The sequence below is a fragment of the Oncorhynchus keta genome, chromosome 16 (genome assembly GCF_023373465.1).
Source record: "Oncorhynchus keta strain PuntledgeMale-10-30-2019 chromosome 16, Oket_V2, whole genome shotgun sequence".
Taxonomy (NCBI): Eukaryota; Metazoa; Chordata; class Actinopteri; order Salmoniformes; family Salmonidae; genus Oncorhynchus; species Oncorhynchus keta.
The window spans coordinates 20434171-20506259 of record NC_068436.1 but is presented as its reverse complement, the minus strand read 5'-3'; the positions used below and the strand labels follow the sequence as shown (position 1 = coordinate 20506259).

The 72089-nt window shown below is 41.8% G+C and overlaps 2 protein-coding genes and 1 long non-coding RNA gene across 6 annotated transcripts in view; 1 reads left to right on the top strand and 2 right to left on the bottom strand.

Moving 5' to 3' along the window:
* LOC118373867 (ephrin type-A receptor 2-like) overlaps positions 1-8968 on the bottom strand; it is a 14104-nt gene extending 5136 nt beyond the window's left edge. The window contains exons 1-4 of one of the 2 annotated variants that reach the window (XM_052465020.1): positions 8691-8968; positions 6293-6406; positions 2997-3294; positions 1-35 (exon numbers count right to left, since the gene is read on the bottom strand). The exon at positions 1-35 is cut by the window's left edge and continues 8 nt beyond it. In XM_052465020.1, coding sequence (XP_052320980.1) covers positions 1-35; positions 2997-3294; positions 6293-6406; positions 8691-8881 — 638 coding nt within the window. In that variant the 5' untranslated portion in view covers positions 8882-8968. Of the gene's footprint in view, positions 42-2996; positions 3295-6292; positions 6407-8690 lie in introns of both variants that reach the window. The other variant, XM_052465019.1, reaches the window with a different exon arrangement.
* A 23999-nt stretch (positions 8969-32967) lies between these two features.
* Positions 32968-68903, bottom strand: LOC118378731 (fibronectin-like). 3 transcript variants are annotated; one of them, XM_035765708.2, is made up of 12 exons: positions 68667-68903; positions 68024-68146; positions 64920-65220; positions 64653-64693; positions 56450-56716; positions 56054-56323; positions 52338-52604; positions 51961-52230; positions 49098-49367; positions 47417-47564; positions 46895-47043; positions 32968-40457 (listed from the first exon to the last, which is right to left on the bottom strand). In XM_035765708.2, the coding sequence occupies exons 3-12, from the start codon at positions 64928-64930 to the stop codon at positions 35857-35859; spliced, it is 6294 nt and encodes a 2097-aa protein (XP_035621601.1). In that variant the 5' UTR covers positions 64931-65220; positions 68024-68146; positions 68667-68903; the 3' UTR covers positions 32968-35856. The 3 variants fall into 3 exon arrangements, with proteins under 3 accessions (XP_035621601.1, XP_035621602.1, XP_035621604.1); XM_035765711.2 differs by lacking the exon at positions 32968-40457 and adding an exon at positions 45026-46590; XM_035765709.2 differs by lacking the exons at positions 49098-49367; positions 51961-52230.
* LOC127908048 (uncharacterized) lies at positions 40487-45017 on the top strand. Its single transcript, XR_008066042.1, has 4 exons — positions 40487-43130; positions 43195-43259; positions 43323-43452; positions 43511-45017. It is a non-coding gene; the product is annotated as an uncharacterized LOC127908048 (long non-coding RNA).
* Positions 68904-72089: the final 3186 nt, after the last annotated feature.

Here is a 72089-nt window from a genome sequence, read left to right as displayed (position 1 = left end):
GCGGCCAACGTTGTGTGTTGGTCTCTATCAAAACTCTTAGGCTGGGAAAACAAAATTAGAATTAGTAATTTCTTCAAAACAAAATATTTTGCTAAATGTAAAACAGATGTTTTTTCAAAGATACATCAACTGCTTTTGATATTCTTCTGCAACGCTGAAAGTGCAGATGACATATATTGAACAACGTTGTGAATTTAACATTGTAAAAGTCCATTTTTAAAGTCATGTCCCCCTCCATCCTTGACTTTTCCTAAATAAGTACATTTATCACACTGTCGTTGTTACAACTTTTCCAATGCATGTTAACTGTTAATCTGCATATTTCAAGACATGGTATTTGGGAGAGCGGTGAGATACCCAATGGGGTGGACCATACAGTACCTTTCTCATTAATGATTTTGAAAAGACTTCCTACTTAAAAACTGGAAATCAAATGATACTCCATCACTACAACAGTGGATGAATGAAATGCATGATTATTTCTATGGCATAGAGTATGGCAGGAGATGGAGGGGGAGTGTGGTTGTGAGACACATGATGTGTATGGGTGGGAACATGTGCGTCTGAGCAGGTGTGATGTCATTGATGTTTGTTGATATTTCTGTGCGTCTGTTCATTGTCTCTTTTTTCTGGTTATTGTTTGAGAAAATAGCACGAAACAAAAATAGAAAACACAACATGTAAATTGTTGGTCCCATGTTTCTTGAGCTGAAATTAAAGATCCCAGAAATGTTCTATTGCACAGAAATCTTATTTTTTTCTTAGTGAGCATTTTTAGTGAGCATTTTTAGTGAGCACTTTTAGTGAGCATTTTTTTTGCCATGATAATCCATCCACATGACAGGTTTTGCGTTTCAAAAAGCTGAGTAAACAGTATGATCATTACAATGTGCACACTAAAATGTGCAGTTTTGTCAAACAACACATTGCCAGTTGTCTCGTGCTTTGAGGGAGTGTGCAACTGGCATGCTGACTGCAGGAATCTCCACCAGAGCCTGTTGCCAGAGAATGAATGTTCGTTTCTCTACAATAAGCCGAGACTGCTTATGATAGAAAAATGAACATTTGTTGTTTTAGAGAATTTGGCAGTACATTCAATCGGCCTTACAACCACAGACCACGTGTACGGTGTTTTCTGGGCGAGCGGTTTGCTGATGTCAACATTGTGATGGCGGTTATTGTATGGGCAGGCATAAGCTACGGACAACCAACAAAATTGCATTTTGTCGATGACAATTTGAATGCACAAAACTATCATGACGAGATCCTGAAGCCCATTGTGAGGCCCCTTTTGTACGATATCTGTGACCAACAGATGCATATCTGTATTCCCAGTCATGTGGAATCCATATATTAGGGCCCAATGAATTTACTTCAACTGACTGATTTCCTCATATGAACTGTAACTCAGTAAAAGCAATGAAATTGTTGCATGTTGCATTTATATTTTTGTTAAGTGTATATATAAAAATAAAATCGTACAAAAACTATAATTACATATCACAAACATAATGTATTATAAGCCGTTTTAGGAGGACGTTCTTCTCCCCCTGCCCTTCCTTCAGCCCTTCCTTCAGCCCTTCCTTCAGCCCTTCCTTCATCCGGCTGCACATCCGACTAATAGCCCATCAAAACTACACATCAACTATATTGAAACTAATTTCACAGAAGCCTATGGAAATGTATGTAGTCTAAAGAAGATTAAATTGACAATAGTCTGATGGGAGACAATATTAACAAATGAAGAGACTGATGAACAGTGCAGCATGTGTACCTGACAAAGAAGGGAAAGGAGCTTCCCAAAAAGCGACTTTCTCAAATTATGTTACAGAGGTTCATGCAGGTCACACACTTTGATTTCAATAATGGTATTACAGATACTAAGGTTTCTAAATCACCTACATTTCCCAATCAACTCTCAAAATGTAGTGGAAAGACTATTTCAAAATATTACATTTTTGACGACTAACTGCAATTCCACTCCCGGCAGCATATAGCCTAGGATACTAAGAACAGACTAGTAACATAATTAAACTCCTATTCTGTTCTTTTGAAATACATTTAGTTCAATAATATTTATTAAGACCTGCATAAACAAAATAATGATGGTGTCGTTCCCCCAAATTACAAAATGAAATATTGTTTTCCTTAGTCCTCTAAAACAGTCAATGGAAACAGTATGACAGCAATCCATGCTTAGGTTTAGCTTCATTGGCACTGTTGACACATGCTAACATTTTAGCAATTATTGTACACATCTCATTAAAGTCATGCGACACATATTAGCATTTAAGTGACTTTGTTGAGCTTCACAATCAATTTTAGATACAGTACTTTTGGATGATTTGGACATGAGGCACGAAAAAGGCTAATATCGGTCCCATGACTTGAATTTGAGCCACAAATGCTAAAACACGTGTGTGTGGAAACAGTGCCAGGAAAACTGAACCAAAGCATGGATTTCTGTCATACTTTCAAATAACGGAAGACACATTTCAGTTGAATGTGTTCAGTTGTACAACTGACTAGGTATCCCCTTTCCCATGTAATGTTTGATCGCAATAAAACCAGATTAAAAACCAGATAAAAGAACCCTTTACAACTCGACGAGGACTGTGAAGAGATCATATGTTTTGCATTGTATTGTGTCTGCCAAGTTATTTCATTGTAACATAAATATAGTGTAATATATTCTACGTGTATTATGTATTTTATGGGTTGTGTTTAGTTTCCTGTTTGGACCCCAGGAAGAGTAGCCACTTCCTCAACAGCAGATAATTGCAGATCCTAATCAGAACTAATAATACTAAGACCTTCATGAACACAGCCAAAGGATTATTGTTGCCGTAGCACATATGAAATGTTTTTATTGGGCTGTTAGAATGTTGACGGCCCAAACTGGGATGTCTCGAGTCCCAACGGTTCTAGTGTTAATTAAGGAGTGTTCAGACATTTACTGGAACTGCACAACACCGAAAGAAAAGAGAACTAGTTACCTGTCTTCCTGCTTTCTTTGTCTCAAGGAGGATGGTATCATGTCCTTTGTGGTTTGTCTCTGCACACTGACTGCAGATCATCATCTGGTCTGTCCTGCAGAACACATCCAGAGGACTGTAGTCATGTTTACAGAGTTTCTGCACCAGGTCTCCAGTCACATCCACCAGTGTGTGTCTCTGCAGTGCTGCTATTGTATAGTGCTGTCTGATGTGGGTCTCACAGTAGGACACACTGCAGGTCTGACAGAACTTCACAGCTTGGACCTCAGAGCAGATATCACAGGATACATCTACTGGCCTTGATGGGAATTGTAAATGACAGGTATCAAACACATTGATCAAAATAACCTCATCAGTTCAGTTTAACACATAATGGCCTGATAATATAACACATGGTAACCTACCTATCTGTTATCATGATAATATAACACATGGTAACCTTCCTACAACTATCTGTTATCATGATAATATAACACATGGTAACCTTCCTACAACTATCTGTTATCATGATAATATAACACATGGTAACCTTCCTACAACTATCTGTTATCATGATAATATAACACATGGTAACCTACCTATCTGTTATCATGATAATATAACACATGGTAACCTTCCTACAACTATCTGTTATCATGATAATATAACACATGGTAACCTACCTATCTGTTATCATGATAATATAACACATGGTGACCTTCCTATAACTATCTATTATCATGATAATATAACACATGGTAACCTACCTATCTGTTATCATGATAATATAACACATGGTAACCTACCTATCTGTTATCATGATAATATAACACATGGTAACCTTCCTACAACTATCTGTTATCATGATAATATAACACATGGTAACCTACCTATCTGTTATCATGATAATATAACACATGGTGACCTTCCTATAACTATCTATTATCATGATAATATAACACATGGTAACCTACCTATCTGTTATCATGATAATATAACACATGGTAACCTACCTATCTGTTATCATGATAATATAACACATGGTAACCTACCTATCTGTTATCATGATAATATAACACATGGTAACCTACCTATCTGTTATCATGATAATATAACACATGGTGACCTTCCTATAACTATCTATTATCATGATAATATAACACATGGTGACCTTCCTATAACTATCTGTTATCATGATAATATAACACATGGTAACCTACCTATCTGTTATCATGATAATATAACACATGGTGACCTTCCTATAACTATCTATTATCATGATAATATAACACATGGTAACCTACCTATCTGTTATCATGATAATATAACACATGGTAACCTACCTTTAACTATCTGTTATCATGATAATATAACACATGGCAACCTACCTATACCTACAGTGCCTTGCGAAAGTATTCGGCCCCCTTGAACTTTGCGACCTTTTGCCACATTTCAGGCTTCAAACATAAAGATATAAAACTGTATTTTTTGTGAAGAATCAACAACAAGTGGGACACAATCATGAAGTGTAACGACATTTATTGGATATTTCAAACTTTTTTAACAAATCAAAAACTGAAAAATTGGATAATATAACATGCAACCTACCTTTTTAACTATCTGCGTGCAAAATTATTCAGCCCCCTTAAGTTAATACTTTGTAACGTCACCTGTTTGCTGCGATTACAGCTGTAAGTCGCTTGGGGTATGTCTCTATCAGTTTTGCACATCGAGAGACTGAAATTTTTTCCCATTCCTCCTTGCAAAACAGCTCGAGCTCAGTGAGGTTGGATGGAGAGCATTTGTGAACAGCAGTTTTCAGTTCTTTCCACAGATTCTTGATTGAATTCAGGTCTGGACATTGACTTGGCCATTCTAACACCTGGATATGTTTATTTTTGAACCATTCCATTGTATATTTTGCTTTATGTTTTGGATCATTGTCTTGTTGGAAGACAAATCTCCGTCCCAGTCTCAGGTCTTTTGCAGACTCCATCAGACTCCATCATTCTTCCAGAATGGTCCTGTATTTGGCTCCATCCATCTTTCCATCAATTTTAACCATCTTCCCTGTCCCTGCTGAAGAAAAGCAGGCCCAAACCATGATGCTGCGACCACCATGTTTGACAGTGGGGATGGTGTGTTCAGGGTGATGCGCTGTGTTGCTTTTACGCCAAACATAACATTTTGCATTGTTGCCAAAAAGTTCAATTTTGGTTTCATCTGACCAGAGCACCTTCTTCCACATGTTTGGTGTGTCTCCCAGGTGGCTTGTGGCAAACTTTAAACAACACTTTTTATGGATATCTTTAAGAAATGTCTTTCTTCTTGCCACTCTTCCATAAATGCCAGATTTGTGCAATATACGACTGATTGTTGTCCTATGGACAGAGTCTCCCACCTCAGCTGTAGATCTCTGCAGTTCATCCAGAGTGATCATGGGCCTCTTGGCTGCATCTCTGATCAGTCTTCTCCTTGTATGAGCTGAAAGTTTAGAGGGACGGCCAGGTCTTGGTAGATTTGCAGTGGTCTGATACTCCTTCCATTTCAATATTATCGCTTGCACAGTGCTCCTTGGGATGTTTAAAGCTTGGGAAATCTTTGTGTATCCAAATCCGGCTTTAAACTTCTTCACAACAGTATCTCGGACCTGCCTGGTGTGTTGCTTGTTCTTCATGATGCTCTCTGCGCTTTTAACGGACCTCTGAGACTATCACAGTGCAGGTGCATTTATACGGAGACTTGATTACACACAGGTGGATTGTATTTATCATCATTAGTCATTTAGGTCAACATTGGATCATTCAGAGATCCTCACTGAACTTCTGGAGAGAGTTTGCTGCACTGAAAGTAAAGGGGCTGAATAATTTTGCACGCCCAATTTTTTAGTTTTTGATTTGTTAAAAAAGTTTGAAATATCCAATAAATGTCGTTCCACTTCATGATTGTGTCCCACTTGTTGTTGATTCTTCACAAAAAAATACAGTTTTATATCTTTATGTTTGAAGCCTGAAATGTGGCAAAAGGTCGCAAAGTTCAAGGGGGCCGAATACTTTCGCAAGGCACTGTATCTGTTATGATGATAATATAACACATGGTAACCTACCTATCTGTTATCATGATAATATAACACATGGTAACCTTCCTACAACTATCTGTTATCATGATAATATAACACATGGTAACCTTCCTATAACTATCTGTTATCATGATGTGTATTTTTGCTTTACAATAAGTCACAGATCTTTTATTTCATGAGGTCAGCATTATTACAACATAGGCCTGTATTTACAGCTGGCTGCACATCAGAATCTCACCCTTTGTTATGTAGAGAGTCTGCTACTTTGAAATGAACAGGGTAATCCATAGATTTGTCAGTCTTCATTGATAGAAAACCAGAGGAAATAGACTCTGCTCTCTCTGATTGGCCCCTAGTAGTACAAGACAGTCATGCAAAACACACAAAAACAAATAAAACACTAAATACAAAACACACAAAACAAATACAATAAAATTAACATTTATTATATTCCTCTCTTCCACATAATAATGATGTGAGTCACCATGATGTGATATTTAGCTTCTCTTATTCTGGCCAACTACATAAAATAACAATCATTTTAGGATCCTATTGACTTTTCCAAGTAGAACATAGAACGTAGAATCTAACTCTTCATTTTGGTGTAAGGTCCCCTCAATGAAACTAATAGGGATATTCATTGATTGGTTACTCTTCATTAAAATATACAACCAGAGAAAAGGATGCCACCTTTCCAAAAAGTAAGTTTGTCAAATGTCTGCCCTGCTAGAGCTGCCCCGGTCAACTGTAAGTGCTGTTATTGTGAAGTGGAAACGTCTAGGAGTAACAACGGCTCAGCCACAAAGTGGTAGGCCAAACAAGCTCACAGAACGGGACCGCCGAGGGCTGAAGCACATAGCACGTAACAATCGTCTATCCTCGCTTGAAACACTCACTACTGAGTTCCAAACTGCCTCTGGAAGTAACGTCAGCTCAAGAACTCTTCATCTGTAGTTTCATGAAATGGGTTTCCATGGCCAAGCAGACGCACACAAACCTAAGATTACCATGCGAAATGCCAAGCATCGGCTGGATTGGTATAAAGCTCACCGCCATCATTGCACCCACACTGCTCGCTCGCGCCAATGAGCGTCTACGTTGCCAAATGCTAAAATAGAAGTCAGTTCTATTTGTGATGCTCATCGCCTTGTAAGTCCTGCCTCTCCCATCTCCTCATCGGTTTATAGAAGCAGATACCCACGTGCCATCTCCTCATTGGTTATACCCACGTGGGTTTCTGAAAGATGAACTGAGGTTGATTGGTCGTCATGGTAATACTAGATGCCAATCGCAATAAAAAGTCAAAAGAAGAAAAAGCCTGGAAGGGGGAGAGACGACAAGAAACGATTTGGTTGACCATTTTGTGTGGATTAATTGTCGGAGTAGAGGACCTTGTGCAGTTCAGGTAAAATAACAACTCAATGTTTATATCCCAGGACAAATTAGCTATAAAAAGCAAGCTAGCTAAATAGGACAAATTAGCTAGCAACTGCAAGCTAGCTAGCTTGCCATAAATGTTTAATGCTTTTCAACCCCAAATTAATATAATTGGTTCAGAGTTTGTTTTGATATTTCAACCTGCATGTCATTATCGCGTTTGGTGTGGGGGGACAAAATCAATTTGTTCACGATGTCGCACACGGACGGGCACACGTGTGTTTGGTTTGGGTGTAACAGTATAACTTTAGTCCGTCCCCTCGCCCCGACCCGGGCGCGAACCAGGGACCCTCTGCACACATCAACAGTCACCCTCGAAGCATCGTTACCCATCACTCCACAAAAGCCGTGGCCCTTGCAGAGCAGGGGTATCACTACTTCAAGGTCTCAGAGCAAGTGACGTCCCCGATTGAAATGCTATTAGTACGCACCACCGCTAACTAGCTAGCCATTTCACATCCGTTACATGGGCACAGTGTTAGACCTCATGGCTTGGTTTTTGCTCTGACATGCCCTGTCAACTCTGGGACCTTATATAGACAGGTGTGTGTATCTTTCCAAATCATGACCAATCAATTGCATTTACCACAGGTGTACTCCAATCAAGTTGTAGAAACATCTCAAGGATGATCAATGGAAACAGGATGCACCTGAGCTCAATTTTGAGTCTCATAGCAAGGAGTCTGAATACTTAGTTAAATAAGGTACCTGTTTTGCAAAAAATGATAAAAATCAGTTTTCCCTTAGAGTCATTATAGGGGTAGTAGGTAGCCTAGCGGTTAAGAGTGTTGGGCCTTTCACCGAAAGGTTGCTGGTTTGAATCCCCGAGCCGACAACGTGGAAAAATATGCCTTTATGCCCTTGAGGAAGGCAATTAAAACCCTAACAACAACTGCTCCCTGGGCACCACTGACGTGGTGTTGATTAAGATAGCCCCCCGCACCTCCCTGATTCAGAGGGGTTGGGTTAAATGTGGAAGACACATTTCAGTTGAATGCATTCAGCTATGCAACTGACTAGGTTTCCCCTAGAATATGTTCTATGTACTATGCAGTAACTCAGTATCCTTCATAGAAGTCATATGAACATATTACTAGATATTTGAGAGGTGTGTTGTATTTAGGCAAAAATCCTCATGTAAATCTATTACATAATTATAGCATAGGATCTAAATGTATTCAACAAGAACACAAACACACCTCATATCAGGGTCCATGGTCTCATCAAAATCCTTGTTTTGTGACCCATCCTTCTGTCTTTCTTTAGGGATGGCTCCACCCTCAGCCCCCTGATGATAACTCATTATAACTCTCAGAGAGGAGGCCTCACAATGCTGAAGAGGACTGGTCTGGTCCCATATCAATCTGTAACTTAGAAGAGTAAACACCATTATATTAAAACGTTTAAACACAAAAGCAGAGTAGAACTACTGTTGACCTGCTGTACTGGGGATTTAACATTTACATTATAATGACATTCTGTAAGGCATTTTGTACCAAATGCAATTATGTAAAGCACTATAGGCTGAATAAAATGTTTATGAACAAAATCAAAATGTAAAAACATTTTTTTACTGAAAACAGCAATGTACAGTATTTTTCCAGAGCATATCTGAATAAGAACAGAGATGGTGTATCATGATGATATTGAAATTCCCTATAAGGGCTTTGATAAGATGTGTGTCAGACATTGAAGAAACCTTTTAAACATAAAAACACTGCTTCCCTGCTCTGGGGGTTTATGCTGGTGTTTTGTAGTCCAAACCACTTAGTGACAAATGCATTGGTAAAAACTACTACTACTGTTTTCTCCCTCTTCATGTTCTATTATCTTATGGTGAATGTAGGTCAGTGTTTCTTATATCTTTTGTTGAAATTGACAGAAACCATTGTGGGGTAACATATATACATTGCTGTTCTCTAGCTCTTTAGTTCAACTAGTGCACAAATAAAACATGGAATGGAGCGTTGAGTGCATCAGTATAATGAAAACATGGAATGGAGTACTTAGTGCATCAGTGATCAGTATAATGAAAACATGGAATGGAGTACTTAGTGCATCAGTGATCAGTATAATGAAAACATGGAATGGAGTACTTAGTGCATCAGTGATCAGTATAATGAAAACATGGAATGGAGTACTTAGTGCATCAGTGATCAGTATAATGAAAACATGGAATGGAGTACTTAGTGCATCAGTGATCAGTATAATGAAAACATGGACTGGAGTACTTAGTGCATCAGTGATCATCAGTATAATGAAAACATGGAATGGAGTACTTAGTGCATCAGTGATCATCAGTATAATGAAAACATGGAATGGAGTACTTAGTGCATCAGTGATCAGTATAATGAAAACATGGACTGGAGTACTTAGTGCATCAGTGATCATCAGTATAATGAAAACATGGAATGGAGTACTTAGTGCATCAGTGATCATCAGTATAATGAAAACATGGAATGGAGTACTTAGTGCATCAGTGATCAGTATAATGAAAACATGGACTGGCCTCCATTAGATTAGCTTTGTTAATCACATGCGCAGGGTCGCAGATGTAATTGCAGGGTGCAGTGAAAGTATTAAGCTACAAGCTTCAACAGTGCAGGTCAAAGAAAAGTGAATGAAACAATAATACAAATAATAATATACATATACATATTTACAACTGTAACAATGATACATGTAAATGTACATTGGGGGATGGGGGCAGGGTAAATGTCTGTTTAAGGATAGCCTAGCCTACCTACTTGTAAACGTGCACCATCATCATGTGATTTAGTTTATCAATTTCTTGTAAAAAAAATAAAAATTATAGTTCCCCAGCAAGAAATCCAAACATGGATCTCAACTAGAAGGGGGAACTAACAAAGAGTCACTAACCAAATTGAAACAGGTGGGATTTTAGGAGGGGTTCTGAAAGAGGCTCATGGGGGTTTCCCCTGGAAGTTGATTAGATTAGTATCAACAACTGGGACAACAACAAAAAACGCCCACCATGAGCGACAACTAAATTTGCCCAAGAACAGGCTAACAAAATAAAACCCCACAAACGTCAAAGACAGGAAGCAAACCAAAAAGTGGAGCAAAAGAAAAAACAGGGAAGATCAGACAAAGGCATGTTTTCTGTAATCAAATAGGGAGCACCAACTGAGGGTGTTGACCCTCCACATCTCTCAACACAACTGGAGCACTGGGCCAGACACTCTTAGATAACGAGGACGATAACTATAGTGATAACGATAGATTATACATCATCCACACCAAGGACGATAACTATAGTAATAACGCTAGATTATACATCATCCACACCAAGGACGATAACTATAGGGATAACGATAGATTATACATCATCCACACCAAGGACGATAACTATAGTAATAACGATAGATTATACATCATCCACACCAAGGACGATAACTATAGTAATAACGATAGATTATACATCATCCACACCAAGGACGATAACTATAGTAATAACGATAGATTATACATCATCCACACCAAGGACGATAACTATAGTAATAACGATAGATTATACATCATCCACACCAAGGACGATAACTATAGTAATAACGATAGATTATACATCATCCCACCAAGGACGATAACTATAGTAATAACGATAGATTATACCTCACCACACCAAGGACGATAACTATAGTAATAACGATAGATTATACATCATCCACACCAAGGACGATAACTATAGTAATAACGATAGATTATACATCATCCACACCAAGGACGATAACTATAGTAATAACGATAGATTATACATCATCCACACCAAGGACGATAACTATAGTAATAACGCTAGATTATACATCATCCACACCAAGGACGATAACTATAGTAATAACGATAGATTATACATCATCCACACCAAGGACGATAACTATAGGGATAACGCTAGATTATACATCATCCACACCAAGGACGATAACTATAGGGATAACGCTAGATTATACATCATCCACACCAAGGACGATAACTATAGTAATAACGATAGATTATACATCATCCACACCAAGGACGATAACTATAGTAATAACGATAGATTATACATCATCCACACCAAGGACGATAACTATAGTGATAACGATAGATTATACATCATCCACACCAAGGACGATAACTATAGGGATAACGATAGATTATACATCATCCACACCAAGGACGATAACTATAGTAATAACGATAGATTATACATCATCCACACCAAGGACGATAACTATAGTAATAACGATAGATTATACATCATCCACACCAAGGACGATAACTATAGTAATAACGATAGATTATACCTCATCCACACCAAGGACGATAACTATAGTAATAACGATAGATTATACATCATCCACACCAAGGACGATAACTATAGTAATAACGATAGATTATACATCATCCACACCAAGGACGATAACTATAGGGATAACGCTAGATTATACCTCACCACACCAGCGGGCCGTTTATCTTTCTATAGTACACCTGTTAATCATCTGATCAACGCATCCTACTGCACGTTGTAGGCCTATTAATTAGGTGCTAACACAGATCGTTCAGTAACCCAAGTCTTCAAGGTGTGTTCATTGTGATAGTGACAACTGCAAATAATACTTCAATGAACACTCATATTAAACTCATATTTAAGCAATTCAACAACAAAGGCTGTTTAGCCGGGCACCTTTTACATTATGTCATTGCCTCGTTGCTCAATTGTTTTGCAAGTGATTTACATTTTGCGAATGATAATCATTTCCTTTGGATCTTCTTTTCACTGAGCTCATCTCTCTGGCTGTCCTGTGCGGTAGATCATTTGGCATTTTGGCCTAATTTACATTAAGCATTTAGCAAGAGAAAGCCTGCATCTCTCCACAAAATGCTAATAGGTCTAGAGGCTTGTGTAGACTAGCCTATTGCGCACGGGAACAGCTGGAAGACAGAGGTTAGAGATGTGTAGCCAAAGTAAGAAGCTACATATTAGCTAGATATTAGGCCATTCATTAACTAAATATTAGGGAATATAAACATTTACCTGTTAATGTGCGATAAAGTTATCAGATTATGAAATGGCAGACCTGGGCGTTCCTCCTGATGCGTTCTGCAGTCCCAGACACACAAAACTACACAATTGATTAGGCCTATGTTTTTAATCATGACAATTATTCTAAGCTGCAACACAGTGCAATAAAGAATTAATTATTGTTATAAAGTGAGTACTCATTTATTGCCTAGGGCTGTAAACTGCAGTTATGTAGGCTAATTTATATAACTGCTCAAACATCCTGTTTTGATGATCATGCAGAAATAATAGCTTACAACCTAGGCCTGATTATGCAACCATTTGGATCAGTTATGAGTTTATTCTCGACAGTTAACAAGGTCCAGAAAGGTACATTAGCAGGCTACACATACGGTGTAGGATATTTTGATTACACCATCACGGCTCTCTCACTCTCCTTTCAAACTCCCCTATTTTACATTCAGAAAGCAAGAGGAAGGTGGAATCTCTCCTCGATAGGTTAGTAGTAGTAAATAAAATACTTGAATTAAGTGTACAACAAGCTATTGTAGTAGAGCTTTTCCTGGGACTCCATGAGTTAGGAGGAATAGCTGTAGCTGAGAGGCAGAGGGAAATCAGATGCGTAATTGTGCAAAGATAACGGTGAAGACAGAGATTAGAAATTAGAAGCATATGCAATTATTCCTTAGCTAAATATTAGGCCTAATACTACTAATATTTTTATGGGACAAGAAACTGATCATACCTAGGGTATAACAACAGAATGCAATAATGCATTATTATATTTTTCTAGTGAGTAAAGTCAACTGCAGTGAATATCCCATTTCAATAATCGCTAAAAAGCCCTGCGTTTAGAATGTCGAAATAATGATAATAATCTAGTCTAGGCCTGATTAGGCCACCATTTTGGATCAGTAATGGGTCCTTTCTCGACAGTTTACAACGCCTTTGGCAGCGATTACAGCTGTGAGGATTTTAGGGTTAGTCTCTAAGACAGACCTTTGCACACCTGAATTGTACAATATTGGCCCATTATTCTTTTCAAAATGGTTTAAACTCTGTCAAATTGGTAGTTGATCATTGCTAGACAGCAGAAGAGGCTGCGGAGAGGTGAACGGCCCGGAATTTTGCAAATGGAATGGCATCCAACACATGGAAACCATTGCTTGATGTCTTTGATACCATTCCACTGAATAGCTCCAGTCATTACCACGAGCCCATTCTCCCTAATTAAGGTGCCACCAACCTCCTGTGATAGATAACCATTTTCAACTCTTGCCATCGATTTTCAAGCCAATATAAGTCAAAACTGTGACTAGCTCACTCAGGACTCCAGTGTAGATTTGGCCATGTGTTTTGGGTAATTGTTCTGCTGACAGGTGATTTTATATCCCAGTGTCTGTTGAAAAGCAGACTGAACCAGTTTTCCTCTAGGATTTTGCCTGTGCTTAGCTGTATTCCGTTTCTTCTTATCCTAGAAAAACCTCCTTAGTCCTTGTCGATGATAAGTATACTCATAACATGATGCAGCCACAACCATGCTTGAAAATATGAATAGTGGTACTCAATGATGTGTTTGGTTGGATTTACCCCAAACTTAACGCTTTGTATTCAGAACAAAAAAGTGTATTTCTTTGCCACCTGTTTTGCAGTTCTACTTAAGTGCCTTGTTGCGAACAGAATGCATGTTTTGGAATAGTTTTATTCTGTACATGCTTCCTTCTTTTCCCTCTGTCATTTAGGTTAGTATTGTGGAGTAACTACAATGTTATTGATCCATCTTCAGTCCTCTCATATCAAATCCATTAAACTATGTAACTAACTGTTTGCGTCGTGCATAAGAACAGCCCTTGGCTGTGGTATATTGGCCATGTACAGTTTCACACCCCCTCGGGCCTTATTGCTTATTAAGTATACACCCCTCCGCCATTTTAGGACATATTTATCTGATGGAGAACAGTGATTCATTAACCTCGCCTGGTAATTCATTAACACCTCACCCATTTACTAAACAGCAAGATGGCGTTCCATCTGTGTGAGTGGGGACAATTTAGGCTGAGGAGTGAGATTCACACATTCCCATGTGCACATAGTCCAAATATAAGCTATGGGTTGATGTTAATTGTAAAACCCTTTTTGTGAACTTGAATGTGCACAATTACCATGACAATGTCCTGCTACATATAGAGTCGCCTGGATCAAATGTACACTATTACACAGTTCATCTAGATCACCCTAGAGATCACAAGGTCTAAGAATGAGTCAGCACAGCATCAGTCTGTAAATATATAACAGACACTCCTATTACTGATGGTATGAAGACAGCACCTGATAGTACCTGACCATATAATCATAAACACATCTGAAAGCAAGTACACTTTCAAGGTTACCTTGTTGTCTATGATTCTGATTAGTTTTAGCAATGATATGTAAAATAATTTTAAGAACATATTCATATATCATATTATTTCTAAATATAAGGTTCTGTCAAAAACAGTTTGACATGATTGTCACAACAGAATCAAGTCATATGTTGTCATAGTTTTAATTGACAAATACATTTGGTAAAAATTAATTGATGATCCACAATATAACAATATAGGGCTCCCGTGTGGTGCAGTGGTCTAATGCACTGCATCACAGTGCTCGAGGAGTAACTACAGACCCTGGTTCGATTCCAGGCTGTATCACAACCCATCATGATTGGGAGTCCCATAGGTTGGCGCACAACTGGCCCAGCGTTGTTAGGGTTGGCCCGGGGTAGGCCGTCATTGTAAATAAGAATTTGTTCTTAACTAACTTGCCTAGTTAAATAAAGGTGTATATATAAATAATTACTAGAACATATTAATGTTCCTTAAATATATTCAAGTTGAATTGTCTACATGCACAGTATATCTTAATTTGTAACAATCTTTGCCATTTTTTCCAGCAGCGTTTTGACAGTAGAATGCGGATCACTTTCAATGACACGTTAGTTTGATCAACAACATTAAAACATTTCCTAATTACAAAACACGTAGTAGAAACATATTAGAAACAATAAATAACATGAAATACCTATCATGAAGTTTTAGTGGTACATGTAACAATCACTTTAATCAACTACATATAGTTCATGTTAATGTCAAATGATTAATCACATACATACCTGTGAGAAGCCCACCCACTGACCCTTCCTCTTGACCGACGAGTTGAGATTTCCTTGTGAATTCTCTGCTAACATTGACTGTAAACAGGGATCTAGAAACTGTAGAGTATGAAATGTGTTCCTTCAAAACAGGTTTGGTTTGTGACACTTTGCACCACCATAAATGTTATCTGTTATTAATGGTTAACTAATTCTCCTCCTTCAACCATCTCAACTCATCCCTTTCAGCCTCCAGTCAAGTGAATATTCCTCTAGGTGGCAGCAGAGTGGACTTTCTGGAGCTGATGGGTCCTAAGATGTTCGCAGAGAAAGCAGACATGAAAGGAGTGAAGGAGCTCAGGGATGCTTTCAACGAGAAAAGGGGACGGTTTGGTGAACTTCGAAGGTGAGAGAGGGGGAGGATGGGGAAGAGGCAGAGGGAGGGTGAGATGAAGGGGGAGAGGGTGAGGGAGAGAGGGGATGAGGGGAGAACTAAAGGAAAGGGGGATATTCCAATGTGTCTTCCGCATTTAACCCAGTTACCCAACCCCTCTGAATCAGATCAGAGAGGAGAATATGAGAAGGACAGTGAGATATGGTGAAGGTTGCTCACTACTACTACCAATACTACTTTCATCCCGTTTCACCATACTCATACTCATAGTTTGTGTTCTTTCCACAGAGTTTGTCAGGATGATGTCTCGCTGATTCTCCTGGCCAGAAGACCATGACGACATGACTATAAGAGACTTGTAAACAACAAACCCTCCTCTGTTAGATGTTATGGACCAGTCCTCAGTATATTGTTGTACATGTAATTATAGTATTATTGATGTACAAATATTTAATGTTGTTTTTAGGGTATTTGTTGGTACTTATGTATTGCTATAGCAACAATCCCTCCCAGTACTGTATGTTTTTGTTGTCTAACTGTAACATTGTAATAATAATAATAATAATAATATTTGTATATTTGTTCAAAGTGCTACACTATGTTATCAGTTAGTATTGCTTTTGTATAGTTTCAGCCAGTAGTTTAAAAGTAGTGCTCACGAGCCTGAAAGTTCTCAAGCAGCTTAATGACCTGAGCGAGATATCCCCCATGGCATTGTTTTATGAAATGTTGAAGATCTGGAGAATCATCCAGATATTCTTATATTGACGTTCCCTTGAGACGATCTTCATGAGTAAATAGGACCATTGTATAGTTTGCAGCCCGTTCTCCAAAGGTTGTCTGAATGATCTCCAGTATTTCCTTCTACTCAGGTGTGAATCTACCCAGCTGGATCACAATCAGGAACACATTTCAAGATTTGAATACCCCAGGCCCTAAAATAAGAAAATGTTCCAATGTAGTCCATGAAGAGGTTGGCCTATTAGGATTATGTGCACAACTATTAACTCCACGTGTAGCTATAGCAATTAATTCGGGGCCAGGGGTATTCAAATGTTACCCTACAAGGACTGGACTACTGCTGGTTTCTTGTTCTATCTGATAATTGATGACAGCCACCTGGTGTCTCAGGTCTAAATCAGTCCTTGATTAGAGGGGAAGAATTAAAAACAAGCAGTGTAACTAGTTTAGAGGTCCAGATTTGAATTTGAGGGGATTAGGCCTACAACTATAGTGAGAGAAAGATCGTCTTTTTCTGCATACGAAAATTATCAGATCTCACAACGTTTGGAGAAGAATGTCACAGGAAACCCATTCATGTGACATTATTATATTGCAATCTTCTGAGACTCGCAGCGCAACTGCAAAAAATACTACCCGGAACGCTGCCAGAAATTTAGCAGTTGCAAGAAGTAAAAAAAAAACATGAATATTACAGTGTGATTAACATGACACACCACTAGTAGATCAATAATACAGTGTGATTAACATGACACACCACTAGTAGATCAATAATACAGTGTGATTAACATGACACACCACTAGTAGATCAATAATACAGTGTGATTAACATGACACCACTAGTAGATCAATAATACAGTGTGATTAACATGACACACCACTAGTAGATCAATAATACAGTGTGATTAACATGACACCACTAGTAGATCAATAATACAGTGTGATTAACATGACACACCACTAGTAGATCAATAATACAGTGTGATTAACATGACACCACTAGTAGATCAATAATACAGTGTGATTAACATGACACCACTAGTAGATCACTAATACAGTGTGATTAACATGACACACCACTAGTAGATCAATAATACAGTGTGATTAACATGACACACCACTAGTAGATCAATAATACAGTGTGATTAACATGACACCACTAGTAGATCAATAATACAGTGTGATTAACATGACACGCCACTAGTAGATCAATAATACAGTGTGATTAACATGACACCACTAGTAGATCAATAATACAGTGTGATTAACATGACACCACTAGTAGATCAATAATACAGTGTGATTAACATGACACACCACTAGTAGATCAATAATACAGTGTGATTAACATGACACACCACTAGTAGATCAATAATACAGTGTGATTAACATGACACACCACTAGTAGATCAATAATACAGTGTGATTAACATGACACACCACTAGTAGATCAATAATACAGTGTGATTAACATGACACACCACTAGTAGATCAATAATACAGTGTGATTAACATGACACACCACTAGTAGATCAATAATACAGTGTGATTAACATGACACACCACTAGTAGATCAATAATACAGTGTGATTAACATGACACCACTAGTAGATCAATAATACAGTGTGATTAACATGACACCACTAGTAGATCAATAATACAGTGTGATTAACATGACACACCACTAGTAGATCAATAATACAGTGTGATTAACATGACACCACTAGTAGATCAATAATACAGTGTGATTAACATGACACACCACTAGTAGATCAATAATACAGTGTGATTAACATGACACACCACTAGTAGATCAATAATACAGTGTGATTAACATGACACCACTAGTAGATCAATAATACAGTGTGATTAACATGACACACCACTAGTAGATCAATAATACAGTGTGATTAACATGACACCACTAGTAGATCAATAATACAGTGTGATTAACATGACACACCACTAGTAGATCAATAATACAGTGTGATTAACATGACACCACTAGTAGATCAATAATACAGTGTGATTAACATGACACCACTAGTAGATCAATAATACAGTGTGATTAACATGACACACCACTAGTAGATCAATAATACAGTGTGATTAACATGACACCACTAGTAGATCAATAATACAGTGTGATTAACATGACACCACTAGTAGATCAATAATACAGTGTGATTAACATGACACACCACTAGTAGATCAATAATACAGTGTGATTAACATGACACACCACTAGTAGATCAATAATACAGTGTGATTAACATGACACCACTAGTAGATCAATAATACAGTGTGATTAACATGACACACCACTAGTAGATCAATAATACAGTGTGATTAACATGACACACCACTAGTAGATCAATAATACAGTGTGATTAACATGACACCACTAGTAGATCAATAATACAGTGTGATTAACATGACACACCACTAGTAGATCAATAATACAGTGTGATTAACATGTCACCACTAGTAGATCAATAATACAGTGTGATTAACATGACACACCACTAGTAGATCAATAATACAGTGTGATTAACATGACACCACTAGTAGATCAATAATACAGTGTGATTAACATGACACCACTAGTAGATCAATAATACAGTGTGATTAACATGACACACCACTAGTAGATCAATAATACAGTGTGATTAACATGACACACCACTAGTAGATCAATAATAGAGTGTGATTAACATGACATCACTAGTAGATCAATAACACAGTGTGATTAACATGACATCACTAGTAGATCAATAATAAAACATACAAAACAAACTATGGTCAGGGCGTGACAGTACCCCACCCTCCCCCAAGGTGCGGACTCCGGTCGCAAAACCTGAACCTATAGGGGAGGGTCTGGGTGGGCATCTATCCGCGGTGGCGGCTCTGGCGCTGGACGTGGCCCCCACTCCACCATAGTCAATCCCCGCTTCCGTGGCCTCCTAGGAACGGCGACCCTCCTAAATGACCCCACTCCACTGAGGGGCAGCTACGGACTGAGGGGCAGCTCTGGACTGAAGGGCAGCTCATGACTGAAGGGCAGCTCATGACTGAAGGGCAGCTCATGACTGAGGGGCAGCTCATGACTGAGGGGCAGCTCATGACTTGAGGGGCAGCTCATGACTGAAGGGCGGCTCATGACTGACGGGCAGCTCATGACTGACGGGCGGCTCATGACTGACGGGCAGCTCATGACTGACGGGCAGCTCTTGACTGGCGGGCAGCTCTTGACTGGCGGGCGGCTCTTGACTGGCGGGCGGCTCTGGCGGCTCCTGACTGGCGGGCGGCTCTGGCAGCTCCTGACTGGCGGGCGGCTCTAGGGGCTCAGGACAGACGGGTGGCTCTAGCGGCTCAAGACATACCAGGCCAAACGAAAAAACCAACATAGACAAACAAACATAGATAACCCACCCAACTCACACCCTGACCACACTAAAACAAAGAAATAACAAAAGAACTAGGGTCAGAACGTGACAGTACATGAATCATTGTTATTCTAACTTCCGCGGCGCATATAAGACCCTCCCCCGCCCTCCTTTCAGAAAAGCTGACCACGACTCCATTTTATTGCTTCCAGAAAGTAAAACAAGAAGCTCCCGCGCTCAGGTCTGTTCAACGCTGGTCCGACCAATCTGATTCCACGCTTCAAGACTGCTTCGATCACGTGGACTGAAATATGTTCCGCATTGCGTCCAACAACAACATTGACAAATACGCTGATTCGGTGAGCGAGTACATTAGGAAGTGCATCGGCGATGTTGTACCCACAGCAACCAGAAACACCGAGCATCCAAAAGCTCCAGCCATTGCTGTCTGGTTGCAAAAAATAATGACCTTGCATGTAGTCATGTTAAGGTTTTCAATGTTTTCTTGTCGGAGTTTTATGGTTTTGCATATGACTGTGCATTATATGATACCGTAATAGGGAAGAGGATCTGATCACGCCTATTGGTATTCTTGAGCAATTCTTGATCCCAAAAAGACACACACCGGTTATGGGTTAATTCCACAGCTGTTTGCATGGCTTGGTAGTGTATTAGCATGGTATGAGACAAGATCAATAATAATACTTTTTATTCTTATTTTTTATAATAATAATAGAAATCTGTCAACCATATGTATTTCTGAAAAACCCTTTTTTGCATCTTCAATAGTTTTAACCGATAATGTTGAATGCCTCCAAATCAATTATTCCCGGTCTCAGCTGAGTATCCTATAGACGTTTTAAATCATTGAAAGATTAGTTGAATCTGTGTTGGTAGCTGGACAGTTATTCTGACTGACAGTGAAGGTGTACAGGTTCCCGAGGAATGGACGAGACTTAAGCAGGAATTTATTTAACCATAACGAGGTATATTTACTGACTAATCTGTGCTGCATAACATAGGAAACAGAATAACAGGTATCCCGATCCAATTCAAAACCGGTATCCAAGCAAATTCATAATCACAGAAATCAAATCAGAACAATCATTATTAACATACTTAGGGAATTCCACATGCCGGTTCATTAAGAAGTCAATAGGTATCATCCTTGAGTCATTTATGCTCATAACTATTTACCATAATCATGAGAAGAATAATACATACAGTGATCTGTTATTCGGTCTATAATACCCATTAGTTTGATGTCGGAATCGTTCAGTTGCGCAAACAATGCCGTTTCATATTTCACCCATTCACGTGTCTTCATGTGTATCTGTCATTTCATGACATATTAACCATAATTGGCCTGTGATAATCCGTAAAGTCTTGATCATTGCCCAAATCATATTACACATTATATTTGAAGCGTGCGCTCCAAGCCGCTCTCCGCGGTAATAACTATAACGTCACTCTCCCGATCGCAACGGAAAGTTCAGATAAACGGTACCTGATTCGGTAGATTTACGTGGATTCCTGAATGTACAGAACTTCTAGATTAAACGGGGTAAGGAAGAGAAAGCAGCGAGATCTGGCTATGGTTATTTCCTCAATTTATGGGATGAGATCCGTTGAACATTTCCACCCGACCTAATTATGGCATCCTCTGGCATCGCTGAGTATGAGGCCTCGAATTAAAGGACGTTTCCACCAATGTCCTTGGGCTTTTCTACAATAATATTCACCTATATTTCTACAAAATATATACACATTTTATCATAAAAAATACCTACAATTGACAAAAATATATATCGTAAAAATGGTTGTCTTCCTGTTTTAGAATATCATAACTGAATATTGGTTCTATCTCGGAGTTGTCCTTATCATGTTGTCTGCCCATTTCAAACAACCGCAAATCAACGACATTCGAAATGTCATTTAAAGCGGGGAAATCATCCGAATTCATTGTTTTACTCTTCATGATCCGGGGTACCCCTTCCGTTTCGACCATGTCCTCTCGTGGTTTAGGGGCTTCGATGTCGGTTATACATTTTATCATAAAAAATACATACAGTTGGCATATAGATATCTCGTAAAATTCGGTGTCCTCCAGTTGCTCCTCTGAATCCTCATCCGTGATAGTTATAACAACTGATGTTGGATGATCCATAGCATTTATCCCCGGGAGCAGTTGGCTTAATGTTGCATATCCTGCGGACGTTAGATAATATTAACATGTATTTTTATACGATATATATACATTTTTAAATGATAAGAATATGGGCATTTGACATATTACCTAAAAAATCGTTGTCCCCGGTTTAAAAAACATATAACTCCTGTTTAATATTACAATAATATCCAAATGTAATAACCATACAATTCCCTGAAAATACCCAATGCCTCCAAATCTAATATGTTATTTTTGCTAACTCACCTTCAGACAGCTCCATTAGGAGGGATTCACAGATGATCTTTTAGTGGTTCTGGGATGTTGTGCCTGGTGTCAGGAGTTGCGCTTTTGCCGGTCGTACAGAGTGGATAGTATCTGTTGTCACTTGCCTAGCTCCTCGGTCGTGTCTCTAAGGAGAGATATTCTGTAATGATTTTACAGAGCGGGGGTGCCGTTTGCACTGATTAAAAATAACATGTTTTAAACCGTAGGAGGTTGTCTCGACAAGATATATTCTGTTGTTTGACTTTTTAGCCTCCCACGTCCTTGGGGGTGAGATAAATACGTATTTGAAAGGTATGTGTGGTAATGAATCGAAAGTGCCAAGCCCTATTGAAGAGACGCACACACAATGCTAAACAGCCTCACACACCTTTTTGGTTTCAAATGCCCCATGCAGAGAAACACACCCCACCCCCTTTTTGTTTTTGAAACACACACACATACATGCCCCGCACACGCGCACGCACACGTCTTTCCGGAAATCCTTTTTCTCCGGGACATGCATGATGATAGAGCTAAAAGACAGAGACCCTTCGTTAAAGGTGAGATACCTCTTTAAAACCATTTATTTAATTCATAATATTTAGTACAGACCTTTTTAAAACATCTTATAATGCACGTATGCACGTATATAATGCACGTATGTTTTATGTATAACATTTACAACATTTATACATCATTACCAGACACAGTACTAAACTTTTAATAACGTTGAAATGTTTATAACATGCTGTAGGAAAGACTGTATTCGTATAAAATAAAACATTGTTTTGAAACGCACATGCCCATTTTCCCAGAAACGCCTTTTCTCCGCACAGACCGGGGCGAGAGAGAGAACGAGAGATTCCCGTTCGTTAAGTGGTGAGATATAGCATTAATACTGTAGCGACCCGCATAGACAGCTAGCTATGTGTTAGGCTAGGAGGTGGTTGTGTTGTACTGACCAGTACCCGGTGTTCGCAGGGTCCGACCTGTCAATCAACCTGCTATCTGCCAATCACGGGAATGCCTGGAATGTTCTGATGCCGGGCATCCTGGTGGTTGGCGGAGTGGCGTGGAGGGGGGTTGGGCAGGGGGGTGGAGCATTGGAAGTTAAGACCAGGTTCAGCCTTTGTTCTCTCTCTCTTACGTCTGGGTTTCACAAGAGAAGGTCACGATTGGCTTGTGGGTTATCTGTCATCTATTTGGCGTGTGCTACGGCCCAAACAGTAGCCTGTGTAAAGTTGGTGTAATAAACCGTCAATTCGTAAACTCAAGCCTCTGTCTGGACAATTGTTCATTTATGATCTAGTCAGGTCATTACATTGGTGTCAGAAGTAAAAACGTTGATACAAGTTAGCCAGCTAGCTAGCTGACTTATGTGGCTAGCTACCGTAGGTGAGAACGGGGATTGAAAATGCTTCGAGGGAATCCGAAAGTGAAGGTGGAGGTAGGGGACGATTATGGCCAAGGAGGTGCGTGTGAATGGACGTCGGGGGCTCTGTCTGAGGAGATCGCCAGGGCGTCGGAGCGCAGAGGCCGCTTGAGGGAGGACGTTAGAGCGATGGCGGCTGAAGCGGGCATGAGTGCTTCGTCGAATGTATTTAGCGCGGATTCTGGTGGGCGGACCGAAGTGGTGACGTCGACGCGGCCTGACGAGGAATCTGGGCCTCAGGATGTAAACAGACATGGCGGCGCCCAGTTCCCGGCTGCGTCCGTATCTGTTAAGACCCCGAAGTATTCCGGTAAGGCGGATTGGGAAGCTTTTCATGCTCAGTTTGAACTGTTAGCTCATTTTAGGGGGTGGTCGGATGAAGAAAGGGCACTGCAGTTGGCTTTATGCCTCACGGATGAAGCTCTGGCCTGTTTGATATTGATTAGCCCCGAGGACAGGCATGATTATGGGGCTTTAGTGGGAGCACTGAGGAGGCGCTATGGACAGTGTGTACAGCCCGGGCTACTGCGCTCCGAACTGAGTAATAGACGCAGGCAGCCTGGAGAGCCTCTACGGGTGCTAGCTAATGACATTGAGAGCCTCTCTCGGCGGGCATATGCTCACATGCCCCCTCCGTGCAGAGCGAGCTAGCACGGGACCAGTTCATACAGGCGCTCTCTCCTACGGAGCTGCGCATACAGACCCAGCTGGCTCATCCTGAGTCATTGCAGACAGCCTTGGAGATGGCTTTGGAGAGGGAGCTGGTGTGGGCTGGGGCTTCAGCTGGGGCTTTGGTGGGGGTGCAGGGAGACACACCCTCTGTGCGAGCTGGGGGGCAGAGCAGCCCGGAGCCGGAAAAGCCTGCTTGGGTGGCCGAAATGACAAAACTCATTCGTGCTGTGTCGCTACAGGCGGAACGAAACACACGCCCTGGTCCCAGGGTCTGCTGGGGTTGTGGCCAGCCAGGCCATCTGTGCCGAGATTGCCCCATGTCCCCCAGAGCTCAGGAAAACGGCTTGGGGTCCGCATAGACCGGGTAGTGCGGACCCCTGGCTTTCTATCCCAACCACCATCATCTTCAGGAGGAGCCCACCGGCACAGACGGGGAAGCAAGGCTCCACTTCCCCCAGAAGCAGATGAGGGCAAGCGGATGGAGCCTGTTGTTGTGGTGGGCCGGACCTGTGTTGGGGACTTTTGTCATGTCCCTGTCACTGTGGAGGGGGTGCCCTGCTCCGCCCTGGTGGACACTGGGTCCACAGTAACCCTGGTGAGGCCAGATATTGTGCCAGGTTGGACTCAGTGTGAGCCTACAACTGTGCAGCTCCGCACAGTCACAGGTGAGCTGGCACCCATGAAAGGGAAGGGAATAATGACTCTGACAGTAGGGGGCAGGACTGTGCGTCATCCTGTGTGGGTGGCGGCTGTGCAGGACCCTTGTATCCTGGGGTTGGACTTTCTTAGGAGCACAGGCTGCCAGTTAGACCTAAATAGGGGCACACTGAGCTTCCAGGGAGGGACGGAAGTCACCATGGCCCCCCCTAATGTCACATTCACTCAACCCAACAAACCCTTTACTCCAACAGTTAAAGCAGCAGAGACTCATGGCTGCGCCCCCTCCCCCACAGCTGTGTGTGACTTTTCCCCAGTCCCCTGTCACCTACGGCGGTGTGTTACATTCCCCCAGCTACCTCCATGACACAGCCCTCTGTGAGCCCGGGCCGCACCCCCCAGCCCAGCTACCCCAGATGGGAGAGGAGAGGACACTGTCTGCAGTGAGGGAGATATGGGGAGGAACTGTGTTGGTCTTGACCCTGAGCAGCAGGAACGGTTGTGGCAGTTGCTGTTTGAATTCAGAGACAGCTTTGCGTTGAGTGAGGAAGAGGTGGGTCAGACTCATCTGGTGCAGCATGAGATCGACACAGGTGATGCTCGACCCATCAAGATGCGTCCCCGCCGTATCCCGCTGGCACGCCAGGAGGCGGCAGACAAGGCTGTGTTGGAGATGCAGCGGGCAGACTTCATTGAGCCCTCAGACAGCCCCTGGGCGGCGCCAGTCGTCATGGTTCCGAAGAAGGGGGGCAAGCTGAGGTTCTGTGCGGACTACAGGCGGCTGAATGAGGTAACCAGGAAGGACTCATACCCCATACCACGTATCGATGAGTCGCTGGACCTGGTTAGGGGTCCTCCTGGTTCTCCTCACTAGTCCTCCGCAGTGGCTACTGGCAGGTGCCCCTCTCCCCAGAGGCCAGAGCCAAAACTGCGTTCTCCACTAACAGAGGACACTGGCAGTTCAAGGTCCTGTGCTTTGGCCTGTGCAACGCTCCAGCTACTTTTGAGCGTTTGATGGACAGGGTGCTGGATGGCATCCCCGAAAGCAGTGTCTGGTATACCTCGATGACATCCTGGCCCATGGCAGCTCCTTCCAGTCAGCCCTGGGGGCGCTACGGCGTGTGCTGGAGAGGGTGGCTGCCGCAGGTCTGAAGCTCCACCCCGAGAAGTGCCACTTCATGAGGAGAGAGGTGTCCTTTTGGGCCACCGAGTGGGGAAGGAGGGGATCAGCACCATGGAGGACAAGGTAGGGGCTGTCAGAGACTGGCCCACCCCCACCGACCAGCGTCAGCTGAAGAGCTTCCTGGGCCTGGCCTCGTACTACAGGAGGTTTGTACGGGGCTTCTCAAGCGTTGCTGCTCCACTGAACCGCCTGCTGCCGAAGGACAAGGCTTTCACTTGGACAGTGGAGTGTGAGGAGGCGTTCAACACCCTCAAACGTGCACTGATCGAAGCCCCCGTGCTCGCCCCCCCTGACCTCACCTTGCCCTTTATCCTGGACACAGACGCAAGCAATGTGGGCATGAGTGGGGTGCTGGCCCAGGTGGGGCCAGAGGGGGAGAGAGTGGTGGCGTACTTCAGCAAAACATTTGACAAACATGAGCGCCGCTACTGTGTCACCCGGCGGGAGCTCTTGGCTGTTGTGGCTTCCGTCAAACACTTCAAGTACTACCTGGGTGGTCTGCCCTTTACTGTAAGGACTGACCACTCTGCTCTCCAGTGGCTCATGTCTTTCAGAGAGCCAGAGGGGCAGGTGGCACGCTGGTTGGAGGAGCTTCAGCCGTATGACTTCACGGTGGTGCACAGGGCAGGGGCACGCCACTCCAACGCCGACGCCATGTCCCGTCGGCCCTGTACTGCAGACGGCTGCCGCCACTGTGAACGGAGAGAGGGACGGGAGAGAGAGCTGCGGGCAGAGGAGGGTGTCTGTGCCACAGTGTGTCGGGCGAGCGGGCCTGTCTGCTGTGAGCTGCAGACTGTCGACGTGGCTGAATGGCGGCAGCAGCAGGGACGGGACACAGACCTACAGCCAGTGCTACAGTGGGTAGAGGCGCAGGTGAGGCCACCATGGGAAGAGGTGACAGCGCTCTCACTCGCGACCAAAGGGTTGTGGTCGAAGTTTGAGAGACTGCGGCTGGCTGATGGCGTGCTACAGCGGGCATGGAAGGAGTCAGCTACGGGAGAGGAGAGGTGGCAGGTGGTGGTCCCAAAAGCATTGCGGGAGGCTGTGCTCCAGAGTACTCATGGGGGGGTGGGGACTGGACACTTTGGGGTCACAAAAACACTGCGCCGTCTCCGTCAGGGCTTCTACTGGGGGTAGCACAAGAGGGATGTGGAGGACTTTTGTCGCCGCTGTGACAACTGCACAGCGAGAAAGGGCCCCCCAGGCCGCTCTCATGCTCAGCTCCAACAGTTCCCAGTGAGGGCTCCCATGGAGAGGGTGGGAGTGGATGTAGTTGGGCCGTTCCCCACCACAGACAGTGGAAACCGCTGGGTGCTCACGGCCATGGACTATTTCACAAAATGGCCCGAGGCCTATGCTCTGCCTGACCAGGAGGCAGAGACCATCGTCGACGCCCTGACAGCGGGGATGTTCAGCAGGTTTGGAGCTGCAGAGTCCATCCACAGCGACCAAGGCAGAAACTTTGAGTCCCGTGTGTTCGCCACCATGTGTGAGAGGCTGGGCAAGACCCGCACTACTCCTCTCCATCCTCAAAGTGATGGCCTTGTGGAGCGCTTCAACAAAACGCTTGGACAGCAGCTGGCCATCGTCTCTTCCAAACACCAGCGTGACTGGGACAAGCACCTGCCTATGGTCCTCATGGCATGCCGCTCCGCTGTCCAAGACTCCACTTCCTGCACGCCTGCCCTCCTCATGCTGGGGAGAGAGATCCGCACCCCTGCGGAGATGGCGTTTGGTCGGCCCCTGGATAGCCCTCATGTTCCTCCGGGGCCGGAGTATGCCCGGAGACTCCAGGACCGCCTGGAGACAGCCCACACCTTCGCCAGAGAGCAGCTGGTGAATGCAGGTGTGAGGCAGAAAAGGAACTATGACGTGCACACCCGGGGAAGGCACTTTGTGGCTGGGGAGCTGGTCTGGGTCTACAGCCCCTAAGGAAAAAAGGCAGATGCCCCAAGTTGGACAGTCACTGGGTGGGACCCTGCAGTGTCCTGGAGAGGGTAGGGGAGGTTGTGTACCGGGTGCAGCTTCCTCCCAGGGGGAGAAAGGTGGCACTGCACCGGGACAGGTTAGCCCCATACAGAGGGGCTTCTTCTCCCCAAACCCCAGGAACCCCCACAATTCCCCTCTCTGGCAATGACATTCTCCAGGCACCCACCCTCAGGTGCCGCAGACAAGGCTCCAGACAGCCCACTCCCCCTGTCTCCCCCCCTGTGTCACCGCGTGGTTCCCCAGAGCCACGGACTGTATTACCCGTTCCCGCTTCCTTGTCACCCATATCCCTGCCTTCATCCCCTGGGTCCCAGAGGGGCACTCTGCGACCATCACGGCCACGCAGGCAAAGGAGACCTCCGGGTCGCTTCAGAGACTTTGTTTGTTCCCTCGGGGACGAGGGACTTTGTGGTGGGGGGGCTGTGTAGCGACCCGCACAGACAGCTGTGTGTTATGTGTTAGGCTAGGAGGTGGTTGTGTTGTACTGACCAGTACCCGGTGTTCGCGGGGTCCGACCTGTCAATCAACCTGCTATCTGCCAATCACGGGAATGCCTGGAATGTTCTGATGCCGGGCATCCTGGTGGTTGGCGGAGTGGCGTGGAGGGGGGTTGGGCAGGGGGGTGGAGCATTGGAAGTTAAGACCAGGTTCAGCCTTTGTTCTCTCTCTCTTACGTCTGGGTTTCACAAGAGAAGGTCACGATTGGCTTGTGGGTTATCTGTCATCTATTTGGCGTGTGCTACGGCCCAAACAGTAGCCTGTGTAAAGTTGGTGTAATAAACCGTCAATTCGTAAACTCAAGCCTCTGTCTGGACAATTGTTCATTTATGATCTAGTCAGGTCATTACAATACCCTTTAATTCTAAATCTTTAGTACAGACCTTTTAAAAACATGCTATAATTATTATTATTTTTTAAATTACTATTCCTTTCTTACAGATAAAAAAGCCTGGTTATAGGTTTAGCCCTGAAATCCACCATTACCAATTCCAACCCGTCGTCAAGACAGACTCTCTTGCTCGCAGGATATCCCACACACGCCCCAGCTCCGTAAGTTTTCCAGGCACAACGTCGTTCACATACGGACAGGCTTCGGAAAATACATACGAACTAATAGATTTTTTGTAGTATCTCTACTATATCTGTCATGTTACTGTGGTCTTTTTTTAAAAAGTCAATAAACATGTGTGTAGAGTGTACACTTTTGTTTCACAGTAGATTTGTTTAAGACCACCAAGAAACACCTGATTTATCCCACAGCATCAGTTAATAAGATGGGTAGAAAATGAATCTGTTTAAGTCATAAGTAAAAGCCTTTCAAAAAGAGGCTGTTATGATTGACTGTGACAGCCCCCACCCTGGAGAGCAGCTCTCCTTTGATCCCCTTCAGGGATTGCTAACTCAGGAAATGACAACGTTCTGCACAGAGTTAGGTAAAGCTGCTCTTTGCATCCCCTTACATGGGGAATAAACACCTAGCTACTCTAAACATGGATGTTTTTGGTGTTTCTAGGTTCATCTCTAGACTGCTGAATGAGGCCTGTTACCGCTTACTTACATAACCTTTAAAAGGAGTTTGTGAAGCCGTTCAGTCATGGATATATGTAAAACATATTTAACACGTATTGCTTGTTACAGAAGACTACTGTTGTACATTGAATCACCATTCATCCCTGTTACATCTTGATGTGTTGGCTCTCTATGTCTGTACATAGTGTGAAACGTGGTTTCCCTAAAGTTATTACACCCTAAACCTGAATCTGAAATTAACTTTATGATCTTACTTTGGGGATTGGGGATATTACTTTGGGGTTCTAATCTCCCTCTTTCAAAATCCCCACGCTGTATATGCACCGAGCATCCATAGACTGGAGCCACTTGGAATCTCGGTGCATGTACAAATAAAGAGAACTAAATAGGAAACTCAACATTGTGTTAGACCGAGAAACATTATTTTTACCTTTATTTAACTAGGCAAGTCAGTTAAGAACAAATTCTTATTTTCAATGACGGCCTAGGAACAGTGGGTTAACTGCCTGTTCAGGGGCAGAAGAACAGAACCTTGTCAGCTCGGGGATTTGAACTTGCAACCTTTGCGGCTGCTAGTCCAACGCTCTAACCACCAGGCTAACCTGCCGCCCCAGATGGTTTAGATGGTTGTTTTATTGTTGTTTGAAAGCTTGAAATTTACACAATGAGAAGGGACATTTTTTTCAAACACCCCTGCAGAGACATACACACACAACCCCCATCCTCTTTGAAATGTTCAAACACGTCCCCCCCAGTCCGACCAGGTCCCTACACTTCAATCATCATGACAACTTCAAAGGAATAAATGCAATATAGCCATAAAATAACACACACACACACTATAACACGTGACAACAGGAACAGGATGCACTTATATTGGCGAAACCACGTGACACTTTCCCGCCAGGATGGCCTGGCCGGATGCCCATATTTGGGCATGTACGCGTCATCCGGACATACATTCAAAAATAAGACGTTTGACGCACGCCATCTACTTTATTCTCTCTAACATGTGTCTAACTTGCACCGTAATGCAATTATTTAGAGGATATATACAAATAGCCAGTAGCGATGCATAGGTACAGTAAAATCACTTGGGAAGCAAGACAAAAAAAAGGTTGTAATATGCCTATGTGTTGTGATAATTGCGTCGTTTGGTCTATAACCTGTTAGTTCATATAAATTCAACCACACCTTTGTTACATCACAAAACCGGAGAGCAACCTCTGTCTGGTGAAGTCCACAAAACATATTGCATGTAATAAACAGTTTATTACATGACCTACAGCATGGTCAAGCAAGTTAATGTTTCTGACCTTTTTGGACCACTTAACAACTATTAATTTAGAACCACAGAGAGTTACCGGAAGTCGCAAAGAAAACAGGAGCTGCCTCCACTATTCCATCACCATTTCAACTTCAACATGTAAATGTCTGTCACGACTCCCACCGAAGTCGGCTCCTCTCCTTGTTCGGGCGGTGCTCGGCGTCACCGGTCTTCTAGCCATCGCCGCTCCACCTTTAATTTTCCATTTGTTTTGTCTTGTTTTTCCGCACACCTGTTTTACATCCCTTCATCACTGTGTATATGATCATCTGTTCCCCACCATGCCTGTGTGTGTAATTGTTCGTTACGTGTCATGTGTGACGCTTCATGCTGGGTTTTTCGCCGGGTCTTGTTTGGAACCCGTGGTATTGTATGCTGTACATTATTTGTGTGACGAGTGCGCTATATGCTTTTGCCTTTGGCGGGAGTGTCGTTACGCAGTTGCGTCTGACTGTTTTCCTTCTGACAGATAAAGTGTGCCTGTTCCCTCATCTCTGCTCTCCTGCACCTGACTTCAGTTCACCAGTTGCGCACACTGTTGACAATGTCATCAAATCACCTCTGCTTAGTCTAATACAGTGACAACTAAGAGATACCAAAAACCATTTAGTCCAATCAATGTAAGCTAAATATGATGTGGCTGTCCATGGTACTGATTTGCCTGTGTGTGTGTGTTTGTGTAATTTTTTGTTGACGTAGGCTACCTGGCTAAAATGCTTGCTCGCTGGCCTAACTTGCTTTCAATGGCAATGTTAGCTAGTTAGCATTAGGACTTCTACATCTAGCTACATATTGAACTTCCATCCTCTCAGGCCAGGGGCACAACAATGTATGAATTTACGGTTGGATCAGAATCTCTGTTAATCATTGGCGAGTACAGAGAATTAAGTCAAACCACAAGTCCAAATCTCTATCTCCATCCATGGCTAATTTAGGAAAGGCCCATTTTAGCTAGCTAGCTTGCCCCTGGAGGATAACACAACAAGATGCAACAATTCAAGTGGTTTCTGTCAATGACGTATGCTCTTGATGTAATGTGATTGAAGTGATGCCAAACCCAAACTTGCTTCCCTTGACACTTTTTTTTTGGTGCGCCAGGATCATTCACAGGTGAGCTCGCTTAGTTTAGCTCAATGCTGATTGGCTATTTATTTATGTACATTTTTTTCATCAAGGGAGGCCAAATGCTCACTGGCTTCCCTTGCATTCAATACTACGGGCGGCAACAATGTCATACTCTTTTGGACCAGACAGCATTAGATAGATGGCCTACACATACAGAGACAGAGGGGTACTGTTTTTGCTCGCTCTGATGCCTTCTCAGGTGACATACGTTCAGCCTCTTGCAAATCATAGGAAAATGATGAAACAGACGACAGATTAATTATTTTAGATCTTTTTTTTCTTGGTCAATTTTTTGGATAAGCCTAGCAGCCATGAATACACACCACTGCACATAGCTAATTCTAGCAACCAATGTTCTGGTATTAATTTAGAGGAAAGCAGCTCAAATTGGTACCCAAGCATGTCAACTATCAATAGTCCTACTAAATTATAGACCTATAGTCAACCAAATAATTACTCTAAAACGAGGAATGCATTTATTCAATTCAACTAAAATTATGTATTAGTCACAAAATGGTTGACACCAGCAATGAATGTACTTGAAATACATGTTACATTACAGACTAACACAGCTTAAATGACTATCACCAATAGGCTGAGACTTAACATGGTTACACTGTCTTCAGTTCAGAATAATCTCTAAGAGAAAAACTGTGTGTCTGATACACAGGAGCTTGGTAGCAATTACCTCAAATTATGAGTGAATTCACTTCCCTTTTATACAAATTCAAGTGGGAATGCACCCACAACCTGAAATAAAATGTCTTAGCATGTTGCTAGTAAATATTAAAGACAGGAACAGATCACACAGATTCTATTCTAATCAACTCAGTTTGAATTTTGACCCAACAGGGATGTATGTACCTGATAACTAGTACAACTTCAATCCAGTCACTTTAAAATACATCAACCAGAAAACACAATGCAATAAGACATGTCAAAATGTGCAGCTCTTTATCAGCTCTTGAAACAAACCAAACTCAAATGTAATTCACACAGTAACATGAATTTAGTCCATTGAAGTTTATCAGTCATCACACCTCTCCTGGCGACAGTGACCCCAGGATTTCCATGAGAATGTCTCATCCTGGAGGTTGCCTTGGAGATGCAAATATACAGCCATCCATCCAGACGCATTGAATTCACACGCCAGGCCGGCGTCAGCAAGTCGCAGCTTCATCACTGGCCTTCATCATCATTCACATTTGTTCACTCTCTAATTTTCCACTACTTTGTGGAATTTGTCGTTTAATAAAAAATATTTTAAACTGAAAAACCTGAAACTATAGGGAAATATATTTTTAAAAAAGCTATAGGAAACACACTTTTTCACACAAGGCACATTTCCGAGCCATTTGGAAAATGTTTGGCAAAATTAGAGTTACCCACTTCTCCAGGCACTACTACACCACTGGCAATAGTTTGGTATGCAGCAAAGACATTCACCATTTCCAGTCATTCATGACATACCTATCTATGTCTATGCTTTGGAGTTACAGTGCTGGAATTCTGTACATGAATGCTCTTCGTCAAGATTGTATCATGATTTACAACAGGCCTCAAAGCCTGAAGATGTGAGCGGAAGTAATGTACATTTTCCTTCCCTAAAGCACCTCTTCTACTCAAGAGGGGAGTTGGTTGCACTGTTAACATCAGGGTCTCGTATTGTTTCATGATTGTGGACGGAAACTTAAATGAATCTTCTTTCAAACTGTTTATGCCGTAGCTAAATTATAAACATATACATACAGTGGGGAGAACAAGTATTTGAAACACTGCCGATATTGCAGGTTTTCCTACTTACAAAGCATGTAGAGGTCTGTCATTTTTATCATAGGTAAACTTCAACTGTGAGAGACGGAATCCAAAACAAAAATCAGGAATATCACATTGTATGATTTTTAAGTAATTAATTTGCATTTTATTGCATGACATAAGTATTTGATCACCTACCAACCAGTAAGAATTCCGGCTCTCACAGACCTGTTAGTTTTCATTTAAGAAGCCCCCCCCCTGTTCTTCACTCATTACCTGTTTGAACTCGTTACCTGTATGAAAGACACCTGTCCACACAATCAAACAGACTCCAACCTCGCCACAATGGCCAAGACCAGAGAGCTGTGTAAGGACATCAGGGATACAATTGTAGCCCTGCACAAGGCTGGGATGGGCTACAGGACAATAGGCAAGCAGCTTGGTGAGAAGGCAACAACTGTTGGCACAATTGTTAGAAAATGGAAGAAGTTTGAGATGACGGTCAATCACCCTCGGTCTGTGGCTCCTTGCAAGATCTCACCATGTGGGGCATCAATGATCATTAGGAAGGTGAAGGATCAGCCCAGAACTACATGGCAGGACCTGGTCAATGACCTGAAGAGAGCTGGGACCACAGTCTCCACAGTCTCAAATGGGCAGAAATGGACCAGTCTCAAAGAAAACCATTAGTTAAAATCCTGCAGCGCACGCCAGGTCCCCCTGCTCAAGCCAGCGCATATCCAGGCCCGTCTGAAGTTTGCCAATGACCATCTGGATGATCCAGAGGAGGAATGGGAGAAGGTCATGTGGTCTAATGAGACAAAAATGGCGAGTGGAGACTAAACTCCACTCGCCGTGTTTGGAGAAAGAAGAAGGATGAGTACAACCCCAAGAACACCATCCCAACAGTGAAGCATGGAGGTGGAAACATCATTCTTTGGGGATGATTTTCTGCAAAGGGGACAGGATGACTGCACCGTATTGAGGCAGGGATGGATGGGGCCATGTATCGCGAGATCTTGGCCAACAACCTCCTTCCCTCAGTAAGAGCATTGAAGATGGGTCGTGGCTGGGTCTTCCAGCATGACAACGACCCGAAACACACAGCCAGGGCAACTAAGGAGTGGCTCCGTAAGAAGCATCTCAAGGTCCTGGAGTGTCCTAGCCAGTCTCCAGACCTGAACCCAATAGAAAATATTTGAAGGGAGCTGAAAGTCCGTATTGCCCAGCGACAGCCCCGAATTCTGAAGGATCTGAAGAAGGTCTGTATGGAGGAGTGGGCCAAAATCCCTGCTGCAGTGTGTGCAAACCTGGTCAAGAACTACAGGAAACATATGATCTCTGTAATTGCAAACAAAGGTTTCTGTACCAAATATTAAGTTCTGCTTTTCTGATGCATCAAATACTTTTGTCATGCAATAAAATGCAAATTAATTACTTAAAAATCATTTGATGTGATTTTCTGGATTTTTGTTTTAGATTCCGTCTCTCACAGTTGAAGTGTACCTATGATAATCTCATATATCAGAGCCAAACAAGACCATGATTCCTTTCCTATGATCAGCATGGCACGTAACTTGTGCTTCCCTAAATGTCTTTCCGAAACATCTCCATCAATCTTTTCAAAGCTTCTTCATGAGTGATGGAACTCCAGTCTCCTGGCAAAGAAGCTGGCAAGACATTGTGCAACTTTGCATACTCCTCATTGTGCTTCACAAAGAGGAACTTCCAGTAGTTTGTGGCCTGGGAATTGCCTGACTGGAAGATCCAGGTCATCTCAACATGAAAAAGAAAACACTTCAATGCATTTATCCATTTGGAAAAAACAGATTGTGAGCATATCTCTGTAGTAAGTTTTCCCCTTTTTTCACACCATCCAAGTCCTTTAGGTCGGTGAATCAAAGCTGAGTGCTTTATATGGCTCTCCCCCTCTACATCACAGGGAGCTTTGCAGAATGGACACTGTCTCCCACAACCAAACAATTTATTAAAAAGCTTTTCCTGAGGAGGGTCAGGTAGACTGTCCAACTTCTTGAATATATCTTGATCTTTGTGAAATTCATCACGGAGACGGCTCTCCATCTCTTCAACAGATGATAATAGCATGTCAGAAAACTCTTTGGTCTTGGAATTCTCTAAAGTCATCCCTGTTGTATCAGTAGGAATAACCAGCATGCTAGACAATTCTGAGTGTAAATCCTGAATAAACAGATTAAAATTGACATCACCCTCACCATCTTCATCTGGTCTGTCAGAGTCAGTTTGGAGTGATTTTTCAACAGCTTCTTTTATCTGTCTACTGATTGTCTTCAAGTGTTGGACCTCCATGTTTGTAATGATGCTGATGTCCTTTGCTGTCCTGCTTCTCTTTGAAAGGTATTCAACTGTATTATTCAAAATGAACTCAAATACAAATCCCTCATAGTAGTCTGTGTACTTCACGAATGTCTGGAAATTTCCAGATAGTAAGCATTTTAGCATGGAACACTGGAAAGAACTCCTTGTGCTGAAAACATCACTACAGTTTGAAAGAATTTCATCCAAAATGTCTGGTCCAAGGGATTTGGTGATGTACTCCTTTACTGCAGGTTCCAGGCAGTGTTTGGTGAACTCTTCAGCCTTCCTTTTACAATGGTCTCTCTTGTAGAATAGGTCCTTGAAGTCAGCCAAGAACTGTTGTTTTAGGTTCGTCAGGCTTTGTCTGGGATCATTGTCTTTGATGAAAGCATCATGCATTTTCTGGAACTCTCTTGTTGCATTCCCACAGATGTGTATCTTAAGAGATGCTTCAAATTCAGCACTGATTTGCAATTCTTTGTTCATGTGAAGGTTCTTCTTAATCAATTCTAATAGTGCCTGGATGTAAGTGTTATTGTAGTCTGTTTTTTCTTTGACCTTGTTCGCAACAAACCTCTCACTCTGGTTAATGATGTTATCGGCCATGTCTTGAATTTCACACTTCATTTTTATATAACTCTCTTTTGACTCAATCTTGTTCAATATCTTGTACACTATGCTGTGTTCATTTTTTACTTTAAATTTCTCAAGTCCACAATCCTTCAGGTATTTTGAATTATCCAAAATATCTTTGACCGCCCTACTTTGCGTTCCCAAGTGTTTCTCAAGGTCACTGTAGATATCTTGTGAAACATTTTGAGGCTTTAGACCTTTGAATGTGAGCTCCTTTATTGTTTTGTCCCACATATTATCAAATTCTTTCTCCAGTTGTTTGTCATTCATTGGATTTTCATCTCCACTAAATTCCTTAACAAGGTCAGATACTTTCTTGGCAAGAGTATCCCTGTTGTTTTTCTTAATGTTGCCTAACTGGTAGGTGCCTTTTTTTAGGTCCACTGCAGCTTCTAGTTTGTTATTTACAGCTCTGTCTGTCTCTCTCCTGCAAATCTCTGCATTAATACTAAATTCTTCCTTATACTTCTCCACAAGACACACATTCCTCTCTTCTCCTTTGTAATAGGAAGTCATATTGTCAATAAATGTTTTTCCTTCTCTTTGTAGCTCATTGCTGGCCTCAGTTTTCAGACTACTTAAGAGGTCATCCAGGCCAGACTCCTGTTGAGACGTAATTAAGCCATAGTTTGCAATTCTGCGTTCCGCTTTCATCAGCCAGCTGTGCATATGTTTTTGGAAAGCCCAGTCCCATCTATTAAACTCCACACACAGCTTGGTATATGCCTCAGCCACAATACTGTTACGAAAACTAAAGATGAAATTCTCATACTTTACAGACTCCCATAAACTTCTGATCCACTCAAGGAATTCAGGGATGGTTTGCGCTGAAGGGGTCTCCTTTTTTAATGAATAAATTAACATCCTTTTGAAATTGGCTACAGCTTCACTGTAACCTTTATCGACAGGCGCCATAGGTGGACTGCCATGCCAGAGACCTGGGATGTAACAGTTGTCCTCGGGTTTGTAGTCTATGATGTCAGTGAATTTAGTGTCATCCCCTGCATTTTCCAACCTGCTTGCAACAGCTGTCATCTCATTCAGCTGCTCAAGAAAACAATTCCTGTCCCTGAGGTTTTTGTCATGAGCAGATATATCTGCAACATTCTGGTGCACAAACTGACAACTGGGCTTTTTCCCTACTTCTTTCATCCTGAGGAAGGCATGGGCTACAATCTGCAGGGTGTCTTTCATATCTGTGGTGTTCTCCATAGCAATATTCACAATAGAGATGTCACTCAGTCCTACCAAAAGTGTGGCTAGTTCATTATCATGCTGATAATTGTCAGTAAGGTGGGTAGATTGAAGTCCCTTTAGCCCCACTGTGTCAATGACCATGATGAAGTCACATTTTAGTTCATCCCGTAATTCCTCTTTGATTTTGATAAGCTGCATGAAGGCCCCTCTGGTGCATCTTCCACTGCTGACGGAAAACTGGACTCCAAACATGGTGTTAAGAAGCGTGGACTTTCCAGAGCTTTGGACCCCTAAAACAGAAACCACCCGGATCTTACTGTTTGACATAGTCAAAAAGTGGAGCTCCTGCAGAACATCTGATATCCACTTCATTGGGATGTTTGATGCATCACCATCCATCAACTCCAGTGGAAACCCATCCAACATTAACTGGGCACAGATTCCTGGCAGTCCTTGAAATTGCTGTGGAGTCTCACTGCTTTCAGAGGACATGGTTGCCTCGTACATCTGTCCAACTTCTCTTAAAAAATGTTCGGTTCCTAAGGAACTGTTTGAGATCTGTTTGTCTAAATCGGCAATGAGGTCTTTCTTGCCTGGGGTACTTTGACACAGCTCTTTATATTTTTCTCTGAGAGCGGACAGACGTGTCCTTGATAGGTTGTCCAGATTGAGCTTCATCCACTTTAGGAAATAGGAGCGCTCTTCTTTGGAAGTCCTCAAACCTTCCATAAAATGTTTCATACTGTCACTAATGCCATGAGACAGCTGCTTCTTCCTGAGTTCATATTTCTCTTGCTTGAGTTCACTCTTGTAAATTTCAATGTCCTTATCACCTGCTTTTTTCAGTTTCACCTCCTCTTTCTCCAGTGCAGTCAGACTTTTCCATGTCTCTCCCTGTAACGGTAGCTGGCTGTCCTTATAGCTTGGTATGCAAGAGATTTGATCTGTAATTAAAGCTGCATTTTTCTTGGCTTTCAGACAGATTTCATCATCTTCATCCACAGGGATACCCAACTCATGCGCAACAACACGCATTTCCTCCACTTTAGTTTTGTGTGGGTTTGCCTTCATGACGTCTGTGACTGTAGACCGGAGCTTCTTCACAAGCTGTGCGTTGTTCATTTGCCTGTCTTTCCTTATTATACCACCAGAGTGTTTCTCAAATGTTGCTGCATCATAGCTCTTAGCCTCAGAGTTGCAGACAATGAACAGTCGATCTTTCATCTTCTGGAGGTTCAGAATACTGCTGTCAGAGCCCAAATCATCACAGAACACAAACACTGCTGCTGACGTCTCGCAGAGGAAAGAGAACTGGGTCTGAAAATCCTGGATATCACCACGAAGATTAGCTACAGCCACAGGTTCGGTGAAGACGTCAATGTTTGGGTTGCCACTGGGCAGGTACCAGCTGATTTCCACTAACCCATCAGAAATAGTTCTTGGAATGTTGCCAGCTGGCATGTTACTGTGAACAAAGGTGTTGTAATTCTGCTGAGAACAGCTTAGAACATCATTCAGAAGCTGAGACTTCGATAATGTGCTGTTTCCCAGTCTAACAAATGACACCATAGGGAGGTCAGTGAGCACAATACTTTTCTCAACATACCCTTTCTGGTCTTTCATTGAATGAGGCCTGTACTTGTTCACTATGTCCCTCATGGCCCACAGCATCAAAGTGCTTTGTTCTGTGTCACAGTTTGGCAGCAGAAGAGGAACAGCAAACTGACACATGGACATTTTCAGGGCAATATCCTGCTGCAGGAAACTCTCTGAACACAGAAACAGGGCTGTTATGAGGTCTAGAGGGTTCATAAGATCTTTATCATCAGACTGCACATCCCTTGCTGACACATTCACCCTCATCAGTTCTTTCAGAAAACACATTGGTAGGGACTGTAGAGTTGGAGCATGGTTGTCCTCCAACATCTGGCCATCGACTGCTAGCATGGTATTCAACGACAGTTTCTGTGTGAAATACTGTTTCAGTCCAACTTTCTGCATATACATTTCCAGACTGAGCTCTGCAAAAACAAAGGAAACAAAAGAAAAGTCCAGAGTTTACCACTGAGGTTGAGGCCAGGATTCACTCCAACGCAGATTAATGACATGCACACAGTGATACACTTTTAAAGGCAATTTTACTGACGTTTGCTGAGATCCCATTCACTGTTAATGCCCCAGATTTTTCCTAAAGTAGAAATCCCCTTAAAAAGTTAATCACAGTGCACATATAGTTTATCTGAGATTGTTTGAATCCCAGAGCTGATAGTAAGAGTGTCATTCCACAAATAGAGTGCCTTTTTATTTCCCCCAGACATTGTGCGTGTACATTTTAAGAACTAAATTTAACAGTTGGATCACATACTGAACATCTAAACTAAATCATGTTAAAAATGTCAATAGCCATGTGTTTTCATTTAAATAAATGATTTGTTCTCTGAAAATCCCTATTTTGGAATTTCCTACGTAAGGTTATTATAGTTGTGTTTAGATTCTTATTAAAAATTCTGTTTAGTTGAAGTTAATTTTCAGACCTGATTTGCTAGTTTATTCAATTAAATTTTAGTTGTATCAAGATATTTATATTTAGTTTCAATTAAAATGTTTGTGTTAAGAACAGAAAGCATGCAAGGCTTGAGTTGTACAGTTATGTAGGTGTTTTTTGGGATGTCACTTCATCCAATGGGGGCAGTAATAGTTAAGGTGATGGATCAGTTTTGGTTTAAATGACAGTCATTCTCAATGTGATTTGGATTTGAAAGGAATAGCGCCAAGACAAAGAAATGGTGGAATGAAACACTCTTGACAAAGTTTACACAAATCCTATGCTTTTTCACCTCAGTAGCACATGTTCTGCATGTTTTTCTTTAGCTCTACTTTACACAAATGTTTGTAGCCCCCCTCCACACTAGTAAGGGAAAAAAAGATGTCTGACATCTATACAGACTTCAGTTCAATATCTAGTTTTGATTTACATTTGGTTGAGTTGTCAACTAACTACAATTCAATGTGAAATCAACCAAGTGTCACCATGCCATTGAATTTCGGTTAAATGTTGGGTGAAAAAAATACAAAATTACTGACTTTTTGCAAATCCAATCAGTCATCCAAAGTTGAGACAACCAGTTAAGAAATTAGGTGGTGTTTTTTTCTTGTCTTACAATAGCGTGCTATTATATTTGTTTATTTTATCTAGGATACTATCATTTTGTGATCTTGCAGATCTTGATTCAGCTTTGATCTAACTTTATTAAACGAGTACCATTCACCAGAGTAGCCTGTTCTCTGAGTAGAGCAGAGACTGTAAGACCTTTAACTGCTGGCAAAGAGGGGTCCAGTAAAGTCGGATCGGCAGCCACTGTGATAGTACATGCAAGAAGAATCAAGTTAGCTACCTTGCTGATTTATTGCCTGGTTCAAAGTCAATCCTGTAACGTGAACTGAACTCATGTAAACCTGTTATGCTAAAACAATGAATTTTTGTAAAAAAAAATTAAGAAAACATTGAATATTAATAGTCAAATCAAAGTGTATAAACAGGTGAGTTGTTTCTACTCTTTTGGGGCATTTTCTGGTGTTTTGTGATGGAAAACTGAGTGGTTTGAGGGTAACATGTCAACCTTGTTAACCAAAGATATATGAACTTGTTAAAACCTATTGCATTCAATTGCCCCTCCCTAATTGCACACAAAAAGTTTCCATTCCCCCTGTCACAAAGGGATTTATGGCAGATTAAATATGAAATTGTCAACCCTGTTACTGTCAACCTTAGTCACTATAGTAATTTCTTGTAATTCGACCTCGATGGGAAAACTTGTTTTTTGTGACTAGTGCTTAGAGCTTTTTGAGGTTGGTTCGATTATTTTTTTTAAACTTGGTTTTTGATCATTTTTTTAAATTATAAATGCACTATGCATTATGCGAGTTGAATGCTGTAACACATAAAACAATTAATAAAAGTCCCATGATGGTAGTGACTGCCCATTACTGCTTATCACTTATCTCATCATTTATTCACATTACTTTAATAAAATATTTCAGTTGCATATATTACACTTGTTGAATATTCGTTTCTGATTGGCTAGAAGGGCATTCTAGAATGGGCATTAAAACCAGGACAGTTGGAAAAGATATCCGGACAGCTTGAAATCATGATGCAATGTGCCTACACATGCAGACCATACTTGCTACAAAAGGTACAGAAAGCTAAACCAAACAACCACACAAAACGAAGTTGGATACATTGTAAACGCAGGTTCAACAAGAAAAAACGTCCATTCTCAACAGTTATTCTGGATGCACAGTTCATGACAGTGTGAGCTGTAGCTAGTCAGCAAAGCAAGGAAAAACGTCCATTCTGGATGCACAGGTCATGACAGTGTGAGCTGTAGCTAGTCAGCAAAGCAAGGAAAAACGTCCATTCTGGATGCACAGGTCATGACAGTGTGAGCTGTAGCTAGTCAGCAAAGCAAGGAAAAACGTCCATTCTGGATGCACAGGTCATGACAGTGTGAGCTGTAGCTAGTCAGCAAAGCAAGGAAAAACGTCCATTCTGGATGCACAGGTCATGACAGTGTGAGCTGTAGCTAGTCAGCAAAGCAAGGAAAAACGTCCATTCTGGATGCACAGGTCATGACAGTGTGAGCTGTAGCTAGTCAGCAAAGCAAGGAAAAACGTCCATTCTGGATGCACAGGTTATGACAGTGTGAGCTGTAGCTAGTCAGCAAAGCAAGGAAAACGTCCATTCTGGATGCACAGGTCATGACAGTGTGAGCTGTAGCTAGTCAGCAAAGCAAGGAAAAACGTCCATTCTGGATGCACAGGTCATGACAGTGTGAGCTGGCTAGTCAGCAAAGCAAGGAAAAACGTCCATTCTGGATGCACAGGTCATGACAGTGTGAGCTGTAGCTAGTCAGCAAAGCAAGGAAAAACGTCCATTCTGGATGCACAGGTCATGACAGTGTGAGCTGTAGCTAGTCAGCAAAGCAAGGAAAAACGTCCATTCTGGATGCACAGGTCATGACAGTGTGAGCTGTCAGCAAAGCAAGGAAAAACGTCCATTCTGGATGCACAGGTCATGACAGTGTGAGCTGTAGCTAGTCAGCAAAGCAAGGAAAAACGTCCATTCTGGATGCACAGGTCATGACAGTGTGAGCTGTAGCTAGTCAGCAAAGCAAGGAAAAACGTCCATTCTGGATGCACAGGTCATGACAGTGTGAGCTGTAGCTAGTCAGCAAAGCAAGGAAAAACGTCCATTCTGGATGCACAGGTCATGACAGTGTGAGCTGTAGCTAGTCAGCAAAGCAAGGAAAAACGTCCATTCTGGATGCACAGGTCATGACAGTGTGAGCTGTAGCTAGTCAGCAAAGCAAGGAAAAACGTCCATTCTGGATGCACAGGTCATGACAGTGTGAGCTGTAGCTAGTCAGCAAAGCAAGGAAAAACGTCCATTCTGGATGCACAGGTCATGACAGTGTGAGCTGTAGCTAGTCAGCAAAGCAAGGAAAAACGTCCATTCTGGATGCACAGGTCATGACAGTGTGAGCTGTAGCTAGTCAGCAAAGCAAGGAAAAACGTCCATTCTGGATGCACAGGTCATGACAGTGTGAGGTGTAGCTAGTCAGCAAAGCAAGGAAAAACGGAACATATAGACCGAAGAACTGGGTCGTGTCCATAAATATCTAAGTAGTCGAACAAACGACTGGGTCGCGTCTCTAGAAACCAAAGTATGAATTTGCTTATAAAGATTAAAATAAACAGAAAAATATTATTTATACCGGTAAATGTGTGCTTTAGCATTATTTTCTTTTGGAACTGTGGTATAAGCGATAAATGCCTCCGTTCTGTACCTAACTTTGGAAAAATTATCTCAGCAAAGGGACTTCCACCTCCTCCCGCTACATTGTCTATTAACTCCAAGGTAATGTACAGACTTTGGCATTTGTCCCATACTTATTTGATTAGTTTAATATTTTATTCTAAGTCATCATCTCATGTCTATAGAGCTGTTGCCTATGCTGTTTGACAAAATCACTATTTTAGTAGTTCTAAGAAAATGAGGCATACTTTTATGACTACTGAATACCAACTATCAATCACTTAGATCATGTATTTTCAGATACCTTGAAGCAACTGCTCTCTATCCCTCTCGATTGCACTTTCTTCTGTCTCTTCTTTCCGTCTCGTTGTCTTGCCCACACAACCAAACAAGTAGGCGCACAATGGAATGGTCATTATAGTTAATTACCACGTTTTCTGCGCTAACCTATGTAGAATATTGGCCTTTTGGAAACTACAACTCCCTACGACATTGCACAGTTTGGGCTTGATCTGATTTCTCTAGAGAAACTATGCATTGAGCTCATTTTGTTTTTTACAAAATGGAATTTAATTAATTTAAGAGATGTGGGTCATTTAGTTGTTTTAAAAATGTCAAACATTTTGGTTCATCGCTCAGTAATAGTTGTGAAGTTGAACATAACATGAATGTAAACATTTTGTGAAATAAATAAATATTTGACATTAACAAAAAGGCATTCTATTTATAGAATGAACCAAGGAACAGGTCATTAAATATACAAATGGACATGAGTACGGTTTGCAACTGCACATGGGGACAAAGATCGCAAGATCGTTTGGCCATAATGACCATCGTTACGTTTGGAGGGAAATGGGGGAGGCTTGCAAGCCGAAGAACACATTCCAGACGTGAAGCACAGGGGTGGCAGCATCATGTTGTGGGGGTGCTTTGCTGCAGGAGGGACTGGTGCACTTCACAAAATAGATGGCATCATGAGGGGGGAAAATTGTGGCTATAATGAAGCAACATCTCAAGACATCAGTTAGGAAGTTAAATCTTGGTCGCAAATGGGTCTTCCAAATGGACAATGACCCCAAGCATACTTCCAAAGTTGTGGCAAAAATGCTTAAGGGCAACAAAGTCAAGGTATTGGAGTGAACATCACAAAGCCCTAACCTCAATCCCAAGGAAAATGTGTGGGCAGAACTGAAAAAACGTGTGAGAGCAAGGAGACCTAAAAACCTGACTCAGTTACACCAGCTTTGTAAGGAGGAATGGGCCAAAATTCACCCAACTTATTGTGGGAAGCTTGTGAAAGGCTACCCAAAACGTTTGACCCAAGTTAAACCACTTCGTGCATCGCTGAGTCTACCTTTAAATTACTGCAGTCATTGTAGGTAATGACTTCCTATCATGTTCCTTGCTGTTTTTTAATGGGACTCAAAAGTATATAATCAAATTCATGATAACACGGTCATTTAAATTTAACATGTGAAAAATTATGTTTGTGGATTCATTTACTTCTACCTGAAGCCATATTCAAAGGTTTTCAATTGTGTTGTTTTCTTTTTCATAATCAAAAACCTTCATAAAAGGCGTTGGGTAGAAGTATAAAAAACATTAAAAACACCTTCCTAATATTGAGTTACACCCCCTTTTGCCCTCAGAACAGCCTCAATTTGTCAGGACATGGACTCTACAAGGTTTCGAAAGCGTTCCACAGGGATGCTGGCCCATGTTGACTCCAATGCTTCCCACAGTTCTGTCAAGTTGGCTGGTAGTGGACCTCTACTAAGAATAGCTTGATCCATCTCATCCCACAGATGCTCAAATCAATTGAGATCTGGTGACTGGGCAGGCCACTAGTAAGCCGAATTCACTGTAATGTTCGTGGAACCATTCCTGGACAATCCTAGCCTTGTGTCATGGGGCATTATCCTGATGAAAAAACTATTGGCAGATCGATCGACTGCTGCCATGAAGGGATGTACCTGATTGTCAATGATGTTCAGATATCCTGTGGCATTCAAACATCTACTTTTATCAAGGGGCCCAATGTGTGTTATGAAAACACAGCCCTCACCATCAAACCACCACCACCAGCCTGTAATGTTGACATGTGGCATGATGAATGCATGTATTCATGTGGGTTTCTCCGTACCCTAGTCCTCCCATTAGCGTGAAACAGCAGGAACCGGGATTCATCAGACCAGGCAATGTTTTTTCAAATATCCAGTGTTTTTATTCCTTAGTCAACTGCAGTTTCTTGTTTTGTGCTTTTTTGCTGAAAGAAGTGGAACACTCTAAGGTCGTCGGCTGCCTTACCCCACACTGTATGTGTCAAGGTGTAATTCCTGGGTACAATGAAATTCTTAAGCTCTGAGCTCCGATAATGCAGGACTAAGTGAAATAAAATACTTTTTTTTAAACAATACTATATACACATGATATCAACTTCAGCAGTTATGAAACAATAAGGAATAACACTAGAAAAAGGAGAAACTACAATGTTTTATAGTAACTCGAGGCGAGGCAGCATCTTAGATAGTGGCCTATAATAAGTAAAATATGCACTCATCCTGGTGAATCAACAACAGCCAAATGGAAAATCATGATGTTTTATTTTGTATTTTCCTGAAAGAACAAGAGATCTCTTACTTGTACAGATGGTTGTAGAGACTGGTTCACTCTGTTCCCCATTGGCCAGCATAGTTGAGACACTGACAGTGTATTCAGTACCAGGTTGCAGGTCAGAACATTTTCTGTGGCAGTATTCAAGGTACTCTTCTTGGGGCTCGGCTATTTGGCTGCAAGAAAATCACACTTGTTATTTGGAGAAGCCAAAGGTTTGGAGTAGTTATACAGTCTATTTCCCAGCGTTTGGAGCTGGCAAGAAGTTCCTGGAGACTTCCATCAAATGTGCTAAGCTAAAAATATGCTACCTTCAACTTCATGCAGAGACGATCTAATGGAAACCATTTTTATCTGACTCTGGGTAAGTAGGAAAATCCCCAAATCACGAAGTATCCCTTTAACTTTTGAAATTGAATACAAAAAACACCAAACTCATTTACTTCTCTATAAGAGAGGATTTCTTAAGGTCTAAATTGTAGAAAGTAATTTTTTTCCCAAGAGAATTACACAATTTTACGGGACAGTTCAGAGGTTGAGAACTCTTATGTTTGGATTTTGGATCCTTCTAGGCTTCTGGCTACCCTGATGATGAAGTGATGTGGGGTTTTCTCCATTCCGTGAGCCTTACTCCAACTAATGGTGAGGGAGGTAGGTTTCAGCTGGTCTACCTTCAAGTCACCTGGTGCTTGGACCTCTAAAACACATTTGAAACAAAATGTTTTTTACGAAAGCATTTGAAAATACAGTCAGGTCCAAAATTATTTGCACCCTTGATAAAGATCAGCAAAAAAATACTGTATATAATAAATACAAATACAGAGCTATATTGTATGCTAAAAAAGTTTGATATTATATTATTTAGAAAGAGATGTTGTTTATCAAGTAAAATATTTAGTAAAAAAAAAAGGGGTAACCACTAAAGACTATTATAAATAAAAATAAAAACATATTACATATGCATTAACGTTCTATTTTCTTAACTACTCTCAGTTTCAGGAACTGTACTCTACCACTGGTAGTGTATATTTTCCCCACACACAGTGAGGAAGATGGTTCAGGGCGGTAATGAAAAGTCAAAAGGCCACAGTTGGAGAATAACAGAACTTGGTCGCATCTTGGGCTCACCAAGTCTCCAACTCTAGCATTGGACGCCACCGCCATGCCAATAGGTTTTTCGGAAGGATTTCCAGAAAAAGCCTTTTTGAGAGCACCAACCAACATAAACGCCTGGAGATTGTTAAATGGCATTGGCACTTGGAATGGAACTGGTGCTATGGTCAGATGACATGAAAATAGGGCTCTTTGGCCACACGCACACACGAGGGGTGGGTTTTGCGTCAAATGAAAGATGCATTTGCAGAAAAGAACCCCCATACCTACTGTAAAATATGGTGGTGGATCTTTTATGTTATGGGGCTATCCTGCTTCCGCTGGTTCTAGGGTCCTTGTTAAGGTCAATAGCATCATGAACTTTGCCCAGTAGGCCTACCTTGGCCGCAAATAGATCTTTCAGCAAGACAATAACCCCAAGCACACATCAGAATACACAAAGAAATGGTTAATTGGCCACAAAAATCAAGATTTTGTAATGACCATCTCAGTCTCCAAACTTAAGTGCCATTGAAAACCTGTGGTTTGAATTGAAGAGGGCAGTCCATAAGCACAGATGAAGGAGACCAAGGATAAGGAAAGATTCTGTATGGAGGAACAGTCTAAGATCCCTCCCAATGTGTTTTTCAATCTCATAAAACATTTTAGAAAAAGGATCAGTGCTATTATTCTCGTGAGGTATTTAAAGTTATTGAAAATAGGGGTAACAATAATTTTGACCCTTAACTTTATGAAAATAAACAAATATTTGCTGAGTAATTGTATGAAGTAATATCGTTTTTTTTAAATAATTTGTTTAGCAGACTATATAGCCCAGTATATATATATATATATAATTGTATACTTTATTTTGCTCATCTTTATAAAGGGTGCCAATAATTTTGGACCTGACCGTACAGTAAAACAGAGTGATTGGCTTTGAAACAGACAGTGACAAATACTTTTAGCATTTGCTTTAGCCTGCCAAATGGGCGGGCAACTATTTTATCGGTTCCATTACACCAGGCAAGCTCAATAAAGCCCAGCTTAAGTATTTGAATTATTACTAATATTATTTGAACCCAGGTCTGCTTAGAACTTGCATAAAACAGGTATGATTCAAAAGGTTAGTACTTACTTGTGGTGAAGGTTGTTGACATGGCTGGACTTTGTTCCCCATTTTCCAGCACAGTGCAGACAGTGACTGAGTATTCAGTAGCAGGTTTCAGGTCACAGAGAGTGATGCTGGGTGAAGATGTGGTAGTGATGTGTGGTTTTATCCCTGGACAGCGGTAGGAGATCTGGTAATGATGTTGGGTTTGGTCCAATCCTGGTGGCTGGTTCCAGCTAACAGCAGCTGATGTGGATTCCACTGAGTCAACAGTCAGCTGGTCTGGAGCTGGGAGAACTACATTAAAAAAGTGTTGTCAGTGTTGGTGTGATTAAGGAGATGTACGTAGAATAACGGCAGGGATAAGTCTTTGTAAATGCTTAGGATATTGAAAGACAAAGTCAAACAGTCAGTCGGATTGGTAATATTAAAGAAAATAAAAACCTGCACATTGCATTTGCCAAAATTGCTAGTTGGCCAATCCACCTATGCTAACCAGGACTCAACCACATAACTTTTTTCATGTCATTATAATGTATTGCCCCATGCACTTTAAGGGACTACAATGTAAATCATTAATTGACCTTGTATTATCCTAGACAAGTTTTAAAATGTGTGTATCGTCAGGTCCTTCATTATTGGCACCCTTGATAAAGATGAGCAAAATACTGAGGTACATTATATGCAAAAAAAATATTTTATACTAATACAATTGAGATTCTGTATGGAGGAATGGTCTGAGACCCCTTCCAATGTGTTTTTCAATCTCATAAATCATTTTAGAAAAAGGCTGTGTTGTTATCCTCGCAAGGGCCTACTCTTGCTGGAGTACTGAAAACAGGGGTTCTCCGAGCAAGATCATTATTTAAATGTATAGTGCAATATAGCTTAGCATTTATATTACAGTCTTTTTTGCTCATCTTTATCAACGGTGCCAATAACTTCGGTCATGAATGTGTATTTTTTTAATTGTCAAAATCAATTAAGCCATGTCATTGTATTTTCAGAAATTCCAGAAATGAGTGTATTGAATTGTTGCAAAAGTTTTTCCATGTGATTTGCGTTGTCGTCAGATAGAAATGCTTTTGTTGAAATTATCTGGAAATATCATTGAGTCAACCAGTTTGTTCCCAGTGGGAAGGTTTGATGAGGTCTTACTTGAACCCCAGGATACTATAAATACTTGTGCAGATGGTTGTAGAAACAGGTTGACTGTTGTATTGTTCAGCACAATGGTGGGATTGTTACACCAGCTCGGATAGCTACTACTGCTACATGGGAAGTTACAGTGCCTTCAGAAAGTATTCACATCCCTAGACTTTTTCCACATTTTGTTGTTACAGCTGTTACAGTTGTTTAAATTGATTAAATTGAGATGTTTTGTCACTGGCCTACACACAATAGCCTATAATGTTAAAGTGGAATTATGTTTTCATATTTTTTTTTTATTTTTATTAAATGAAAATATTAAATGTCTTAAGTATTCAACCCCTTTGTTATGGCAAGCCAAAATAAGTTCAGGAGTAAAACTGTGCTCAACAAGTCACATAAGTTGCATGGACTCCCTCTGTGTGCAATAACAGTGTTTAACATTATTTTTTGAATGTCTGCCTCATCTCTGTACCCACACATACAATTATATGTCAGGTCCCCTTAGTTGAGCAGTGAATTTCAAACAGATTCAAACACAAAAAAACATTTTCCAATTGGCCTATTGGTAGATGGGTAAAATAAATATATATCCCTTTGAGCATGGTAAGATTATTAATTACACTTTGGATGGTGTATCAATACACCCAGTCACTACAAAGATACAGGCGTCCTTCCTAACTCATTTGCCGGAGAGGAAGGAAACTGCTCAGCAATTTCACCGTGAGGCCAATAGTGACTTTAAAACAGAGTTGAATGGCTGTGATTGGAGAAAACTGAGGATGGATCCGCAAAATTGTAGTTACTCCACAATACTGACCTAATTGACAGAGTGAAAAGAAGGAAGCCTGTACAGAATGCAAAAATTCCAAAATATGCATCCTGTTTGCAACATGCCACTAAAGTAATACTGCAAAAAATGTTGCAAAGCAATTCACTTTTTGTCTTGAATACAAAGTGTTATGTTCGGGGAAAATCCAACACAACACATTACTGAGTACCACTCTCCATATTTTCAAGCATAGTGGTGGTTGCACATGTTATGGTTATGCTTGTAATCACTAAGGACTGGGGAGGTTTTCAGGATAAAAAAAAAATAGAGCTAAGCACAGACAAAATCCTAAAGGAAAACCTGGTTCAGTCTGCTTTCCCCCAGAACCTGGGAGATGAATTCACCTTTCAGTAGGACAATAACCTAAAACAGAAGGCCAAATCTACTGTAATCGCTGTCTATAGTGAGTCTAACATGGATTGAATCAGGGGGTTGAATACTTATCTAATCAAGATGTTTTATTTTGTTTTTTGGTACATATGTTATGATTTTTCTTCATGTTTGACAGAGTATTTAGTGTAGATTGTTGACAAAAAAAAGAAAATGGAATCCATTTGAACTTTGTAACACAACAAAATGTGGAAAAGTCAAGAAAATAATGTGACCTCTACGTCTAAAAAAAAGACTGATTACTTGAAAGTTAGTCTGGGATCAGGCGAAGTAACAGTTTACTCTAAAATCAAATATCTTCAAGTGGTCTATTGTCGAGATGAGCCATTATGACTTCCCACGCCACATTTTACCTGCTGCACCCCTGCCTCAATAAAATGTCTAATTTTAATCATTAGGTGACAATTGTCTTCTTTTTACACAACAGGTGGTGTGAGAAGTGGACTCATCTCAACATCAGACAACTTCTGAGGTCTGAAAATGTCGACAAATTTAGAGTCAAACATCACAACGTCTTACTTGTGCAGATGGTTTTAGAAACAAGTTCACTCTCTTCCCCATTGTTCAGCACAGTTGAGACACTGATAGTGTACTCAGTACCAGGTTGCAGGTCAGAGAGTGTCGTATGGCAGTCTTCAGTATGTGCTGTCCGGTGCTCTGTTCCTGGGCTGCTGTAGGATACGAGGAAACGCTGAGGAGTTTGGTCCAGTCCAGGAGCCTTTGTCCACTTGACAGAGAGTGAAATAGGTTGCAACTGGACTACCATCAAGTCTTCAGGTGATGGGACTCCTAAAAGATTTGAAATGAAATACATTGAGAAATCATTTGAATTTAACAACAGTGATCTGTTTAGAAATAACATGAAAAATAAGTGTTTTTCTAAGTTTAGACTGTACTTGTGGTGAAGGTTGTTGACACAAGTTGACTTTGTTCCCCATTTTCCAACTCAGTGCAGACAGTGACTGAGTACTCAGTGGCAGGTTGGAGGTCAGAGAGAACAATACTATGATATCGAGTAGAAATCCATCGCTCCTTCTCTGTGCCCTGGTAAGATATCAGGTATCGGTGTTGGGTTTGGTCCATTCCATGAGGCTGGCTCCAGCTCACATTGGCTGATGAGATGGTTACTGAGTCCACCTTCAGCCCAACTGGGTCTGGAAGTTCTAAGGGAAAGGTGTAGTAGTGTTAATACCAAAGTATACTATTAGCTACCCATCAAACATAAAACTTTCAAGACCAGCTAACTACACAAGATAATAACAAGGGTCCCTAAAGGGGGATCTCCTACACACAATTATCTTGAAAAACATTTTACTTTCTAGGTTTACTATACTAGCTATGTTCGTACACTTAAAATTAGGGTTTAGTTGTGAACAATTTCAGAACCCATAACCCAATCTTGCGTGTTGTTGGTCACTCATTGCCTCTGCCAAATCTCGACCCCAGATACTCCACTTCCAAGTCTGAGGACTTGGCCGCGGATGCCAAGACGACAACCCAGATGTCATATACTCATATCTTTGCTTACAACCTGCTTAATGCATACACGCATCTAACCTAAAAAAAAGGTCTGAGGTATAGGCTATAGGTTTTCCAGACGACACGGGACATAGCATTCTGAGTTCATTCTGAGTTCTCAGGAACTCATTGCTCAACTGCTCAACTGCTCTGTTCTCATTGCTCAACTGTTTATCTATTAGCTTCATATCAACATTCATACCGATGTATGTACAGGCACTAACTGCCAGAAGAAAGGAAACACCAACATAAAGTGTCTTAATAGTGTGTTGGCCCACCATGAGCCAGAAAAGCGTCAATGAATCATGGTATAGATTATACACGTGTCTGGAACACTATCGAATGGATGCAACACAATTCTTCAATGAGAAATTCCTAAATATTTGGTGTTTTGACGATGGTGCTGGAAAAATCTGTCTCCAGAATATCCCATAAGCGTTCAATTGGGTTGAGATCTGGTGACTGAGACAGCTATTGCATATGGCTTACATAATTTGTATGCTCAATGACCCATTCAGTGACTACTCACGCTCTGTGGATGGGGGCATTGTCATCCTATTTCGGCATATACATGGTAGCCAAAATAATGGCCTGCCCAGCATTTTTATACATGACCCTAAGTGTGATGGGATGTTAAATACTTAACTCAAGAACCACACCTGTGTGGAAGCACCTGCTTTCAATATACTTTGTATCCCTCATTAACTCACTAGCCGGCCACCCAGTGCCCTGCCCTGAACTTAGTCACTATCACTAGTCGGCTACCACCCGGTAACTCAACCCTGCACCTTAGAGGCTGCTGCCCTATGTACTGAATTACTGGTCACGTTAATAATGTTTCAATACGGTTGTACTCATTTCATATGTACAGTGCATCCGGAATGTATTCAGACCTCTTGACTTTTTCCACATTTTGTTATGTTACAGCCTTATTCTAAAATAGATTGTTGTACACACAATACCCCAGAATGACAAAGCGAAAACAGGTTTTTAGAAATGTATAACAAATAAAAAAACAGATACCTTATTTATATAAGTATTCAGACCCTTTGCTATGAGACTAAATTGAGCTCAGGTGCTTCCTCTTTCCATTGATCATCCTTGAGATGTTTCTACAACTTTATTGGAGTCCACCTGTGGTAAATTCTATTGATTGGAAATTATTTGGAAAGGTACACACACCTGTCTATATAAAGGTCCCACAGTTGACAGTGCATGTCCAAGCAAAAACCAAGCCACGAGGTGGAAGGAATGTCCGTAGAGCTCTGAGACAGGATTGTGTTAAAGCACAGATCTGGGTAAGTGTAGCAAAAACATTCTGCAGCATTGAAGGTTCATATTTCTTAAATTGAAGAAGTTTGAAACCACCAAGAGTCTTCCTAGAGCTGGACGCCCGGCCAAACTGAGCAATCGGGGGAGAAGGGCCTTAGTCAGAGCTCCAGAGTTCCTCTGTGGAGATAGGAGAACCTTCTAGAAGGAAAACCAGCTCTGCAGCACTCCATCAATCAGGCCTTTATAGTAGAGTGGCCAGATGGAAGCCACTCCTCAGCAAAAGGCTCATGACAGCCCACTTGGAGTTTGCCAAAAGGAACTTAAAGGACTCTGACCATGAGAAACGAGATTCTCTGGTCTAATGAAACCAAGATTGAACTCTTTGGCCTGAATGCCAAGAGTCAGGTCTGGAAGAAACCTGGCACCATACCTTCCGTGAAGCATGGTGGTGGCAGCATCATGCTGTGGGGATGTTTTTCAGCATCAGGGACCAGGAGAGGGAAAGATGAACGAAGCAAAGTACAGAGAGCCTTGGTGAAAACCTGCTCAGGACCTCAGACTGGGGCGACGTTTCACCTTCCAACAGGACAACGATCCTAAGAACAGAGCCAAGACAATGCAGGAGTGGCTTCGGGACAAGTCTCTGAAGGTCCTTGAGACCCAGCCAGAGCCTGGACTTGAACCCGATCGAACATCTCTGGAGAGATCTGAAAATAGCTGTGCAGCAACACTCTCCATTAAACCTGACAGAGCTTGAGAGGATCTGCAGGGAAGAATGTGAGAAATTCCCCAAATACAGGTGTGCCAAGCTTATAGCGTCAAACCCAAGAAGACTCGAGGCTGTAATCGTTGCCAAAGGTGCTTCATCAAAGTACTGAGTAAAGGGTCTGAATAGTTGTGTAAATGTGATATTTTATTTATTACATTTCCCCCCCAAAAAGGTTTGTCATTATGGGGTATTGTGTGTAGATTCATGAGGGGAAAAACATTTGAATCAATTGTAGAATAAAGCTGTAACGTAACAAAATGTGGAAAAAGTCAAGGGGTCCGAATACTTTCTGAATGCACTGTATATAAGGTATTCTAGTCAATGACATACTAGTCAATGCCACTCTGACATTGCTCGTCCTAATATTTAATTCCATTATTTTACTTTGAGATCTGTGTATTGCTGTGAATTGTTAGATACTAGGAACACAAGCGTTTCGATAAACCCGCAATAACCTCTGCTAAATATGTGACCAATAACCTCTGCTAAATATGTGACCAATAACCTCTGCTAAATATGTGACCAATAACCTCTGCTAAATATGTGACCAATAACCTCTGCTAAATATGTGACCAATAACATTTGATTAGATTTGTTTGCATTATTTTGGCAGTTACCTGTTTGTAATTAAAGGGACATGTCTAACATTTTCAACTTCACATTCATCATCTCCAGCACCACTCCAATGTCAACATACTATATGTGAAAATGGTGCGTTTTATTGTTTTGCAGTAAACAAGATAGAGGAAGATATGTGTTTCCAATGACATCAGTGCACCTTGTCTGATTTTTAACCAATTATGTGTAGACATTGTCTAATTGGTTAAATATTTTTGGAAACACGTATCTTCCTCTATCTTGTTTACTACAAAATATAGAAAAGCGTCATTTTCACACATGTTGCTTTTGGGGTGGTGCTTGAGATGATGAGTATGAACTTGAAACATTTAGAAATGACCCTTTAAGGAAGTTTTTATAATTTTGAGATTCAGGAAGCATAATTGTACTATGAGGGTGAAACAGTTGTTCCAAAAAAACTATACAAAGCCTTACTTGTGCAGATGGTTGTAGAAACAGGTTCACTTTGTTCCCCATTCTTTAGAACAGTTGAGACACTGATAATGTACTGAGTCTCCAGTTGAAGATTACACAATATTATGTAGCAGTCTGTAGTATTTGCTGCTTTAGTCTCTGTTCCTGGGCTGCTGTAGGACACGAGGAAGCTCTGAGGGGTTTGGTCCAGTCTAAGAGCCTTGTTCCATTTTAGAGTGAAAGCAGTTGCTCCAGACTGGACTATCGTTAAGTCTCTAGGTGTCGGGACCTCTGGAATGAAAACCAAATGTGTGGTTAGAGAAGCGATTGTGTCAATTTTCATTACAACATACAGTATATTAAACAAATAATCAAAAGCAATGATGACAAGCACAAGGATGACAAAACACAAGTTACCTGTCGATACAGATGCTGAGACCCTTCTGCTTTGGTTGCCATTGTCTCCCTCTGTAGCCACATTGAACTCATATCTTCTACCAGGTTCGAGGCCATTTATTTTAACATTAAGCACGCCTTTAACTCTTAGACTGCTCACTTCCCTGTCGCACTTCCAAGTCACTCTGAACTTCTGTGGCCCCGTCCGTTCCTCAAGAGAACCCCAGCTCAGAGACACGGAGTCCGACGTCACTGAAAGGAACTGGATCTCACCAGGAGGGGGAAGCCCTGGTTAAGGAGTGAATAATCAATTGGCAATAGTTATACATGAGTGCACCCAACCAGCTGTTAACAATTTACTTTACACCTTCTTTGAAGAAATCACAGATCTCAACAACACAGTGATGGGTTTCAATACCTAGGACCAAAGAACTCTAAAAAATGATGTACTTGTGGGGCGTTTCGGTAGGAGGCCAGGAACTTGGCCAGTTTTGTTTGCAAAGTCCCTTCATCTCATTTTGCAGCATGGAGTCCTTGCTTTAGGGTTTGCACAAAGCTTTCTTTCTGCCAGCCCATTGGTGGCAGGGTGGTACGGAGCGGAGGTTGAGTTTTTGATTCCATTTACTGACATGAATCTTGTAAACTTGTCACTTACAAAACCTTGCGCGTTGTCACTTACCAGCGGCAATCCGAAGCATGCAAACGTTGTTCTGAGACACTATCGTCGGAGCTGAGGTGGAGAAGTCAGTGCAAAACACCTCTGGCCATTTGGAATGGGCATCAACTATAACCAGAAACATGTGCTTTTCAAAGGGACCTGCGTAGTCCATAGGAATTCTCTGCCATGGCTCTGTGGGCCATTCCCATGGGTGGACTGGGACAGGAGCAGGCATGTGAAGGGTTTCCAAACATCTGCTACAGTTCTTCGCCATGTTTTCTATCTGTTGATCCAGACCTGGCCACCAGAAGTGGCTCCTTGCAAGCAGCTTCATTTTGACAATTCCAACATGACCTTCATGTAGTTGCTGCAAAACCTGATGTTGGCATTTCTGGGGTATCATGACTCTCATTCCCCACATCAAACATCCTTGGTACGTTGTAATTTTGTTTCTCCGCTGGAAATACGGAGTCAGCTCCTTTCTGCCAGTAGCTGGCCATCCTGACCTGGTGTAGGTGTACACTTTTGACAAGGTCACATCTTTCCTTGTCTCCCGTTTGATAACTGTGCTTGTGACCGGTAGTGCCTCAAGCTGAGCGGTACGGAAAATGTCTACTGCATCCACACTCCTTAGTCTTTCTCTTGTACATGGCAGTCTGGATAATCCATCTGCATTTGTGTGGAGGGACGACTCCTTAAACTCAATGTCATACATGACTGGCAAGGAACAGGGCGTATCACTGTAACCTGGCTGCTGTCATTGCCGGAATGCCTTTCTTTGGACTGAAAATGGAAAGCAACGGCTGGTGATCTGTAACCAGTGTGAAACGCTTGCCATATAGGTATGCGTGGAATTTCTTGACGCCCCACACTAGTGCCAGTGCTTCTTTGTCGATTTGTGAGTAGTTTTCTCTGCATCATTCAATGTTCGTGACGCAAATGAAACTGGCCTCTGACACATCTTTCAGTGTGTGTGAAAGGACGGCCCCTAAGCCATAAGGGGACACATCACAAGCCAACTTCACTGGCATTTCAGGGTCATAATGCATCAGGACCTGTTCTGATGTTATGAGTCGTTTTGCCTCAAGAAATGCATTTTCACACTGCTCTGTCCACCGCCATGTCCTATTCTTTTCCAGGAGCTGATTTAGAGGCTGGAGTACTGCTGAAAGGTTTGCGAGGAATCTTCTGTAGTAATTGATCAGTCCTGTAAAAGATCTCACTTCTGTGATATTTTGTGGTAGTGGTGCCTGGACCACGGCCTCGATTTTGTCCTGTGTTTTGTTCAATCCATTGCGGTCAATTTCATGTCCACAGAAGACAATCTTGTCTTTGAAGAACTCACACTTCTGTAAGTTTGCCTGTAGACCGTACTCTTTCAGTCTTTTCAGGACCTCTTCCAGGTTAACCAGGTGCTCTTTGTCGGTGCGTCCTGTTATGATCATGTAATCCAGGATACACTGGGTTCCTGGGATTCCTTGCAAAATCTGGTCAATAGTTTGTTGCCAAATGGCTGGGCCTGATGCAATGCCAAAAACCAGGTGGTTATACCTGTATAGACTTTTGTGTGTGTTTATTGTCAGGCACTGTTTGGAGCTCTCTTCAACCAGTAGCTGCAGATAAGCCTGTTTCAGATCGATTTTACTGGTTTCCCACCAGCTAGTGCAGCAAAGATGTCATCCAGACGTGGTAGGGGGTATTGGTCCACATGCAACATTGAATTCACAGTTACCTTGAAGTCCCCACACATTCTAACAGACCCGTCTTTCTTCACAATAGGAACTATGGGTGTGGCACATTTGCTTCTGTCCACTTTCGTCAGGATCCCTGTATCCTGCAAGCGATCCATTTCCGCTTCCACCTTTAGTCTCAAGGAGTATGGAACAGATCTGGCTTTGCAGAATTTTGGGGTTGCGTCATTTCTCAGTACAAGTTTGGCTGTGAAGCCTTTTACTGTTCCCATCTGATCACTGAACACTGTGTTGTATGTGCCATTCTCTTTGGACTGGAACGTGTGGAGCATTTGCAAGTCACACCAAGTCACACCAGTTCAGCTTTATTTTTGAAAGCCATTCCCTGCCAAATAATGGGGGGTCAGTTCCAGGCACCACATACAGCTGTAACTGCTGTGTTTGCTCCCCATAACTCACTCTGACCTGCAACGCCCCCATTGGGCTCAATCTCTCTCCTGAGTAGGTCTTCAGCAACACATTTGTGTTCTTCAGCTTGATAGCCTTAAAGTGCTCATTGTAGACAGTAGTGGAAATTATAGACACTGCAGATCCTGTGTCCAGCTCCATTTTGAGGGGTTTGCCTTCGATATCTGGTGTCACCCATATTATGCTACTGCTGGGAGAAGTCACTGTCTTTAACTCCATTCTACCAATTAATCGTTCATCTGAATCACTGCCACTGTTCTCTGCTAGTGCATTCACAGACCCTTTAATTTTCTCAGTTTTCCTCTTGTGACTGAATTTTGCTCTGCATGCTCTTTGAATGTGCCCCCTTCTACTGCATTTGTGACCAATTTCGTCTTTGAAACGGCAGTCCTCTGCTCTGTGACCACCTGTTGCATTTTCCGGCCACGGAAAGTTTGTGATAAGTCAGTATTTCTTTTACTTTGCAACTGAAATGCATCTTGAGTCGCAATTTCCATAGCCATAGCAATTTCAACAGCCTTTGCAAACGTGAGCTCTGATTCTGTGAGCAAACGTTTTTGAATGTGTTCATGTTTCAGTCCACAAATGTGTCATTTAGGTTCTCTCCAAACTGGCAATGTTCAGACAGTTTCTTCAACACTGCTACATATGTACTAACACCGTCCCCCTCATTCTGATCTCTCTTGTGGAAACGAAAACGTTTCGCGATGAGGAGTGGTTTAGGTGATAGGTGATTTTGCAATATCTCCACAATCTCTGTGAATGTCTTATTTGAGGGCTTCAGAGCAGTCAGATCTCTTAGCAAACTGTATGTTTTTGGGCCAATTAAACTCAACAGTGCTGGCACTCTCTTGTTATCAGCAATGTCGTTTGCAATGAAGTACTGTTCCAGTCGTTCAATGTAAGTTGCCCAGTTTTCTTGCGTGTCATCAAACACATCTATTTTCCCGATGCTAGCCATTCTCTTTACCTCCGGCTCCATGGGTCTTTGATCTGCCGCCTCGTTCTCGTCAGCTTTCCCCTCGTCGTCACTGCTTGCTAGCTTTGTGCTACAGGGTCAAAATCTTCCTACGAGCTCCATCTGCATTCGTGATGCACACTGCAGGTAATCATCCTCGTCGCCATTGTAGTGTCTTAGCTCGTATTACTTATTTATATAATAAGAAAGACTTTGAATACAAGAAATTGAACTGGATCTTCACATTTACTATAACGAGTTAGTACCAGAATATGGGACATCAGTAATTAACAGAACATAACAATCTTCATATGTGAATGTGTCCTCACCCATTCTTAAACCATGTGAAGGGATGGTGTGATTAATGGGGAACCAATTACTTGTCTCCACAATGTCTGTGCGCCAGTCACACCCCCCTTTTCCCATTGAGGGGAGGTGTATGGCAGTGTCTGGGAACATTATATATCCTCTCTGACTCTTACACTTATCCTGGGATAGTGTATGACTTAGAGGCTCACTCCCCTCAGTGAGCTTGTCCAGGAGTGGGGTTAAGAGGGGGTTTACTTGAGATGGGAGTATCTAGAGTTGACGGTTGATATATGCCATTGGATGAGTTGGTGTTTTTGTACTACGAAGTACCAGGAACGAGATTAGAACCTCGTCTGAGGGGCCAAACTCAACAATAATTTATAGCGAATGTTATCTGGCTACGGGATACTCCTTTTTCAAGAAAAAGTATTTCTTTGTGAACAGTTCCTAAGATCTGTGATTCGTCATGTAACGTTGAGAGGGGTGTATCTTGGCTATAAAAGATCTTTGTACTTTTCTGGTGGGACTCTCAACGGTTCATTATAGATAGTGAATTGTTGAAAGTAACATGCTATTGCAAAGCTTAATTATTATTAAAGATGTAGTTTAAGTAAGTTAAAGTATATCTGACTGGTGTGTGAAGTTTGTCTCTCTCTCTCCTCATTGGGTAATACAGAAAAGTCACCACACCCGACGTCCTCAGACATGGATGGATGTCAAATACTGACTTGGATCACAGGTTACCAGCCTGGATTTACAGTGATAATGCCAATGAGACAATGTGTGGGCATAGGTAGAAGTTGCAATTGTACTGTAGGATGCATTTTATGTATATTTTATAATGATAGTCAATAAGTTAAAAATTAATGTAACCTAATGACAGGCATTAAAGTTAAATGTACTGCTGGTAACATATGTAACGGGGAAATGATTTTAACACAACTCAGTGCATTCTGCAGAAAGACTGCTAATATATTCGCCACACACCCCTCCCCTTCTTGTCTTAACATTTTAAATTATACTCAAGACACATTATCTTCACACGTATTTTAGATGCATTCCTTTTCACTGACAGATGCATCTTAATAATCATCTAAGCCTATTGTCATGCGTGCTGCCCAAATTGCAGGCTTCCCAAGAAGGCATAAGGCCTACACACTTGTGATTTGAAACAATCCACCTCTATAAAGGAAACTAATGATCCTCTCTGGCTGTCATGCTCTCTGGTGAAGTTTGATTTAATTCTGTATAGACAGGAGTAATTATATAATTTATTTCAATTGACTTTAGGCTGCAGTGGTACTGTTACCAAATCTTGTCCTGTTTAGGTCCTGCAGATACTTTATTAGAAACAATGCAAACAATATATATATAAAATTGAGTTAATAAAGCCGCATACAAAGAGGCAGCTTTCTGTGGTGGTGGGGCGGGCCAGCAGAAAATACGGAGCATTACGCAGTGATTGGCTCAGTGTTCTGTCACTCATGGGGAAACTACGTCACCGCAAAGTGTAAGGGTAGACATTGAAAATTATAGCCCTTTGGCTGCTGACATTAGAAGTGCCCATCCAGGAAGGCTCAAGGTCATTGGCCACGTCAAATCACGTTATATCTACAGTAGCTTTGATTGGACTGATCATGTCAACATCATACTTTCAAAATCTTACTTAGCAGTCATCATCATGAATCAAGTCGACAATCTACTAGCAAATCTCTTTGAATCCTTGTCATATGAAGATAAATAATGAAGAGAAATTATAGATAAAACATATAGTTGTTCATCGGCCATTGGACATGAACATTACACAACAAGTTAGAAATCGCAAATTTAACAAAGAATGGTTTGGAAGGTGAGGCCAAAAATGTATTGTATGCTGCTGCATAAATGATGTAATATGCCAGAGAGATATGGATACTGTAGCTAAGAACGTAATACTAAGTGTATGTTGTGTAGTAAGCTGTTAGTAGCCCATGTGCATCACCCTAATAATTTGGTCTCTTTTCCCCTCTTAACTAGCCTGTTTTAGAGAAAAGTAATCATCGAAAATTGTAAGAGCTTTCATTGTCTGCTTATATGCTCCCGTTATTTATCCTACGTTTCTGACTTGGTGTACAGGGAGAGCACTGTAAGAACGGCCCATGTTCGGAGTTCTGTCGCGGTACATTTCAAAAGTGCTGAACAAATAGTTATATTGACTACGTCTGTCCTAGCTCGCTCATTAATGTCTTAATCAAAATTACAGATTGCCTCTTATCCACTCGTCGTCCTCTTATACCACAGTTTGTACATATCAAATGTCAGTAGAAACCACATTTGTTTAAGCAAGTCAGCCATATCAGCTGTTTGTTTTTTTTAAAGGCAGTAAATGAGGCTTCATGAACTGTTTCACTGTCAGACAAGGCTCCGCTGTTAGCCAGGTGTAGCAGTGGTAAGGTGCTGGGACTGCTGTTGGGACTCTGATGTTGGGACAGTTTTATGTAGGCCCTAAGTTTGTGGGCACAATTTGTCACTGTTATAGTGCAATTAATGTATTGTTTCGTGTTGTGTAGGGGTTGTCCTGCATGCATAATTGTTTTTTTTGCCCCACCAAGATTTGCATGCTAAAATCGCCACTCGCCTCTAGTATGAATTCGCTGCACATTATTGACGAAGATAATTGTATTTTCAGACCCACGTGTGTTTCACAACAGCTGATAATCAAAGAAGGATACAGGGTGTATGTAACTGGTAAGATTGTAACTGGTGGGATCTGAACTCGTTTCCCACTCAGGAAACCAACACGAGTATCCCTGTATCCTTATTTCTAATTTAAATGCATTTGGAATAGTAACTGAAATCTGGACACTAACTAGAGGCCTATAACCTCTCACATGTAGCCTAATATAATGTGAACTCCTGTAGAATTATGCATTTCTTGAAGTAAAATTATACAGCAAATGTACATTGTCTCAGGAACAGGAGTGGAGAAATAAAAATGTCTTTCTTTCAGCATCTCATGAGAAAATGTGAATGGACGTGTAACGTGTTATTTTTGACACTGTTATGCAACCACATAAAATATGCACCCAAGACAAACTAGTCTTATCAGAAACAGGTTATCATTTTCTCAGCTTTTAATTTCTTTAAAGCTGGTCAAACTGTTGACCTTTGGACATTTTGCACGGGAACAATTTTTCCACTGTTTTGGTTACTGTTTTTTCTTCCTGATCCCTAGTTTAGGCCTAAGCCAGTAGGATATATAGTCCAGTGCGGACTATCAGCAAAATATATTATTACAGTAAACGGGATAAGGTGTTGACATGCCACAGTATACAGTAAACGGGATAAGGTGTTGACATGCCACAGTAAACGGGATAAGGTGTTGACGTGCCACAGTAAACGGGATAAGGTGTTGACATGCCACAGTATACAGTAAACGGGATAAGGTGTTGACATGCCACAGTATACAGTAAACGGGATAAGGTGTTGACATGCCACAGTATACAGTAAACGGGATAAGGTGTTGACATGCCACAGTATACAGTAAACGGGATAAGGTGTTGACATGCCACAGTAAACGGGATAAGGTGTTGACATGCCACAGTAAACGGGATAAGGTGTTGACGTGCCACAGTATACAGTAAACGGGATAAGGTGTTGACATGCCACAGTATACAGTAAACGGGATAAGGTGTTGACATGCCACAGTAAACGGGATAAGGTGTTGACATGTCACAGTATACAGTAAACGGGATAAGGTGTTCAAATGCCACAGTATACATCTAAGATCAGCATATCCCAGGGATCATATCAGGTTCTCTCATAATCGGGATACAAGCATTTTCGGGATATTGTAAACGGGAAATGATGTTTATATGCGTCAACTCAATAACAGAATACTTCAGTATTCCGAACAATAACAGGATATTGGTGTTGCATGCAAATGTGGTCACTGATTTAAAGTCGCAGACAGGGCTACCTAATCATGAGAGTATGAGTCTAAATTCAGCTACATGGGTTGTATAGTAAATCGTATTTAGTTTGGTTTGTACATCCAATGGGCTAGAAATAGTTTTGACACAGCCTGTATGTTATGTTTCAACCCATTAACACAGGGGACAAAGTACCAGTGAATTGTGCCTTGAAAGTGTGAACACATACCTTCATTTAAAACCAGGTTGATGTTGCTCTTCACCTTGAGTCTTTTATATAAAAAATGACAGAAGAAAAAGTGAGGATCACAAAGGAGCAACATGTCTGTATGAAATCATCAATATGAAATAGTTTTCAGAACAAGTGCTATTTTATGGAGAAACAAACATTTTGTATAGTGGGATGCAAAAAAAATGTGCACTAATTCGCATTGGACAATGTTGACAACAGAGGAAAGTTATTGTGAGAAAGGGTTGAAGAATGCATAAACAATACCTGTCTTCCATCTTGTTGTATCTCCTTATGTCCTATATCATGTCCGTTGTGTGTTGTCACAGAACACAGACTACAGATCATCTTCTGGTCTGTCCTGCAGAACACCTCCAGAGCTCTGTCGTGTTCCTGACAGAGTCTCTCCTCCTGGTCTCCAGTCACATCCACCAGGGTGTGTCCCAGTAGTTTAGGTACTGTGTAGTGCTTCTTAACGTGGGTCTCACAGTAGTACAGGTTGCAGGTCAGACAGGACATCACAGCTTTGACCTCACAGACATCACAGAGCACTTCTTCTGACCCGATGCTAAGTGGAAGACAGCACAATTTATCTTTTTATTTTTTTAAAATACATAATCTTGTTAAATTTAATGAGCAGTCTGACATTTTAGCATTTCGATTTCCAGTACTAATTCCCTCATTTCTGCAAATACAGGCTAACCTGAGTGAGAGCTATAGTCATCACAAGTTTCGGCCCTCTTTGTCTCTGTCATACATCTTTAAAACTTCATCGATATAGGGGGCGCTCTTTTAATTTTTGGATGAAAAACGTTCCCGTTTTAAACAAGATATTTTGTCACGAAAAGATGCTCGACTATGCATATAATTGACAGCTTTGGAAAGACAAAACAAGATATTATCTGTGAGTGCCTCAGAACTAATGCTACAGGCGAAACCAAGATGAAGTTTCATACAGGAAATGCCCCAGATTCTGAAGGCACTGTGTTCCAATGTCTCCTTATATGGCTGTGAATGCGCCAGGAATGAGCCTGCCCTTTCTGTCGTTTCCCCAAGGTGTCTGCAGCATTGTGACGTGTTTGTAGGCATATCATTGGAAGATTGACCATAAGAGACTACATTTACCTGGTGTCCCGCCCGGTGTCCTGTGTCGAAATTATTGCGTAATCTGTAGGTCCATGCGCGTTCCATTTCTTCAAAAGAGAAAGTCAACTGCCACGAAGGATTTTATCGTCGATAGATATGTGAAAAACACCTTGAGGATTGATTCTAAACATTGGTTTGCCATGTTTCTGTTGATATTATGGAGTTAATTTGGAAAAAAGGTCGCGTTTTAATTACTTAATTTTTTATTTATTTTTTCCTTACCCAAATGTGATGAACAAAACGGAGCGATTAGTCGACACAAATCATATTTTTTGTAAAAACGGAACATTTGCTATCTAACTGAGAGTTTCCTCATTGAAAACATTGAAGTTGTTCAAAGGTAAATGATTTTATTTGAATTCTTTTCTGGTTTTTGTGAAAATGTTGCATGTTGAAAGAGAGGCATAATCCTATGCTAGGCTATCAATACTGTTACACAAATGCTTGTTTAGCTATGGTTCAAAAGCATATTTTGAAAATCTGAGATGACAGTGTTGTTAACAAAAGGCTAAGCTTGAGAGCAAATAGATTAATTTAATTTAATTTATGATTTTCATGAATAGTTAACGTTGTGTTATGCTAATGAGCTTGCGGATAGATTTACACAATCCTGGATGCAGGTTTTTTTTCATAGCTAAACATGACGCAGAAAACGGAGCGATTTGTCCTAAACAAATTATCTTTCAGGAAAAACTGAACATTTGCTATCTGAGTCTCCTCATTGAAAACATCCGAAGTTCTTCAAAGGTAAATGATTTTATTTGAATGCTTTTCTGGTTTTTGTGAAAATGTTGCCTGCTGAATGCTAATGCTAAATGCTACGCTAAATGCTACATTAGCTATCAATACTGTTACACAAATGCTTGTTTTGCAATGGTTGAGAAGCATATTTTGAAAATCTGAGATGACAGTGTTGTTAACAAAAGGCTAAGCTTGAGAGCAAATAGATTAATTTCATTTCATTTGCGATTTTCATGAATAGTTAACGTTGCGTTATGGTAATGAGCTTGAGGCTGTAGTCACGATACCGGATCCGGGATGGCTCGACGCAAGAAGTTAACAAAAGGCTAAGCTTGTGTTTCAATATATTTATTTCATTTCATGAATAGGAAACGTTGCGTTATGGTAATGAGCTTGAGGCTATGATTACGCTCCCGGATACGGGATTGCTCGACGCTAGAGGTTAAAATTGCTGTCCATTGATTGGTCGCTCTTTATTGATAGTGACCAACCCAGAGTTGTCTCTGCTCTCTCCATTGGTAGTGAGTGGAAACGCCACTCAAACGCCACCAACAGCTTCATACATCTGGTAAAACATCTGGCTCATTGTTTTGTGTGGCTATGTCAACTTTGTATGCTAGCAGAATTTTTTAAATATATGAACAATGAACATTTTACATACACTATTAATTTGTGGGGCATGGTGAATCGCTTACCTTAAAATAAATATAAAAATTGGGTTTCATTAGGACCTTTGTAAATGTGTCATCTTTAGTTCACTTGCAGTTAAACTGCCGGTCTGTCTGAACTTTCTAGCTCGAGCCTACACAAGTGACCTCATAACTAAGCGAGGTGGGACCTCTAGTGGCTGATACAACGCACAACACCCTTTCCTTGAATAAGAATAGATATATAATACATTTGAATGACGCTTCGAACACACCGACAGTGTTTTGGTACACCAGAATTACATTCATTTCCAATGAAACGCTGTGTTTGCCTTGCAGCATTGTGTTGCAGAGGCAGTTGCAGTGCGTTCTGTGTAGTGCATACGTTGGATTTATCAAACGTATGCGTCAAACTGTATGTTGCTTACATATCCAGATGATGCTGCATACTATTTTGTGCAACGACACTATTGGTGTGTTCACGGCGTGAGATAGTGACAAAATTACTGATTCCTCTGCTATTTTCCACTGCACATAATCAAATATAGCCTAGTACAAGGAATAAAAAGAAATACATCAAATTGGATAACATAACATAAAACATTTAAATTTATCTTACTCCTATAGAGTTAGTTAGCCATAGATTGATCACTTTTTTATTAATAATTTAATTTAACCAGGCAAGTTTTCATGAATAGATAGCTGGGGGTTGGTGACAATGGTCTCTTCAGATAGATCCTGCGAGCAGTAAAAGACTGTCCCACAATTCAATCAAACATACCAGAAACGCATATCATGTTATACATACTATGTCAACTGCATGTATTGTTGGTTTACCTTTCATTCCTGGTTTGGTCTCCATCATCACTTGGGTCTATGCTGCTTGAATTCACTGACTGGTTTCTCTGGTCATTCATAGACATATGACTAGCGGTACGTAGCTGTAGATACTTCATATTCCTGTGAACATAAAAAGGTACTCACATTTTTCTTCAAAAGGTCAATACATTTTTTTTAAAATTATTAACTGTGACTCAACTGTGAATTATGAGGTGATCAAGAAAAAAATTACCAGCCAAACAATAAATGATCATTAGAAGCACCTTAGTTCTCCGTCACTCTCCAGTGTTCTAGTGGACTCAGGGCTGGGCGTAGGACATTTTATTTTATGCATATGGACACTGAACAGACCAGATTTGTACTGCAGCTATAGCTTTTGAAAACTTTCTGATAGTGATATGATAAACACAAACAGAATATAAATGTAATGGAAATGGACTGCAGTGCATACTGAGGACTAAATTAGGGTAAAATTAGTTCCACCAGTTCATCACCAGAGACAGCATACAGCTGACAATTCCAATGTAATCTATTACTATACCTTATAATATGCGTATAATGCCAGTAATTACAATATAATAGTCATCCTGATTGGAAACTGATATCATTAGAAGTGCTACACATTTGGACACACACATACCTCATATCAGGGTTCATATCAGGGTCCATGGTCTCATCAAGATCCTTGTTTGTTGACCCATCCTTCTGTCTTTCTTTAAGGATGTCACCACCCTCAGCCCCCTGATGATAACTCATTATAACTCTCAGAGAGGAGGCTCACAATCCTGAAGATGACTGGTCTAGTCCCATATCAATCTGATAACTCATTAACTCTGAGAGGAGGCTCACAATCCTGAAGAGGACTGGTCCCATATCAATCTGTAAATAAGAAGAGTAAATTCTAGATATTGACTATACCTTTTAGACAAAAACACAGCTTCCCTGCTCTGGGGGTTTATGTTGGTGTTTGTAGCCTAAACCACTTCGTGATAAATGCATTGGTAAAAACTACAATACAATGTAACCTCCTCTTCATGTTGTATTATCTTATCCTCCTGAGACCCGGCAATTCATTTTTGCCCTCTCTTGTGGACTTTAGTTTTTGGTCCAGGACCAGGTTTGGGAAACCCTGGGCTACACATAAATAAGAGTGTCTTTACAAATCAAGGTATCTGTCCAGCACTGCCTCAATACTCTCATAATAATATAATACTCTCATAATATAATGCTGATGGTTGCTGTATTATGCTAGTATGATAAATCAGTTGTTATAAAGTGTGATTAAAAAAATATAATAGTCAATTTAAGGCCAACAATCTACACAAAATACTCTGTAATGTCAAAGTGGTAGTAAAATAAAAAAATAAAATAAAAAACACTAATATATCTTGATTAGACAAGTATTCAACCCCCTGAGTCAATACATGTTCGAATCACCTTTGGCAGTGGTGTATACAGTGTAGACATTGTAAATGTTGTTGTAGCTGCAAACATCAGATTTTTAATGGAATATCTACATAGCATTATCAACAACCATCACTCCTGTGTTACAATGGCACATTTTGTTAGCTAATCCAAGTTCAGCATTTTAAAAGGCTAATTGATCATTAGAAGACCCTTTTGCAATTATGTTAGCACAGCTGAAAACTGTGGTCCTGATTAAAGAAGCAATAAAACTGGCCTTCTTTAGACTAGTTGAATATCTGGAGCGTCAGCATTTGTGAGTTTCATTACAGGCTAAAAATGGCCAGAAACAAATAACTTTCTTCTGAAACTCAGTGTATTCCTGTTCTGAGAGATTGATGCGAGAAGTTGCCAAGAAACTGAAGATCTCGTACAACGCTGTGTACTACTCCCTTCACAGAACAGCGCAAACTGGCTTTAACCAGAATAGAAAGAGGAGTGGGAGGCCCCGGTGCACAACTGCGCAAGATAACAAGTACATTAGTGTCTACTTTGAGAAACAGATGCCTCAGAAGTCCTCAACTGGCAACTTCATTAAATAGTACACGCAAAACACCAGTCCCAACGTCAACAGTGAAGAGGCGACTCCGGGATGCTGGCCTTCTAGGCAGAGATCCTCTGATATACTATATACACATTACAACATGATGATATACTATATACAGTATAACATGATGATATACTATATACAGTACATTACAACATGATGATATACTATAAGCAGTACAACTGTCCAGTGTCTGTGTTCTTTTGCCCATCTTAATATTTAATTTTTATTGGCCAGTCTGAGATATGGCCTTTTCCTTTACAACTCTACAAAGGCCAGCATCCCGGAGTCGCCTCTTCACTATTGATGTTGAGACTGGTGTTTTGCGGGCACAATTTAATGATGCTGCCAGTTGAGAACTTCTGAGGTATCTGTTATGCAGGCGGTGGCTTCAGTCACACTAGGCAGACGGTGGCTTCTGACAAACTATACAGACGGTGGGTTCAGTCACACTAGGCAGGCGGTGGGTTCAGTCACACTAGGCAGGCGGTGGGTTCAGTCACACTAGGCAGACGGTGGGTTCAGTCACACTAGGCAGGCGGTGGGTTCAGTCACACTAGGCAGGCGGTGGGTTCAGTCACACTAGGCAGGCGGTGGGTTCAGTCACACTAGGCAGACGGTGGCTTCTGACAGGCACTATACAGACGGTGGGTTCAGTCACACTAGGCAGGCGGTGGGTTCAGTCACACTAGGCAGGCGGTGGGTTCAGTCACACTTGGCAGGCGGTGGGTTCAGTCACACTAGGCAGGCGGTGGGTTCAGTCACACTAGGCAGACGGTGGGTTCAGTCACACTAGGCAGGCGGTGGGTTCAGTCACACTAGGCAGGCGGTGGGTTCAGTCACACTAGGCAGACGGTGGGTTCAGTCACACTAGGCAGGCGGTGGGTTCAGTCACACTAGGCAGGCGGTGGGTTCAGTCACACTAGGCAGGCGGTGGGTTCAGTCACACTAGGCAGGCGGTGGGTTCAGTCACACTAGGCAGGCGGTGGGTTCAGTCACACTAGGCAGGCGGTGGGTTCAGTCACACTAGGCAGGCGGTGGGTTCAGTCACACTAGGCAGGCGGTGGGTTCAGTCACACTAGGCAGGCGGTGGGTTCAGTCACACTAGGCAGGCGGTGGGTTCAGTCACACTAGGCAGGCGGTGGGTTCAGTCACACTAGGCAGGCGGTGGGTTCAGTCACACTAGGCAGGCGGTGGGTTCAGTCACACTAGGCAGGCGGTGGGTTCAGTCACACTAGGCAGGCGGTGGGTTCAGTCACACTAGGCAGGCGGTGGGTTCAGTCACACTAGGCAGGCGGTGGGTTCAGTCACACTAGGCAGGCGGTGGGTTCAGTCACACTAGGCAGGCGGTGGGTTCAGTCACACTAGGCAGGCGGTGGGTTCAGTCACACTAGGCAGGCGGTGGGTTCAGTCACACTAGGCAGGCGGTGGGTTCAGTCACACTAGGCAGGCGGTGGGTTCAGTCACACTAGGCAGGCGGTGGGTTCAGTCACACTAGGCAGGCGGTGGGTTCAGTCACACTAGGCAGACGGTGGGTTCAGTCACACTAGGCAGGCGGTGGGTTCAGTCACACTAGGCAGGCGGTGGGTTCAGTCACACTAGGCAGGCGGTGGGATCAGTCACACTAGGCAGGCGGTGGGTTCAGTCACACTAGGCAGGCGGTGGGTTCAGTCACACTAGGCAGGCGGTGGGTTCAGTCACACTAGGCAGGCGGTGGGTTCAGTCACACTAGGCAGGCGGTGGGTTCAGTCACACTAGGCAGGCGGTGGGTTCAGTCACACTAGGCAGGCGGTGGGTTCAGTCACACTAGGCAGGCGGTGGGTTCAGTCACACTAGGCAGGCGGTGGGTTCAGTCACACTAGGCAGACGGTGGGTTCAGTCACACTAGGCAGGCGGTGGGTTCAGTCACACTAGGCAGGCGGTGGGTTCAGTCACACTAGGCAGACGGTGGGTTCAGTCACACTAGGCAGGCGGTGGGTTCAGTCACACTAGGCAGGCGGTGGGTTCAGTCACACTAGGCAGGCGGTGGGTTCAGTCACACTAGGCAGACGG

Bases quoted from the DNA above. Each gene is read 5' to 3' on its own strand.
- LOC118378731 (XM_035765708.2), bottom strand. The intron at 56,717-64,652 runs GTATGTGTTCAC...CTCCTTAACCAG, and splicing joins CAACCTGGTTTTAAATGAAG to GGCTTCCCCCTCCTGGTGAG. The intron at 56,324-56,449 runs GTAACTTGTGTT...TTTTCATTCCAG, and splicing joins CTCAGCATCTGTATCGACAG to AGGTCCCGACACCTAGAGAC.